This window comes from Dromiciops gliroides, chromosome 6 (genome assembly GCF_019393635.1).
Source record: "Dromiciops gliroides isolate mDroGli1 chromosome 6, mDroGli1.pri, whole genome shotgun sequence".
Lineage (NCBI taxonomy): Eukaryota > Metazoa > Chordata > Mammalia > Microbiotheria > Microbiotheriidae > Dromiciops > Dromiciops gliroides.
In genome coordinates, this window is record NC_057866.1 from 140,021,564 (window position 1) to 140,079,253 (window position 57,690).

The window sequence follows — 57,690 nt, forward strand, 5'->3', positions numbered from 1 at the left end:
CCACCAGTGGTTTATTAATGTGCCTATTTTCCTACATCCCCTCTAGCATTTATCATTTCTGATAGGTATAAGGTGGTACTTCAGTCATTTTAATTTGTATTTCTCTAACCAATAGTGATTTAGAACATCTTTCATAGGACTATAGATAACTTTGATTTCTTCTACTGAAAGCTGCCTGTTCATATCCTTTGACCAATTGGGGAATGGCTCTTATTTTTATAAATTTGACACAGTTCCCTATTTATTGAGAAATGAGGTCTTTATCAGAAAAACTCGCTGATATATATATATATGTGTGTGTGTGTATGTTCCTTGTCTTTGGTACCTTTTAGTATATATATGTGTGTGTGTGTGTGTGTGTGTGTGTGTGTGTTGTATGTTCCTTGTCTTTGGTACCTTTTAGTAAAATGTAGTTTCCCTGATTATCTCTTTTGATTAGTTCTAATTTTCACTTTTGCTTTGCCTAAGATATAACTGTTACCACTGCCTTCTTTACTTTAGCTGAAGCATAATAGATTCTGCTCCAGACCATTATTTTAATTCTATTTCAAGTGTTTAATGACTGGAATGATGCCACCTGCTGGAGACACTGTAGAAAAGCTCTTCCATGAGGTAAAGGTCTTTGAGGACAAGACCATACGTCTTTTCTTTGATGTCAGGAAGTGATGTTTGCTTGTGCGAGGAAGAAGGGGGAGGCTGGTGCTCTGACTCAGGCTCTTTTCATGTGGACTCTGGGGGAGAGCAGAGCTAGAAATGCACTCTCCCTTTAATAGATAGATGAATGTAGGCCTTTCTATCTCTCTTTACCAAATTCTTATTCTCCTTAATAAATGCTTAAAAGGCTAACTCTTGCTAAAGCTTATAATTTATTGGCAACCACTCATTAGATATTTTAGACAGACTACCTAGAATTTTAGCCTTAACAGTGTGTTTCTTATAAACAACAAACATATTGCTGGAATCTGGTTTCTAAGCTATTCTGCTATCCACTTACCTTTTATTGGTGAGTTTATCACATTCACATTCACAGTTCTGTTACTGTGCTGTGATAATTAGAAAAGTCACCAAGGACAATTGAGGCAAACTCTGGTGGGGCCAGTAGAGGGTTCCCCCAAATTAGATGGTGTTGAAGGAACTGAGTAAAAGTGGACTCTCAGAAATCCCTAAAAGACAGTCCTTTTAGGAACAAATTAAGTAAGTAGAAAGAAATTAAATCCTGTTTCTACTGACAGTGAAAAACTTGAAAGGAATAAAAAAAAGGGAAAAAATGTTCTGTCACTTTAAGTGCTTACCTGAACTTATCCAGGCAGGAAGAACCAGAAAATAATTGAAATGTGATAAAATATTTTGGGATGGATGAATTTTGAATTAAGGTATAATAGTCTGGTAGTTTCTTTTTCATTTCCAAAATGATTACAGGTAGCTAAAATCAAAATGGAGGACAGCATGTGTCCTAAAGCCCCCTTCTCTTCCCATGTGGCAGTTTCTGCTATAGGGAGAGATAGTGATCTGATAAGCATCTAGTGACTAAGATTTTGATCTTTTATATGCTGCTACCTTTTAATTTTTTTTGTAGTAGAATAGTTTAAAATCAGGAATTGTTTGTAATGTGTAAAAGTTTCAAAGAAAAGAAATATTTTTTAAAAGTCTCTAACCACTGAACAACACTGCCTAAGAACAGTTTTTGGCTTTGAATTACTCAGCTCTGGTAAAATACAGGAAAGCCATCAAGCTATTTCCCAAAGCTAGAAATGTCTCAGAGTAAAAGATTGGGGCATACAAATTTCAAATTAATTTAGCTGAGCCCCCTTACAGATCTCTTGCATTGCAAATAGTTAAGAAATATATTTTTGATGTGCACAAATATTGTTTTAAAATGATTAGAATTGGGAGAAGCTAGGTGGTACAGTGGATAAAGCATGGACCTGAGTTCAAATCCGGCCTCAGACACTTGACACTTACTAGCTGTGTGACCCTGGGCAAGTCACTTAACCCCAATTGCCTCACCAAAAAAAAAAAAAAAAAAGATTAGAATGGACTAAAGAGAATGACAAACTAAAATGTCCTAATGGAGCTCCTTTGACTGGTCCAAATTAAGCTAAGGAAAAGCTAAAAGGAAAGAAGGTGAGAACAGATCTCTTATAGAATGGAAAACCCTAGTTTAGATCTATTCTGTATAGCCAGAGAGAAAACCTTGTCTTTCACTAGCAGCCCACATGAAGTTTTGCCACTATGTCAAAGCCCCAGATGAAAAGAAGCCCAATCCTCAGCAGCTTCTCCCAGAAGCCCTCTGTGAAACAGGAAGCAGGGCCGTCCACACACATACCTCCAACCTAATTGGCTGGTAGCTTTGATTGACATGACTAAAGGTGGTTCTATAGACATAACTTCTGGATGCCAAGTCACATGCTTTCTCCTCAGGGCAGAGCTGCCCTGGTTATCACAATGTGTTTCTAAGCAGGGGATGGTATTCTGATTCTCACACTACCTAGGATATATGATCCTTGAGAAGTAAATTCACTTGAAGTACTGATTGTTCGAGTTTGCTATTTAAGACATTATGTGACTATTTGTGACACCGATTGATATTGTCATCATAGGAATACTACATTACTCCTGAGCCAGTAAGCAGCCATGATGCCAGCAACCCTGAGAGGTTTTACACAGCATGAATAACAGCATGTGGTGGACTATCATGGGAAAGGATGGGAGAATGACTTCAGCAAGGGCTGAGGTAGATTTGTCCTGGCTCAATTTCCCCAATGTGTCATATGAGTCCCACCTAGCTGATTTTGCTGACTTTGAGCCTGACTCAAGACACCTGGCTGTCTGAAGAACTTCTGCCTGGAGTGGACATGGAGTTTGGGGAAGTATTATCCCCTGAGAGCTTTTCCTCTCTTCTTTTATGGCAAATTCCTATAATCATGTCACTTGATCAGCAAGAACACAATATTGGCTCTTCATTCCTAGGTTAATACTGTAATATCTGGGTGAGATGCAGATATAAGACTCAAACTATTTGACCTAGAAATTCTAGTCCCTTTTAGAATCTAAACAACTAACGTGCATAGGCATCTAGCTTTGCCATCTGTCTGTTATTAGTTAAGCATTTTAAAACTAAATCAGAAATACCTCAAGCTTGTTTTGAAGAAAATAATTTTAATGCAATCAGTTTAATGCAACCAATTTTCTTAGAAGGAGGTAACTTATAGAATATTTTGTTACACCTATGGAGAGATCAACTTTAAGTTTATTATGTAATGTGGAAATGTCTGAAGAATGTCCTATAATACAAACATGGTTTATTATAGGCAACTTATTTGACATATATTGTTTTGAAACTAATTAAATGTCATCCTAAGTCTTTACTACAATTTAAATTAACTTGGTAACTTTTATGTACATTCATTGGTAGTCATCTGCTTACAAAAGTATTCTGTAACCTAAGTTTTATGTGAGGATTAGATCTTAAATGATTGAGTAAGAATTTTTGGAGAAATAAGGTCAAATAGATATATATTTAATTTGGAAAGATTTAAGAGTCCTGATTTCTGTGGTATTTCAAAACATTTAGGTTATAGCTTGCAGGTATCAAGGTAGTGGTATCCCTTTGGCCTGTTGTTAATAATGTTTGTTAAAGATAGAATAGATAAAGCTGTAAACAGTATGGGGGCACTCATGTTATAAATTCTTTAAGGTTCAAGTAAACTATGAGACCTTGATTCTGATATTCCTCTTAGTGTTAATAAGATTGGAACCATAAGGTTTGAGGTAGTTTTTACCAAATGGAATAGTTATTGGGGAAGAAGAATTTGAAAGACTATACCAATTTGTATTGAAATCTGTTTTGTAAGAGATTTTAATAGGGACATCTGAGGAGTCTCTACACACAATTTGAAACCTGAGAAGTAAATCTACTGAATGGCTGCCCTGGAGAAAATATATCTTCCAGACTGCCCCAAGAAAAGGAGTTCCAGAGACCAGACACTTATATGGGATAACTGAGATACAAGATAAAATTGCTATCTGGAAACTGGAAGTGAGTTACTGAAATTACAAAGAGACTTGATATTAGCTAATGCTGTTAGCCATGCTTGATGTTGTAGTCTTGGTAGTCATTGATATTTTTTCCTTGTGTTATACCTGGAGGTTATTACCAAAAATACGATGAGGATAGACTTTTCCAAGGAACAAAACCAGTTTTTTTTTGGTTTTTGTTTTTGTGGGGCAATAAGGGTTAAAAGACTTACCCAGGGTCACACAACTAGTAAGTGTCAAGTGTCTGAGGCTAGATTTGAACTCAGATTCTCCTGAATCCAGGGCCAGTGCTTTATCCACTGTGCCACCTAGCTGTCCCCACAAAACCACTCTTGAAGGGATGTTGTACAGGGTATTTCTGAACAACTGGCTGCAACTAGCAGAATGGCTTGGGAAAACAAGATAATCCTTGATATGATGTTAGCAGGAAAAGGGGGAGTGTGTGTCATGTTGAGCACCCAATGTTGCACTTTTATCCCAAATAATACCGCCCCTGATGTTTCAATAACTAGAGCCCTGCAGGGCTTAAGTATACTGGCTGAGGAATTAGCAGAAAACTCAGGGATTGATATTACCTGAACAGGATGAATGGAATCCTGATTTGGGAAATGGAAAGGTTTTGTTGCCTCTCTCCTCACCACTTTCACCATAGTGGCAGGGTTTTATTTTGTTTTTTGCGGGGCAATGGAGGTTAAGTGACTTGCCCAGGGTCACACAGCTAGTAAGTGTCAAGTGTCTGAGGCCGGATTTGAACTCAGGTACTCCTGAATCCAGGGCCGGTGCTTTATCCACTGCACCACCTAGCCTCCCCCCTGCGCCACCTAGCCGCCCCCGTGGCAGGGGTTTTAACAGTAATAGGGTGCTGTATTATCCCCTTCCTTCCAGGGCTAATTCAGAGGCTAATAGAGACTCCCCTCACAAAGGTTACTCCATTTGGGAAGGTAGAGGCAAACACTCAAATGCTAATACTCACAGATTTAGACCAAGAAGCAGAGGAACCCAATAGTTAGAAATAAAGAGGAGAGTTTGTGAGGAAATGGGTAATGGTCTCCTCTCAATAACGATATAACAGTCACCATTCAAATTATACTACTCGGGACCTCTTTGAGGACAAAGGTCTCAGTCCCCCTCCTTCCTGTCAAGCAAACAAGATCACATGTTTCAAGTAGCCCTGAGCTGGTCTCAATGAGGTCCTCTTCTGGGCTGTGTCCATATAAAGGAAGATTGAAGAAATGTCCCTGTGTCACCTCCCCCATTGGCTATGAACCCAAAGAATAATTATGAAAATTAGGGTTAAGAATACTGCATTCCTGTTAGCTGGTTTTTGCATAGATTGTAACCCTTGAATAATCAACCAGTGATGAAAAAGGGGAGGGTCCATTCACGCTAGGGGCTAGAGATTAAAATGGGGCCTGGAAGCCCTCATTCTTTGTACCCACCAGCTGAACACTGGGGTTCCCTTTCTTGAGAGAATGAGAATAAATGAACTTTTGTCACATCGCTGCCACTGAGTTCCAGGGAATTGTTGAGCAGGGGTTATTTCCCTCTCATTAACCATGTATTTCCTTCTACCCTATTTTCTTCTGTTTATCCTTCTTTTGTTTATCCTCTCTTTTGTCCCAGGAAAAACTTAAATAATAAATAAAATGAGGCCATTTCTCCAAGTATAATGTCATTTATTGATGGGGGCATGCGATCTATTCATAAAGGAGAGGAAAATGGCATATTTCTTTTGTGCCAAAGACCCAGAGCAAGTGTCTTTGGCAGTCTTTATAACTTGGTGTGTCTTTCTTCTGATTGACCTGATAACATCTCATTGGGACTTCCCCTGGCAATCCCAATTGGTGTATATTTTAATAAGGAGGTAGACCAAAAGTTCTCAGCTCTTCTTCATCTTTGGGAGGTGGGGAAAGGCAGTGGCCTGGACCTTAGATGTGGCCAATCATACCCCCCTCTAATTCCTAAGGAATTGAGTTGCAGCAATCTTAACTAGAAAAACATAAGTCATCTCGATCAGATTTTCACTGACCTATTTTCTCCTTTGTAGGTCACCTAAACTTTAATGAAGGGAGCAAAGACAAAGTTCATACTCTCTGGTGGTAGGGGGTTGGGGAGGGTCTAACTCAAAATGGGTACAAAAGCCTAGGATCATATTTGGGTGAAGCCCTGTGCAAACTAATAAATGAATAGATGCCTTAGGGGCTAGGAAGGATCACATTACTTTGGTTATACCTTTCAAAGACTGCCAGGCTTTTTCAGAAGTAGGGTCTTGACAAAATTAAAAGGAAAAAGAGTGGATCACAAATGAATAATTGTTTATTTATATAAAAGCATTAATTTCCTTCACTTTTTACCCTATCCCTTCTCAAAAGTCTATTTTGCTTCTAACCATTACCTCCCTTAATCTACCTTTCCCTTTTATCATTGTCCCCCTTTTTCTCATCCCCTTGCCCTTCCCTATTGATTAAATTATATTTCTATACCCAACTAAGTGTGTGTGTGTGTGTGTATATATATATATATATATATATACACACACACACACATACTTCACTCTTTGAACCAATTTACATGAGTGAGGTTCAAGGATTGTACATCCCCCCATTTTCCCTTCCACTGTAAAAACTCTTCCTTGCATGCCTCTTTTATGTCAGACAATTTTATACATATTCTCTCTCCCTTCCCCATTTTCCCAATACATCCTTTTTTCTCCTGCCTTCATTATTTTTTTTAAGATTATTCCAACATAATTGACTCATATCTCTGCCCTCTATCTATGGAGACTCTTCCTAACTTCCCTAGTAAAGATAAAGATTTTTTGAGTTACATGAATCATCTCCCCATATAGGAATGTAAACAGTTTAACCTCAATGAGTCCCTTATGATTTCTCTTTCATGTTTGCCTTTTTATGTTTCTCTTTGAGTCTTGTGTTTGAATATCAAAGTTTCTATTCAGCTCTCATCTTTTCATCAGGAACTTTTGAAAGTCCTCTACTATAGTTGTTGTTTAGTCATTTTTCAATCCTTTTTGGGATTTTCATAGCAAAGATACTGGAGTGGTTTGTTATTTCCTTCTCTAGCTCATTTTACAGATAAAGAAAATGAGGCAAATAGGGTTAAGTGACTTGTCCAGGGTCACACAACTAGTAAGTGGCTGAGGATTGATTTCAACTCAGGAAAAGGAGTCTTCCTGACTCCTGGCCCAGCACTCTATCCACTGTACCACATAGCTGCCCCCTCTATTTCACTAAATATCCCTTCTTTCCTTCCCCCCAAGGATACAACTCAGTTTTGCTGGCTAGGTTACACTTGGCTATATTCCTAGCTCCTTTGCTTTGTGGAACATCATATTCCAAGCCCTCTGCTCCTTTAATTTGGAGGCTGCTAAATTTTGTGTGATCCTGACTGTGGCTCTATGATACTTGAATTGTTTTTTTTTTTTTTCTGGTTGCATGCAATATTTTCTCCTTGATCTGGGGGCTCTGGAATTAGGCCATAATATTCCTGAGAATTTTCATTTTGGGATACTTTTCTGGAAGTGATAGATGAATTCTTTCAATTTCTATTTTACCCTGTGGATCTAAGATATTGGGTCAGTTATCCTGTATAATTTCTTCTTTTCTTTTCTTTTAAATTTTTTGTGGACCAATGAGGGTTAAATGACTTGCCCAGAGTCACACAGCTAGTAAGTGTCAAGTGTCTGAAGCCAGATTTGAACTCAGGTACTCCTGAATCCAGGGCTGGTGCTTTATCCACTGCACCACCTAGCTGCCCCAGTTCAGTAATTCTTACATTATCTCTCTCGATTTATTTTCCAGGTAAGTTATTTTTACAGTGAGATATTTCACTTTTTCTTCTATTTTTTCTTCTATTTTGAGATTTTGTTTTATTGTGTCTTAATGTCTCTTGGAGGCATTAACTTACACTTGCCAAATACTGCTTTTTAAGGAATTATTTTCTTCAGTGAGCTTTTAGCTCTTTTTTTACTTGGTCGATTCTGCTTTTCAAGGATTTCTTTTCTTCAGTGAATTTATGCCTCTTTTATGATTAGACCAATTCTGTTGTTTTAAGCTATCATTTTCTTCTGGATTTTTTTTGTGCATCTTTTATCGAACTTCTCTCTTTTCATAATTCTCTTACAGCATCCTTATTTCTTTCCCCAGTTTTTTCTCTGCGACTTTTATCTTTCTTTAACTCTTCTAGGAATTCTTGTTGGACTTTTGTCTAATTAACACTTTTTTCTTTGAGGTTTTGCTTATAGCTGTTTTTTCATTGTTTTCTTCTGAGATTTTGTCTTGACTTTCCCTACCAGCATAGTAACCTTTTATGGTTATTATTTTTGTTGTTGTTGTTTCCTCATTTTCTAAGCCTCTTAATTGACTTCAAACTTAATGTTAAAAACAGGCTATGCTGGGAGCAGCTAGGTGGTGAAGTGGATAAAGCACCGGCCCTGGATTCAGGACCACCTGGGTTCAAATCTGACCTCAGACACTTGACACTTACTAGCTATGTGACCCTGGGTAAGTCATTTAACCCTCATTGCCCCATCCCCCCAAAATGGGCTATGCTTACCTGGGGGTAGGAAGGCATTGCCCCAAACTTCAGGGGTTTTTGTACTGCTGTTTTCTGAGTTACTTCTGGGACTTTTTAAGTTTTTGGTAATTCCAAGGTGGTGTGATCCTGGTGTGAGAAAATAATAGGTTTTGGAATGCCCAAAGGCCCAAAGGCCCAAAGGCCCAAAGGCCCCAGCTCTGAGGGGATTCATTGGATTAAGATTGATTGGATTGGCTGATTTAGCTGATTAACTCACTTAAAGTTAATTCAATTAAAACCACACCTGTCTGGCCCTCCAGAGGGTGTGTTCTCAGAGGGTGTGAACTCTGACCTCAACATGGGACCACCCTCAAGTCCAGTGAACCAATGGATTTGGGTGATGCTGGCCAATTAGTTTAAAGCAATGGGTGAGGACTGCCTCTCCTCTGGACCCAGAGGAAGCTTCCAAACTCAGACAGGCTTTCAGATGTATTCATGGTGGCTAGATATGCTTATTAACTTTCTGAACCAAGTATTTTCTCTTTTCTAATATTTGGTATGCTTTAATAAATGCTTAATGCCTGAAACTGGTGATAAAGCTTCTAATTTATAAGTAAAAAATGTATTAGAAACCCTAGCTAATTTTCCCCAAACTTGGGACAGAAATAAGGTGAACACATATAATTTTTATGTCACATCTCCCAAAGCTGCTGCCATCCAGGATGTGATTTCCAGGTTCAAATTAAACTTCTGATCACTATTTCTTTTTTGGGGGGGGGCAATTGGGGTTAAGTGACTTGCCCAGGGTCACACAGATAAGTAAGTGTTAAGTGTCTGAGGTCAGATTTGAACTCAGGTCCTCCTGAATCCAAGACCTGTGCTTTAATCCACTGTGCCACCTAGCTGCCCCCTGATCACTATTTCTTCATTTTTTTTTTTTTAGTGAGGCAATTGGGGTTAAGTGACTTGCCCAGGGTCACACAGCTAGTAAGTGTTAAGTGTCTGAGGCCAGATTTGAACCCAGGTACTCCTGACTCCAGGGCCGGTGCTCTATCCTGATCACTATTTCTTAATGGGGAAAGGGAAAACCCATTTTTTTTTTATCCAAGTCTTGACCTCTTTCCCACAAAATACCAGTTCCACAATAAACACACATAGCATATAGGTAAGATACCTTTTTATCCAAGTTCCTAGCAAAAGAGAAATCAGAGAAAGAATACAGAAGAGAATATAAACTAGACAATACAGAGTAAAGGAGTTCTCCCATTGGGATCAAGGTGAGTCAATGAGAGAGAGGAGAGAGAGGTGGGGGGGAAGGAGAGAAGAAAGAGAGAGAGAGAGAGAGAGAGAGAGAGAGATCGAGAGATCTCATTGAAGTAGAATTTCTCTGAAGTCTATAGTGTAGCAAGGTGGGGATAGGGATATGATGGAGACTGCTAGTTCCTCTTATGTCAGCTTTTCCACAGAATAATAATTCTCTTTTTAGTAACCCAAAGTGGGATTTGACATCATTCATCTCTCTCAAAGCTGAAAGTCAGAAGTGTCAAAAGGAATTGTAGAAACTGGAGATTGAAGACTTCAAAGAAACTGTAGAAACTCAAGATCCTGGAACTCTTTCCTCTTGTGCTCTTGTCCTTTATCCTCACACAGGTATGGGGAAATAATTTTCACCAATAAGAAAATAGTCCCATGCCCATGGGCTATGGGACTTGGGTTATATTCCTTTCAATCAACAAAAATCTACCTTTTTTCTTTTCCATTTCCCCACCTCCCACCCCCATTAATACATTTTAAAAAAAACAACAAACCTGTAAAAACATGTATAGTCAAGCAAAACAAATTCCCATATTGGTTATATGATACATATTTACATATGTGTATATACACCCACACCCACACACACACACACTGAATTCATTACCTCTCAGTCAGACAGTGGGTAGCATGTTTCTTTATAAGTTGTTTGGAATCATGGGAAAATACTTTCCTTTTTATTAATATTGTTTGAACTTAGTTTTATGTGGTTAAAAATTATCTAACCTGAAACCTTAAGTCCTGCTGATGCCAAAAACCTTCCAGAGAAGCTTGTGTTTTGGCTTTGCCCTAATTTTATTGAATGTTCATTCTTAGCTGCTGATATACATTTCAAGCAACCTTACCTAGAGGTTGCCCTTTTCTGGGAAACTGCCTAACTGCTTACATGGCAGCCAGTCAGCTGCTTGTCCTTATGACCTTGTTTGAATGCTATATAATGTGAGACTTAACAGAGATTAGTAAGGGATCGATACCTTTTTCTGGCTATCTCTTCTGCTGAACCAACTTAATAAAATTATTTTTAAGAACTCTTTTACATTTAGGGTTTGTTCTCAACCAACAGTCATTGTCTTGATCAGAGTTCCTAAGTCTCTCAAGTTGTTTGTCTTTAGAGAATTGCTGCTATTATATAAATTGTTCTCTTGGTTCTGCTAATTTCACCTCTTATCAGTTCATTCAAGTCTTATTGGATTTCTCTGAAACCAGCCCCTTCTTCATTTCTTTCAGAACAATATATTGTATTTCATCACATTCATAAATTATAACTTACTTAGTCATTCCCTAATTGATGTGCATCCCCTCTAATTCTCTGCCATTTCAAAGTATTGGCTCAATAAATCCTCTAATGAAAATTTTTAATGACTTTTTCAAGTAAATACTGATTTATTGTCTGAGTTATGAGACAGGAAAGAAACGAGAGAATCCAATTATCCTAACTCAGCTAGAAGGTCCAGGGTCAGTTTCTTAAGCCAGGTGGTAATGAGTTCACAGTTACCTCACATGGCCATTTTTCATGCAGGGGGTATAGAACCCAACTAATAAAAATGGAAAATGTTTTAACTATTTCAGAGGAATGTTGGCCTTGGCTATCTTATTGTGTTATTGAGGAACCACAGGCAGTATGTGTACAAATGAGTATATAGGAGCCAACCCACTAAGCATGTGCTGGAGCTTCCCTGGAAATTTCCAGGAACACATGTAGCTTAGTGCGAGAAAGGGGCACTTTGAGATGAAGAAGCAATTCCTATATTGACCACTATGCATTAAGAGTCACTGCCAAAATTGTTTATAATAAAGGAGTAACTCTGCCCTTTAGCACTCTTTCTTCCTTTGACTCTTAAGTTAACTGTAACTCATGTAACTCTGGGACTTCTCATGAAAGATGGGAAGGAGATGATCTTTTCCATAGTGGCAGCATGATAAATACTCCCATACACCTGGTGGCTAAATCAGGGGTCAGGTAGACAAGCTTGAGTTTGGACCTCTGCTGCCTCTTTCTTTTCTTTTATCAAAAGTGACTGAACAGAGATCTTGAGATGGACTTGTCTGGCCATAGTAGCAATGTCTCTTTATGAATTTGTGAGGAAAGGCGTCTGAGGGTATAAGAAAATGAGGAAAATAGCTTCCTGATGGGTGGAACATGGAAGATATAAAGCTGGCTGGAGGGAAGAAAGGGCAGACATCAAAAAGCTATTTCAAGAAAGCACATATTGGGGAGTCACATTACTTAGAACTAGTCAGGTCGGGTTGAATATGTTCTAGTGTCAGCACCATGCAGAAAGAAGGGGTCATTGGAAAGATGAACAACACAAATCCCAGAGAGAAGTGAGTAGAAAGAAGCCCTGAGCCTGTGTCTTTATCAGACTCCCCAGGGTCAGTGATTTCAGAAAATGTGGTGTCCTGAGTTCTCACAAATTGTGACATATGAATGGGGAAGGAAATGGAGCTCATATGCAGGAATTCTCATTTTGCAAAGGCTTTGAAAGAGTCTTTTGGGAATTTATTTCTATCTTCAACTAATCCATTCTGTATTTAATACCTTTGTTAGCATGAGTGCTTTTAGGTGAGTGAAGGGTTCTTCCTAAAGAAGCAAAATGAGCCCAGTTATAATGTTCCCTGGGGAAATCCTGAGGTGGCAGAGATTTATATTGAGAGGTCCCTGAAGATAGTGCTCTGGACCTGCCAAGTCAGAAATCTGAACCTTATACATTATGAGAACACAGTTTAAGTCGTCCTTCCTGAGCTACTAGGACCTTGAATTGAAAGTTACTATATGATGACTTCTGATCCACAGAAGTATTATTGTATGGTGTGTGATGTTTAAAATCTAAATTGTGGTCACCTTAAATCAGAAGCTTCAACTCCAGTCTAACCTAGAGTTCCAGCCTGGTTGGGTTCTTCCTGAAGTCCTCCTCCACGAGCCTGTTTTAATCAGGAATTCCTTCTTCTTTTTTTTTTTTTTTTAGTGAGGCAATGGGGGTTAAGTGACTTGCCCAGGGTCACACAGCTAGTAAGTGTTAAGTGTCTGAGGCTGGATTTGAACTCAGGTACTCCTGACTCCAGGGCCGGTGCTCTATCCACTGCGCCACCTAGCTGCCCCGAGGAATTCCTTCTTAAGCTAACTGTGGAAGCATTTTTATAGTTCTGGAACAGAGGAGGTCCTTAAACACTGCTTCAAGATGCTTGGTTGGTGTCATCCGAATCCATTGGCTTTGAAGGTGTTCTCAAGTTGAGTTCACAGTCTAGTTTCTGAGAACAATACCTTCTTAAAGGATAGCCAGGTGTGATTACAATCCAATTAACTTGAAGTAGGCTTAATCAGCAATCACTCTCACTTGATTCAATCAGTATAGATTAATCTCCAGGTGGGTCTTTGAGTATCTGCTAAATCCCATTATTTCATCACAGGTGGAAAGGCCACTAAATTAGGAATAATAAAACCTGAAATTAAGTACAGGTTCTGATGATGACTAATTGTGCCATGTTAGGTCATTTCAACTTTTTGAGCCTGTTTTTTCATCTGTAAAACGGGTATATTAATACTTTCACTACCTAATTATGAGGATTGTTAAGAGAGAAATGCTTGTATCTGTAAAGCACTACATAAAGTGAATTATTACTATTCTGAGTGGGTCTCTTGGGATTTGTTTAGCTCAAATCTGAAGCCATTTAAGGGCTGCTTCCATCATACCTGCTTTATATTTAATCCTGCATGTGAAAGATATATGTGTAAAGCCATTCCCCAATTGATAAATGGTCAAAGGAGATGAGCAGGCAGTTTCCAGATGAAGTCAAAGCTTCATCCATATATAATCTCTATATAATCATATGAAGAAATTATTTTAGTGACTTTTGATTAGAGAAATGTAAATTAAAACAACTCCGAGGTACTACCTCACAACCAGCAAATTGGCTATTATGACAGGAAAAGGAAAATTATAAGTATTGAAGAGGATATGGGAAAATTGGGACACTAATGCACTGTTAGAGGAGTTGTGAACTGATCCAAAAATTCTGGAGAGCAATTTGGAACTATGCCCAAAGGGGAATCAAACTTTATAGCCCTTGATCTAGCAATACCACTACTATGTCTATATTCCAAAGAGATTGTAAAAAAGGGGAAAAGACCTATATGAACAAAAAATTTATAGCAACTCTTTGTGGTAGCAAAAAGTTGGAAATTAAGGGGATACCCATCAATTGGGGAATGGCTGAATAAGTTGTAGTATATGAATATAATGGAATACTATTGTGCTATAAGAAATGATGAGCAGGCAGATTTCAGAAAAACCTGCAAAGACTTACATGAACTGCTGTAAAGTGAAATGAACAGAATTAGAACATTGTACAAAGTAATAGCAACATTGTATAATGATCAATTATGACTGCCTTAGGGACAGCTAGGTGGTTCAGTGGATAGACCACCAGCCCTGGAGTCAGGAGTACCTGAGTTCAAATTTGGCCTTAGACACTGAACACTTACTAGCTGTGTGACCCTTCCAAGTCACTTAACCCCAATTGCCTCACCTAAAAAAAAAAAATGAATGCCTTAGCTCCTCTCAGCAATACTATAATCCAAGACAATTACACATCCACATCCAGAGAAAGAACTGATGGACTCTGAGATTGAAGCATACTATTTTCACTTTATTTTTTGTGTGTTTTTTCCCTTTGGTCTATTTCTTCTTTTACAACATGAATAATATGGAAATGTTTTGTATGATTGCACATAAATAACCTTTATCAAATTACTTAAAGGTTTAGGAAGAAGGGAGCAGAGAAAGGGAGGGAGAAAATTTTGGTACTCAAAATTTTATAAAAATGATTATTTAAAATTGCCTTTATATATAATTGGAAAAAATAAAATACTATTTAAAAAAGAAAGATATACATAGGTGTATATGCATATACATCTATCTATCTATCTATCTATCTATCTATCTATCTATCTATCTATCTATCTATCTATCTATATTTATATCAAATAGAACCTTGGGGGAGGGACCAAAAGTCAATTTACATAGAAATTGATAATAACTTAATATATAGGCAACAAAACACTCTCTGAAAAAGCTAGTACTATTAAGAAAAGTAATGAATTGTGAAGTATGGAGGGTTCAAAGTTCTTTTGAAAGAACACATACAGGAGCAGCTATTTGTCATTGTAGATAGAGCATGCCCAGAAATCAAGAGGATCTGAGTTCAAATCCAGCCTCAGACACTTACTAGCTGTGGGACCCTGGGCAAGTAACTTAACTCTATCGCCTCAAAAAATACATATAGTCAATAATCTTATTCTATTCCACTACCTAATGAATTTAGTAACTGGTATGCCTCATGACTATAAAGGGGATGGAGGGAGTGTAAAATGTTTTAATTAAGCAACCATTAAAGAAATAAATTGGACAAATTCATCTTATCACTATGACATCTATTTCAGTTAATATTCCATAGAAGAGTTCTGGCTGTTATTTAGCAATTCTATAGTGTTTTCTGTTTGTGGAATGTTTCATAATCTCTTTAATAGTTCTTCCTCATACCTATATTTTCAAATAGGTCATTCTTAGTTGCCTTACTTATAAAATGGGAGTAATGAGCTAGGGAATTTGTGACTTGGAGTGACCCAAGAGGATATCAACAAGGTCAGGAGTATTACTCAGTTTCAAAGATCCAGTTTCTTCGGGAGACAAACTACTGGTCGCAGATTACAAGTCCTTACAAACGGCAGGAAAGCAACAGGACTTTTATGTGAAACCTTATTGTACCTAAATAAGAATGTGATCTAAAGGGCCACCATGTGTTCATCTGTGTCTAGAGGTCAAAATGGTATACATAGAATATAGGCAATCAGCCTTGGGGTGAGGAAGATCTGGATTCAAGTCCTGATTCTGACTTATACTGACTCCTTGACCCTAGGCAAGTCTCCTACTTTTTCAGTGCCCCTGCCAACTCTCTAAGCTTATCCTGTAAGTTGTAGAGAAGGTAGGGGAAGTTCCTTCATTGGAAATTTCCCCCTATATTCTAAGTCCAGTTCCAATCTATTCCCTTATGGATATGTAATTTTAAAAATTTGCTCTGTTCTCTTCTCATATGTACTAAGGACACCCTAAATAAATAGATTCTTTAGAAATTTTTATTATTTTTTCAACTAACAAGCCTTTTTCTTTCTCTGTCACTTCCTTTCCCACCCACACCATTCCCACTGAAAAAAAAAAAGCAACCCTCTCTATAAATATGCATATTCAAGGGGCAGCTAGGTGGTGCAGTGGATAGAGCACTGGCCCTGGAGTCAGGAGAAGCTGAGTTCAAATCTGGTCTTAGACACTTGACACTTACTAGCTGTGTGACCCTGGGCAAGTCACTTAACCCCAATTGCCTCACCAAAAAACAAAAAACAAAAACAAATATGCATAGTCAAGCAAAGGCTAGCTAGGTGGCACAGTGGATAGAATACCCTATCTGGAGTGAGGAAAATTCATTTTCCTGAGTTCAAATCTGCCTCAGACATTTATTGTGTGACTCTGGGCAAGTTATCTGACCCCATTTGCCTTAGTTTCCTCATCTCTAAAATGAGTTGGGGTATAAAATGGCAAACTACTCCAGTATCTTTGCCAAGAAAACTCCAAATAAGCTCATGAAGACTCAGACATGATTAAAATGACTGAACAACAACAAATAAATTGCTTTAGTTCTGCTTATTTCACTCAGTAATGTAGGAGGTAAAGAAGGGGTTAACAGACAAGACCCGACCTCTAATTTAGATCTGAGCTCCAAGAGGGGTTGTAACTTACAGACTCCAGCTCCAAAAGGGATTTATGGATAACTTAAGACTTGGGCCCTCATCAAAGTCAGGACCTAGGTTCTTGTTAATTGGTACCTGGAGGTCTGGCTCCTATTTTTTTTTTTTTTAGTGAGGCAATTGGGGTTAAGTGACTTGCCCGGGGTCACACAGCTAGTAAGTGTTAAGTGTCAGAGACCGAATTTGAACTCAGGTACTCCTGACTCCAGGGCCCATGCTTTATCCACTGCGCCACCTAGCTGCCCCCCTCCCCCGCTCTGGCTCCTATTAATTAGACCAATTAATCACCACTCTTAACAAAAACATAAAGAGGCAGGTCATAGAGACCTTAACTACAGCAAAAATATAAAGAGATAGATTATAGAAATCCTAACTGATAAATATTAATACCCAGAAACTAGGCCTGAGAATGAAAACACAGAGACACTCTTGACCGTGGCAATTTGAGGTAATGTGCAGAAAAAGCCAAATTTGTTCTCAGATTAAACCCCCAAAACACATCTCCACAGAAAAAAGTACCTGCCTCCGGGGTTGGCTTAATCGCCCAGGAACTCCAAATTAGGATAGGCCTTCCCCTTTACCTCCCTAAGGTGGAGATTATTATAACGAGAATGACAATCAATTTATCCATACTATAAATATAACTGTCTTCTCTTTCCCTATTCAAGAGACACCTCCATGGTGCTTTCCCTGTGGTCACTCACAGTACTGCAATAAAACTTGGGAAACTGAGTCACTGAGTCTTGTAATTCTTTGGGATGCCTCACAATCAATCTGATCAATGAAACCCACCCCACATCATATTGACCAGAGTACAAGAAAATGATGTGTTAAGTGCTAACTTCCTGCATTGTAAATAGAGGTAACTATGAAGTTTCATTATCTTAGATGAATCCATGAAGTCGAAAAAGAAAAAAAATAAGCCCCCCCCCATGATAAATGGGACTTTTATGCCAATTATTCTATAACAATCCTCTTTCTTATCCCTTACTCTTGCCCCCATCGAATCATATTTTGTTCAGTTAAGGCTTTTAGTTTTATTTTCTTATTCTCAAGGAAGTCACACGACTAGTTCTGAAGAAAATAGTAACCTTTATCCTCTTCTCTTTTTCACAAAGGTCAGTGCTCAGCTAGAAAACAGGACTTAATTACTTTTATTTACATATCAGAGACTGTCAATGTTCATTCCAAACTTCCATGCCAGAAAATGGAATTTTCAACATCCTTTCTTTGTCTACTCTCCCTTTGCTCCCACCATTACCACCAGCTTGGGGAGGAGATGGGGAACTGGGAAGGGGGGAAAAAAACCTTCTCCATTCCCACCAAAGTTTTTGAAAAAAGGATTTCAAAATCTTTTCTTTCCTCAATGCCCAGATTCCATTTTTAAAATGCCACTTAAAGAGTGTAGCATCCTTCTTTTATATTCCCACATCACCATTCATTTGTTATCTCCCTTCACCCCAGCTCCTCAAATGCCTTCTTCCCCATCTTTCCTAGCGGCCTCAACTTCTACCTCCAACTTCTACCCTGTCTTGCCCTTTTCTGGCCAAGAGATTTCACTTGCCAACAGTTTAGAGTACCTTGTGTTGAGTGATTGAATGGAATGAATGAATGAATGAATGAATGAACGAAAATACATTTCTCCTCCAGATCTGGGGCTGTCTTATCTATTAGTGTACTTAGCACTTAATTAACTATACATAACGCAAAAAAAAGCTGGTTAGCAAGCTGGTTAGCCTTACTCAGAAGAGCAAATCCCTTTTTCTTTTTGTTGTCAGCCCCTTCCTATAAAACAGGGGTATAATAAACTAGTTACCTATCTCACAAGGTTGCTACTGAATCATTTATAAACTTGAAATCACTACATATGCACATATGCTAGATCACAGCACACGGACACCTTTGCTGTTTCCAACTTAACCTCGGTTGTTATCCCCTCCTGTTAATTTTGTTCTAAAATTGTGAGTAAACACCTAGATAAATAAATATGCGGTTAAGAAAGTGAACTTTTCCTTCCTCTTCTTTTTTTTTGTGTGTGAGGCAATTGGGGTTAAGTGACTTGCCCAGGGTCACACAGTTAGTGTTAAGTGTCTAAGGTCAAATTTGAACTCAGGTCCTCCTGAATCCAGGGCCGGTGCTCTATCCACCGCGCTACCTAGCTGCCCCCTCCCCTCCTTCCTCTTCTGAAAACGAATGGAAGTAGATCTAATTTATACCTTTTCTGTGCTACCAAAGGGATGTGTTTTGTTTTGATTAAATTTGTGATTTCACTGCAGAAAACAAATATACTTTGCACAGGTAGGGAATTAGTTTAGTCTTAGTGCTTAGAGTTGCACTGAGAACTCAAGCTATTTTCCCAAGGTTGCCTGGTCAGTGTCAGAAGTGGGGCTTGTTTTTCTGCTTCAGAGGTTGGATAGACTTTGCAGGAGGCTTAGCTGCTAAGTGCAGCCACGATGATTAGTTTAGCGCTGGGAGCAGGGGATACAAAGGAAGACAAAAATTGGCCCTGCCCTCTGGGAATTCTAATTCTAAAGGGGGAGACTCCAAGCAAATAACTTCTGGAAAGTCAGGCAACTTCAATTACTAATAGAGCAGCCCGCAGACCTTCAAGAGAACAAAGCGTGCTTCCCATTGGGCCCCGGAGTAGCCCAGCGAGTCTAGCGGGGACTCCAGAGGCACTCGAGGTCAAGTTCGCAGACCTCCTTCTGCGCGCCTGGGCCATCCGGAAATTCGCACCAGGGTCAGGATTCCGACTAGAAAGGAGGAGCGCATGAACTTCGGCGGAGCCGGTAGTGCTTAGCATCGGGAATAAAAGAAACTGGGCCGATTGGCTCCTAGAAGCTCCAGCTTCGCCCCAGGCCTCAGGCCCCGCAACAGAGAGGAGCCCGGAGCGGCCAGATCCGGACTAGGCCGCTCAGCTACGTCAGAGCCCTTGTTCTGGAGAAGCTGGGGGAGGCCTGGGAGGAGTTCTGAGGAAGGGTTAGAGAGGCAGGTCTCGTCGGTTCCCGCCCAGCAGAATTTCTACACCCCCAGGTCCCTCCCCGCGAACTGCCATCGCGACTAGACTAGCCTAAAACCAGGCTGATTGGAGGGGGTGAGCACTAGCTTTCTTCCGGAGCTGCTGGGTGGGAAAGAGGCTGCGCAGTAACGTCACCCCGTCCCACTTTCCTCCGTTCCCTCCCCGCACTGTGACGTTGCCCGAGAGGAACGAAGCGTAAACAGCGCTGGGCATTGTGGGAACGGGATTGTCTCACGCAGGAAGCCAGGCTCCATTTTAGCGCCGCCCGCAGTCGCCATCTGTTTCCCCTCCCTCTCCCCTCCCCTTTCCCCCTCCCGGACCGGAGCCCCTCGGGGAAGGCAGCCGCTGAGGTCCTCGGGCGGGGAAAAAGCGGGAGGAGGTAGGGAAGAGAGGAAAGGGCGAAAAGAGAAGTCGGCCGTGGCTTCGGGGGGCTGAAGTGGCGGCGGAGGCCCAGGTCTCGCGGGGCGGCAGGCGGGAGGGCGGACGGACGGGCGCGCGCGACTGCGGCGGCCGCGCGGACAGCGCCGAGGCGGCGGCAGCTGGAGAAAGAGGACGAGAAGGAGGAGGAGCTGCATCCTAGGGGCAATGGCGGCCGACAGCCGGGAGGAGAAAGGTGAGTGCGGATGAAAGGGGGCGACACTCGGTGAGGGGGAGGGGAGCACACCGGGCACACCGGGGAGGGGGCAGTGGCCCGAGGTGGGTTCGCCCCGGCTCTGAACGCCTTCGTCGTTCCAGAAGGGGGTGGGGGTTTCTTCTCTCGGGGAACTCTGCCCCCGCCCCCGACTTGGGAGTCTACCAGGAGAACAGGCCTACCATCCCTCGTTCGGCGTGGCTTTTTAAAACCAATGTCTCTTCCTTTTGAACCTTCTTCCCCCTTCCCTCTTCCACTCCCTTATGCTCCTTGAGCGGTTTTTTGCTCTGTTTGTTCCTTGGGTGGGATTGAAGAGAGGACGGGTTGGAGGATTTTGCTGGGTTCCCCTGGAGGCCCTTAGGTCTACTTTTGCTGTAGGCCTGCTGCGTAGTTCTCTACCTGACCTTTCCTTTTCACTCTCCCCTTCTTCCATTCGGATTTCTCCATCCTTTCGTTAAAAAGAGGATTATACAGGGCTTGGCTGTCTCAGGGAAATTCCTCAGAAGGATTGTTAAATCTGTTTAAATACATGCCTCGCTCTAAGTAAATGGAGATGTGGCAGGATTTGTTCCTCTTTGATTTCATCAATAGTTATTTGTCTAGATGTACCGATTGTGTGTGTAAAACTTAGGTATTGTAGTTAGAATCAGAGGTGACTCTTTTCAGCCTGGTGCTTCTCATGATTTAAAAGGTTACCATCGCCTCTCCTATGGCGCCCCCCCCCAACCTCCCCAATCAATTTCGTTGTCAGAAAGCTAAAATAGATTAGCAAGGACATGTATGTGTTTCCTACAAAGTTTAGGTATTGAGAATTCTTTTCTTTCACCATAACTCTTGTTTTTGCCATTTCGGACATCTATCGAATCATAGATTTACAGCTCGAAGGAAATTTGTCGTCATCTAGACCAACCCCCTCATTTTATAGATAAGAAAATTTGAGACCCGGAAAATTTAAGTGATTTGCTTTCAAGACCAAATAGCATTTGAACCCAGATCCTCTGACTAAACCTAACTGATACGTTTGCACCTTTGCCTTTTCTTATTTTTGATTATTTTGGAGGGATGGTGGAGAGACTACCTTCTCTTTTTTGAAAATAGAGAATGTGGTATAATAGAATGAACACTGATTAGCAGTCTAAAGAGTCTTTGCTACCTATAAGATATGGAGCAAGTCATTTTAGGCCTCTGTTTCCTCCCCTGAAAGAGTCAACTAGATAGATCAATGGTTAGAGAGCTGGGCTTCTAGTCAGGAGGATCTGAATTCAAATCTGGCCTCAGACACTTAATAGTTTGTGTGATCCTGAGCAAATCACTTAACCTCCATTTGCCTCAGTTTCTTCAACTAAAAATGGAGGTAGTACTAGGGTCTATTGTTGAGGAACAGATACGATAACAGTTGTAAGATATTTGGCACATAGTGGGTCCTAAAATAGTTATCCCTTTTCTCTTCCCCTTCCTATTGTACATAATGGATCTCTCTTGGCTTCTTGGTACTGTATTTTTCCCAATTACTCTCCTGCTACATCTCTGGAACTTTCTCTGCTCTCTTCTCTGACAGTGAATGTCCCTTAAGGCTCTTATTTTCTGCTGGTTGCTTGCCTCTTTACACATTTCCTCAAGAGAGCTCATCCAGTCATATGGTTTCAATTATTTCAGTTGTGCTGAGGATTTCTATATCTGTATCTATCTCTGGTACCCTTTTTCTAATCTTAATGTCTTGCCTAGATTCACTTTCAGTATTAACTCATTGTTGACATTGGTACCATTATTTTTCAAGTTTCCTAGACTATAATTCTTGAATTTTTTTACCCACATCAGATCTCTTATCGTGCTTATGTCCTCTTATTTACTAATCCCATTGCCACAATGCCCTTTTCACTTTAAATTCTTGCACTGTTGCAAGCGTTTCTACCTGGGTTCTTTGATTCCAGTCTCTTTCCTCTTATATATACTGCTACCAGAACAATCTCCGTGAAAATAACATTAATCTTATCACTCCACAGCATTAAAAAAAAAAAAAAGTAGGGGCGGCTAGGTGGCACAGTGGATAAAGCACCAGCCTTGGATTCAGGAGTACCTGAGTTCAAATCGGGCCTCAGACACTTGACTTACTAGCTGTGTGACCCTGGGCAAGTCACTTAACCCCCATTGCCCAGAAAAAAAAAAAGTAAATGTTCAAGACTTTTATGATGTGCCTCTCCCCAAACCTATCCAATTTTATCTGTCATTGCTCCCTAACAAGTACCCCCTAGAGTCTTTTTTTGCATCTCTTCAGGTTATAATTATCCCTGTGCCTTTCACTCTTGTTCTCCAGCCTAAAACAAGCTTTAAATCTTGGGTATCCTTCAGGCCCAACTTCTAGTTCCACTTCTTTCATTGACCTTTATTTGACTACTCCTGCCTCCTTTAATTTACTCTTTCCTTTAATTCCAATAAGCACTTCTTAATGTGATGCCATCTCCTTGCAGTTTTTCTTGTTCCCAACTAGACTATATTTCTTGAAAGCAAAGCTCTTGTCTTAAACTTTTATATTTCCACCACAGTCAATAGAATGTCTTAAAACTTGGAGTCCGTGAATGTGATAATTTTTTTTAACATTCTGATAAATATTTCAACATAATTGGTTTTCTTTTTAATTCTGTGTATTTTATTTTATGCATTTTATTCAGAAGTCTGTAGTCTTCACCAGACTACCAAAGAGGTCCATTTTATGCACAAAAAACTTAAACCTGTATAGCAATCTTTCTCAATCTAATTCTGGCCACTTTGGTGCCTGAAATAAATTCTTCAAATCTATAATTACTGAGCATTTGAGAATTTTGGAGCAAATACTAAAACTTTTTTTGTGCTGAAAAATTGACATGTAGAAAGTAGGTTTGCCACCTAGAGTGTATCATCACCACCGGTATCTCTCACCCTCCACATAAGCTGCGAATGTAGAGCACCGTTTTGAGAAACATGGTTCAGGAAGGTACACCTAAAGTGAAGTTTAAAAAAAAAAAGCTAGATGATTGTTGGAAATGGGGTGTAATTAGGTAACTTTTAGATTGTTCTTTCATCCTTGTTTTCTGAGATTGTGAATCTCAGATCATGACATTATTTTAAACTTTCTTAAATTTCACTGCTCCCATTTGATGTAGAACTACAAAAGCCAGAAAAGGAGTTTGAACATGGAAATGATATTGTACCTATAAATAAAAGAGGCAGCATGGCACAGGGGATAGTGGACTTGGGTTCAAGCCAAACTTCCCTTTCACCCCCAGCCCCCCAATCACATACACTAACTAAATGGACAAGTCATTTAACTTTTCAATGCACCACTAGCTCTCATTATAAATTACGAACTAGTTGCTAAGCCATATTTGGAGTCTGGAAATAAACAGCTAAAATTTCAGGTTCTTACCAAAAGAAAATTAAGCAGAAACTGTTGGTAATTAACAGTACTGTTAATTCAGCTTAATAACTATATGGAGAGGAAATGATTGTAATTGAATTATGAATTGAATTTTGTACAGTCAAAAGTTTTAACTGTGAAAAGAAATATCAAATTTCTGGTTTGTAATACTGAATATAGAAACTGGAAAGATGGATTTAGTACCCAGGCCTACAGACTTACTTAGTTAAGTAAGTGATTATTGGGGCAGGTCAAAACCTCTCTTGAGCTTCCAGTCTCCTGAAAGTGGAGATAGTAATGCTTGCATTATATATGTCACATAGTGTGAATATTAAAGTGAATATTAAATTAGATAATGTATATAAAGCACTTTCAGCTGTTTTTTTTTCTTAGAGTTTTTTTTTGATGAAGGGTAAAAAGGACAGCAAGGAGCAATTCAGGGACTATCTGTAACTGATTATGGAACATAGTATTGATGTCACTTCATAGTATAATTGATCAGTTTTTGAAAACTTTGAAAAGATTTTTTTATCCCAAAGACTTAGAGTTTCTCAAATGAATTTGCCTACCTGTATTTCCCCTACATGGGATTGTTTTTTTCTTAGTTGGCTAATGTTTATAGAAGAGCCAATGACAAGTATAGTTTTTTCTAGATTCTTATCCCTTTAAAGCTAGGAGACATCTTTACAGATCAGGAAACTGAGGCAAGGAATAAATAAGTAACTAGTTTGGAGTCAGAGATAGTGAGATAGTTAACTTGAAGTTCCTGAGAATGTCCAGTGATCTTTTCACTGTGCCATGTTTGATAGCTGTCTTATTTTGAAGTTATTGAATTCAGTAAACTGATCATCTTAAAAATCCATCACAAACCTTTAAAAAAAACTCATAAACTATAAAATTGTTTTAAGTAGAGTAATTTCTATAATGCAACTGATTTTGTTTACTTAATGCCATGTAGTCTGAATCTTAAAAGGTACTGGAGCTTTTTTTAGATAGAACTATGTTTTTTAGCTTAATGGTAATAGATGAATTTGAATTTCTGCTATTTTTATAGCAAACCCAAACTAAATCATGGCAAGGTCAATTAAAAAAAAAAGGAGTCATATTTGCTTTAATTTCCTCTTACTGCATCAGTTATACTACTCTTAAATATTTTAAGCATCTATGATTTCATTGGTGTGAATATTCTTTCCATTGATGGACTTAACACACTCTCTCTTCCCCTAATGACCCCCCCCCCCAAAAAAAAAATTGTTATGGTGTTTTGAGAGTTATAGGTCCACTACCACCCCACCCCACCAAAGGGAAAAAAAGCTCTCCAAACTTAGGTAGGCCTAACAACCAGGTACATTGGAAAAAATGCTGAATTCTGAATCCAGGACCTGAAGTTCAAAAACAAAGCTCTGTCACTTACTACTTCTGTGACCGGGCAAATTACTTAACCTAAGCTTTAGGTTCCTCATTTGTAAAAAAGAGGGTGATGACTTCTAAAGTCTCTTCCTCTCCTCTGTGAGAACCTATGGTCTCCTGACATAGGAAAAGAGACAAAATCCAATCGAGGGTCCATAACTTGAGACCTTTTCAACCAGGTAGGACCTATCAGTGTCTTTCAAGAGCCTAGAGTCATATACAGGCATAGTAAGGCATCAGTAGTAGGACTTTGGGGGGAGGGGGGCGGGGAGGAAACATGTTTGTTCATTGCCTCAGCGTAGTAATAGAGATTATGCTAAAACACATTTTTCTTAAAGGGGGAACAGATATTTTTCTTGAAAGTAGAATAAAAGCTTTTCTCTTGTTTGTAATTCACCATAGAGCTCAAATTCTGGTGAGCTTCTATAGTTGGCTAACCAAACTCACATTTTTATAGCACTTTAAAGTTTACAGTGTTTCCTGAACTGTGTTAGAAGCTGTTAGAAGCATTGAAAGTGTCCCTTATTTATTCTTCAGATGAAGAAACTAAGGTTCATAGAAGCAACTTTTGAGCATCTGGCAGAGACGTGTCTAAATTGGGATTAGAACACAAGTCTCCCCGGGGAAGTCACTTAATCCTTTTTGCCTCAGTTTCCTCATATGTAAAATGAGATGGAGAAGGAAATTGCCAAGAAAACCCCTAAATGGGTTCACAAAGAGTACAGCACAACTTCCAAGACACAGCAAAAATTTCTTCTCTCCTCGCTGACATTTTTTCCCTCATTACACAGGACTGCTGAAGAAGACATGTATCTTTAAAAAAGAAAAGTTTTATTGTTGCCTTTTTTAAATAAACTATAGTCTTTAATCCCACCCTGATTTGAACCCTTCCTTGTAACAAAGACATACATTTTGTAGTGAAATGGAAAGACTGCTCTGGATTAGGAATCAGGATTTGGATTCAAATTCTTCCTCTCCTACTTAACCACTTGTATGGCCTTGGGCAAACCATTTAACTTCTTGAGCCCTCAGTTTCCACATCTGTAAAATGAGAAAAGTGGACTAGAATAATGCCTAAATTCCTTCCAGATAAAAATGTTACTTTAGCAAAGCCAGTTGACATTGGACATTGACTACCCCATTCATATCCATTGGTCCACCTTTACCAGGGTTGGACCAACCATTTCCAAGAAATAGTTATGTTCACATTTTTGTACTTATTGTTCCTTTGTTTCTGCTTTTTCATTCTGTATTTTTAGACACATCTTCTAATTCCCTAAATTCCTTTTTGTTTTTTGTTGGGAGGGGGAACAAAAAATGTCTCATTGAATTTATGAATTAGATTTTGTTCATCCATTTCCTAATCAACAGGCACTCATTTTGTTTAGTTTTTGCTACCTCAAAAAGTGCTGAATATACAAGAGAAGACATCTTTGTGAAAATGCTTTTCCCACTCTGTCAGGGTCTTACCATGATTTGCAGTCAGAAGGCCTGGGTTCAAATCCCAGCTCTGCCAGCCAACTTTGTTAGCTTAGCCATAACATTTAACTTCTTGGACCTCAATTTCTTGATGTGTAAAATGAGAACATTTGGATCAAATGGCATATCTAACCTGATTCTATGATTTTTTTTTTAATGAAATTTTTGTAGTGAGAACTTCAAAACTGAGTGGAACAAAGAAAGTTTCTGTAGATTTGGAAGTATTTCAAATACTTAAAGACTTTTCATCAATTTGCCAAAACATGTTAGAAAAAAGTTAAAATAAGAGGTTACTCAAGTCAGGTGTTTATTAAGAAGCTAATTGTAAAAATTAAGTTTGTTTTGTAATTTTCATCATTAGGAGCAATATCTTCTTACCATGTTACTCGACAAAATGACTAAAATAGTGGTTTTGGGGGATGAAGACTTATTGGCAGGGGCATGATTATTCCCTATGCTATATTTTCTTATGAAATTGACAGAAATTTTTTCAACTTTTTCCAAAATAAGCCATTAGGAAACCTCACCATAATGTGCTCAGGGTCTATGCTGTGGGTACTTACAGATAAGATTATCATTTTATCAAAGATTTGTAACTGAATCCTCTTAGATTCCCTCATCCTCAATGCAAACACCTGGTACAGGTTTTTCTGTGTTGTAGTAGAGTTCAGGTGTATATGTTTTGCATTCATCATGAAAAAGTAATTATGTTCATAACAGAACTTAAGCTAGAAAAGTAAAACTGCTATTCCTAGTACACATAATTAGTTTCAGAGAAGTTCATGGGTAACAAAACAGCTATTGTTTATTACATTTCTCATTCAAAAGTGGCTTTAATTATCTAATATGTTTTGCTGCCCAGTAGAAAGCAGAAAATTATTGAACTCTAAGTGAATTCTCAGTTTCCTATTTAAAAAACAACAAAAAACCCCTCAAAGCCTTAATTAGATGAGATCATGTTTCTTTCACAATCCCCAAGGAACCAAATGGTCTACAGAATTCAGATGTCTTTCTTAGTTATGCTAGACAGGTCAGTACACTTAGCTACTACCTTGGAACAAACAACAGTTTTTGTCCCTAGATCATTTTGTGTCTGAAATTGAAAGGGCCCTGAGTTTTTGGACCCCCAAATTTATAGGATCTAGAATGGACAGAGCCCCTATTATTAGATTGACTCTTAGTTTGGAATTTCTTGCTGTTTCTAGGTTTTGTTGTTGGGTTTTTGTTTTTTTTACATATTCTTATAACTGAGGAGGGTGAATGTAAATCCTGTCTTAAGAATAGTGTTGTATATTTGATAACTTACATGTATATATGTGTTTATGTATATATATTGAGGGGTGGTGGTATAGTGGATAGAAAGCTGGCCTCCAAACTAGAAATACTTACATTCATTTTCAATCACTTATTGATTGATACTGACTGGGTAACCTGTGGTCCTCTATGCAACTCTCTAAGATTGGAAGGTTCTAGGGAGGGGTTGGAGGACTAAGCAAGTAAGTGCTTAATGAATGCTATTTATTCATTGTGTATTTGTTTTCATTTGAAACTAAACAAATTAGTGGCAGAGATGTAGAACCAAATTTCCAGTCCATTTGGCTTTATCTGTGCATACTGGATTAAAATTGTTGAAGATTTTATACAAGGTAGTTCTTTTACATTTATACAGTAGACCTGGATTTGAACCATGAATCTTCTTGATACCTATATCAGCTTTGATACAGGTCATTTTACCTCTCACAGCCTCAGTTCCTCATCTGTAAACTGAGGTGTCCCTCCTTTTTTGAAATCTATGAACCCTACATAGGAACACAGATTAAAAAAAAAATCATTGATGAGATTTGCATATCTCAATGTATAGTTCCACACATTAAAGCAACATATATCAGCTCAGTGTTGTCAAAAATTGTTGAGGTCAAGGAAGATGAGAACTGAGATAAATCCATCGACTTTACTAGTTAGTTTTTTAATAAGTGGTTTTACTGGAGTGTTTGGTGTTAGAAGCTGGATTGCAATGGTAGCCAAAGAGGGGATAGTGAGGAAGTAGAAGCATTGAGTATACAATTTATTGGTGAAAAAGAGGAGTGGTATAGAATAATTACTTTGACAGGATGTCAGGATCAAAAGACCCTGACGTATTCAACCTGGCTGTTGAGAAGGATCTAGTAAATAGGAACTAAGGTAAGGAAAAGTGATCCTTCCTATAATAGAAATTCCAAATTCTTCCTAGTTTTTCTTACCATTTCTAAACTAGGGCAAAATTTAATCATCTAAATGACAGGAATCGTGAAACAATTATAAACAATTCTTAAAAATGCATCCATGACTACCCTTGAAGAAGAGGGAAAGATGAGAGTTATTGCTCTTCCGTAATGCTTCACCTCCTCCACCTGTGTCCTTAATCCCTATCTATTCATGATCACCTCTAGAATGGGCTACTTTGTCACCATATTTATATAATTTTCAGTTTCTTCTGTTTTCTTTAACCTTCAGACACCATTTTTTCTTCAATAGCCTTCTGTTCCTACCTCCCATCCATACCACTATATTGAAACGGCTTTTTTAAAGATCAGAAATCCCATTATCTTTTTCTTTAAAAAAAAAAAAGAAAATGTTTTAATGCTTTTTATATTTACACCAGTCATTTTCACCACAACACCCATTGCTCTGTTGGATCCTGCCTTGTGATGAAGTAGTATTCTTCAGCAATTTAACTCAACCCACCTACATTTCTACCATAAAGGAGGAAGTGTGTTTGATTATTTTTTTCATTGGGACCTTCATTATTATTATGTTTTTAAAATTTTTAATACTCAGACTTAAACTCCTTTTTAGTGAACTTTTTATTTACATGTTTGTAGTAAGGTTACATATAGTTTTCCTTGTTTGTTTCGAACTATATCAGTTCATATTTTTGAATCCTTTATTTCTTAAGGCACAATAATAACCGTTGCATTTATATGACACATTTTTCAGCCATTCCACAGGTGACGGACACTTTGTTTCTAATTCTTTGTTACCACAAAGAATGTTGCAATGAATATTTTAGTATGTCTTGGTTTGTCTCTTTGACTTCCCTTGGAGTATTTGCTTATTGGTAGAATTGCTGGGTCAAAGATTTGAGACAGTGTAGTTCCTTTTAAAATTCTGTATTGAAACTCAGAATGGTTGTACTACAGCTCCACAAACGTGCATCAGTATTCCTGTTTTTCCTCAACCCTTCTGACTATTTCTATATTGTCATCTTTGCCAATTTTTACCATATAAGGTGAAATTTCTCTTATTTTGGATTTGGAGAAGTCTTTATGTGACTGTAGTTTATAATTCTTTTGAAAATGTTGCTTACATCCTTTTTTTTTTTTTTACCACTTATTCAATAAGGAATTAATGTTATATGTTTGTGTAAGTTTCCTTTCACTGATATTTAATACAAATATATTGCCCATTTTAGTTTCTTGTCTTCACTGGTTTTATTTTTGTAAAAACTTTTATGTTGTCACAGTTATCTATTTTATCATTAATATTTCCCTAGCCTCACTGTCTCTGTGTGCCTCTTCTTATTTCTAGCATTTTGAATTCCTACCCACCATACTACCTTCTTCAACAATTTTGCCAAATCCAGGGGCCTTTTCTCAGCTCTAAAGCATGATAATGGTTGATGATCTACTTGAAATACTTATTTCATCTTTTGGCTTCTATGGCATTACATTTACCTCATTCTCTATCTGGTTTCTCCTCTAAAACTCCTTTAAATGGCTTTGATTTGACTTCCTTGAACTCAACTGTTTTCACTGGCTCCAGTTGTGACACCTTTGGGCTGATTACCATCAATTTCCCAGTCATCCAGATTTGAAGCTTTGGACTCATCTTTGACTCCCTCATTCTCTGACCTGATTTTGCAGTATATTCTGTTGTTTATTGTTTCACAATATCTATAGCCAGTCTGTTTCTTCCTCCTCTTCCCCTACTTATTCTGGCCCTCACCACCTTATACGCAGTTAGCTTCCGTGGTCTCCTAAACTGATAATTCTGATTCTGTTCTTTTCTTACCTATTCTGTTTACTGTTAGATTTATTTAGACTTCCTTTTAACCCTTAAGACCTTCCCATTTCTCACTGCATTGTGTAGCAATTCCTTCTTGGATTTCAGAGATCATATATTTCAAGATGAAAAAGATTTAGAAATTGTATAATCCAATCCCCTTAATTTTGTAGATGAGGAAGCTGAAGTGAGAGAACTTGCTTAAGGTCCCATATAATTTGTACTAAAGGTCTTATGTTTCCAAATACAGACTTTTTTGTTTTGTTTTTTTCATATCTACCCAAATTTACATTACCTAATTTTCCTAATAACTATCTTCCATGTTGTCAGTATCTTTACTCTGGTAACACACATAAGTGCTAATTTTTGCTACTGTGATTTTTGATCATTCTGCTTCCTGGAATGACTTCTTAGTAAATCCCCATTCAAGTTCTCTCCAAATTCTATACAATTCAGATTTGTCTTTTTTCCATGGAGTCTTAAAACATAATTACTTTAGCATTAATTTATTATTCTTTTCTTTGAATTCTGACAACACAAAAGTCTTTAGCTAATTCCATCCTGTCTTGACTGTTTTTAATATTAATTATGGCTCCCCAACTAAATTATATACATCTTGAGAGCAGGGACTTTGTCTTGTACTTCTATTCCCCCACATCAGCTATCCCATTGTTGAACACATAGTAAGTAAGCACTTAGTACAAACTTGTTGATATTTACTCTTTCCCTTTTTTTTTTTTTTTTAGATGGAGAACTTAATGTTCTGGATGATATTTTGACTGAAGTACCTGATCAGGATGACGAATTATATAACCCTGAAAGTGAACAAGATAAGAATGAGAAAAAGGGTATGGGAATTTTTCATTGTTTTCTAGGAAAAGCATCTATAGTGGAAGCAGATATAAATGTTTTGATTGCGTAAGAAACGAGTTTTGACTTATACCTGGCATTTATTAGAAGCACATTTGAGGGTGTGGAAGAGCAAACTACCAGACAAGAAATACTTTCTCTAGATAAGAAATGTGTGAAATTTCTCAAACTAAAGATATTCTTAGAAATCATTCTAAAGACTGATTTTTTTCAGGATATATTAAAACAATATATTGTAATGGAAAATTTAAGAACCTGAGCTTATTAAGAACCCAGAACTTATTTTTACAGATGATTATTGTTGAGAAGCCTTGCTCTTTTTGTTTTTCCCTATGAAATATATGCATTACATTTAAAGTGTTTATAGCTTTTAAACTTTTCTTTTTAAGGTTCAAAAAGAAAAAGTGACCGAATAGAAACTACTGAAAGCAAGAGACAAAAACCTTCTGTACATTCAAGACAAATGATGCCAAAGCCACCTAGCTCATCTATTAGCAATAACAAAAGAATAATTAGTACAAAAGGAAAGCCAGTAACAGAGTATAAAAATGAAGATTACCAGAGGTCTGAACGAAAGGCCCGTTTATCAAGTGGCAGTTCCAGAGAGCCATATAAAAGTCAACCTGAAAAGACTTGTGTCAGGAAAAGGGATCCTGAAAGAAGGGCCAAGTCTTCCACACCAGATGGTTCACAGGTAGTAAACATTTTTGCAAGTATAAAAAGAAAGCAATTCTCTGATGCTTTTGTGAATGAAGCATATTCTTTTTAGAACTATTTGTGCATCCTGATGGTATATATTGTATGACTGCTGATTCCCTTTTTCTTTAAACATCAGAGAATTAGGCATGATGTGGATAGACGGCACAGCAGATCAAGCCTTTCTTCTAAAGAAGAGGTAAACTCTGAAGAATATGGTTCCGACCATGAGAGTGGTACCAGTGGTTCTTCTGAAGAGCAAGGAAACAACAGTGAGAATGAAGAAGAAGGAATGGAAGAAGAAGAAGAGGATGATGATGATGGGGAAGATGAAGAAGAGGTAGAAGAAGATGGAGAGGAGGAGGATGAAGAGGAGTACGAGCAAGATGAAAGAGACCAAAAAGAGGGAAACGACTATGATACTCGAAGTGAAGCTAGTGACTCTGATTCTGAGTCTGTATCTTTCACAGATGGATCAGTCAGATCTGGTTCTGGCACAGATGGATCAGGTATATGCTACAGCTGCAAATGAATACTTTTTTCTTTTACATTGATTTAATTAGCCTTTTTTTTCTTGAATGCATCCAGACTGACTGACTAGACTTCAAGAGGATAATCATAGTATTTATATTTAGAGCTTGAAGCAATCTAGTCCAATCCCCTCATTTTACAGATGAAGAACTGAGGGTCCAGATAGTTGATGTGACTTGACCAAAGTCATACATGTAGTAACAGAACTGGGATTTGAAACCAGGTCCTCTGACTCCAAATCCATCACTCTTTCCAGTGTAACAGACAGCCTCCCAAATTGACCATTGGCTTACCTTACATGTAATTTCCAGGATATTACCAACTAAGATTTAAGTGTGTTTATGTAAGTAGATGTAAGACTATATTATGTTATCTTCAAATTCTTTCACAACAGTGATGACGTTTTGAGTACATTGCTAGAAATTATACTGCCAATCCGTGTTAACTAAATAATGGAGGATGACTTCCTTTTTTTTATAGTGAATTGTCAAAGTGTTTTAAATCTAGCAAGGAGATTTGGTATATATTGTTGCATCTTCGTGTTATATATAGCTCCTGTGTTCTTTAAGAGGAAATGGCTAGAGTTTGAATTGAAATGGGTTGAGTCAAAGGATAGTGGCTTTTTGATTTCCAAAACTGTTGCTTAGTTTACTTCTCTCACTTCTGTGTAGGTATATATACTTGTAACAAATGGGTGCTTCATAGATAGAAGCTAGAGAATATTGTATTTGGTTTATGAAAGTAGATTCATCATGAATTTTACGATCAGTTAGGCATTTTAATTATCTACTTTGGAAGTAATTTTATTATATGGAATACACCAATATTTAACTTTTTTTTAACCTTTCTCAAGAAGATATTTCTGGCCTTGGAAGTATACCATAACTTAGTAAACTGTGATAATGAAATATATATATACATATAATATAAATATATATGTATGTATGTATGTATATATGTATATATTTTTTATTAGCTATTTTAAGGAGATAATAGTCCTAGAAAACATTTTTCAGTTAAATAAATTTGAACCTTCTCTAGGTTTATTTGGTATCTGAATGAAACAAGTTCCCCACCTGAGCCCTCACATTATACAAATGAAATATTTGTGAATAGAAAAAGACACATTAGGATGCCTAGATTCACAATTTGTATCCCTCATAGTTTATTTTTGAAATTTCACAGTAATTCATTATGTTGGCAAAATTGTTATTGGTGGTGAGGAAGGAGGGAGGGTGTTCATTTGAAGGAAGAAATGAGAATGAGTTACCAGTTTATAGCTTTCTGTTTTTATGAGGGTATGGGGTATGTATTAAAGATTCACATTTTCTTAACTGAAACTGAGGTAAATATTCTTTTGTCTCTGAGAAAGTACTGTGTCTTAAAATGTTTTTTAAAATAAAATTTTGTTAGTAGACATTTAAATATGAAATATGTCTTCTCTTGAGTGACACTACTACTGATGCTTTGTCTGATGCTATTGAGAGGCCAGAGGAAAGGGCTTTGCAGTTACATTGATTTGCCTTTTTTTCCTTCCACATCACAGTGGAAATAATTATTAGTACTTTTGGCCATAGGTGATTGAGAACAGGCTTAAAATCTTAAATTAGGTTTGATATTTCAAGAAAAAAAGTTAGAAAAGTTAGAAAGTAATAGTAGTTCTTCCCCCCAAAAGTATGTGTGTGTGCTCGTTTGTATGCATGCCTTGTGCATGTGTGTGTTGGCAGGAGATAGTGTTTTCTTTGAGCTAGTTTATAGATCTGGTCTGAAATTCAGAGTATGGGTTTTTTTTTGACATTTGGAAAAATTTCCTGCCCTTAAACTGTAGGGCAGAGATCCTCAACCATTTTATGATAAGGGCCTCTAAAGTATAAATCATTTGAAGCCACAGGGACCTGATATATAGTTTTTGCTGAGACTTGGAAAATTCCATGTGACAATATGGAAGCAACATTACATAGATTAGAAAGGAAAGGAACCCACATTATTATTCTACATTTGCACATGGCATCCTCTATTCCTGAAGTATATTTCTTAGCATAATAGGATTACATATTTAGAGACATGAGGGAAGTCTGAGGGCATCTAGTCCGACTCCTCCATTTTAACAGTTGAGGAAATTGAAGCCCAGTGAGGTTAAATGACCCCCAGTGATAGAGCAAGAATTTCAACCTAGGTCACCCTCTAACTCTAAATTCAACCTTCTTTCCACTATGCCATGCTGCTTCTCTGCCTTTCAGTCATTCTGTTTCTTCAAGGCTCAACTCAGGTACTTAAACTTTACTTTCACGATCCTGTCAGTTGATAGCATTTTTGTTTCCTCAAATTTTTCTAGAGCACTTTGGGTCTCTCTTTTGCCCCCAATCATTTCTATTATATGTCTTTGTTTATTCCTGATTTCTCCAGTAGAATTTTAAGCTTCTTGGGGGGTAGGGTTGGTCATTTTTAAACTTTTTTTATCCCTACCACTTAGCATAGGATTTTATATTTGTTGGTCGAATTTGAGATCAAATTGTAGATCAGGACTTGGCTATGACTCATAAAGCAATTGTTCACTAAGAATCACTAGGTATCTGATATGATTTAGCTCACAATATAGAATAGTTCACCTTTGAAATCTCTTAACACTTACCATTTCATACTGTATGCTATTTGTTCCATATCCTTGTTACCTGTCTGAAGTCAGAGAGTTATTAGAATAAAAAAAAACCCAGCATGATATGAATACTTTATTAGGAATTAACAGATCCTTTCCTGATTCTGCCACTGATTCCCTGTGCAAACGTGGGCAAGTCAACTGCCCTGGGCCATAGCTATATAATGAATAGACTTGGACTACATTATTTCAACAATCCTTTTAAGCTCTAAAGTTCTATAATTTAATTCTACTTGGAATATACATCCATGTTATCATACGGCTTTATCTGAAGATTATATATATTATCAAAACTTGTACTTAAGGACATCTTTAATTAAAGGACTAACAATATCTAGATTTTATTTTCTAGGTTTTAGGGAGAGATTTAAAATTTTTTTTTTGAGAGATTTTTAATTAAACCTGATTTGTTCCTACCCTTTTTGAGTAAGGTCAAGGACCAGTAAGGAAAAGAAAGTGCTAAAGAAAATAAGAATCAAAAACATATGTTTGTCACAGCATATCTTTTTTCCAGAAACAGATTTTGATTGTAGATGTCATCAAAAAATGTTAGTCCACAATAAAATAAAAATAGCAAAGGAATGAGAAACCATAAATTAGGTGGGAAGAATGGTAGTGGGTAACATTTGAGGCTTTTTATTTTTGTTTTCCTGAAAAACAAATATTTTTTAAGGTGATTTAGTTTTTATTTCTCATAACTTTGATTAGGTATCTAGTACTCAACATTCCAATGAAGTACTTATTTGATTTAGCAATAGTTTTCTTCCCATTTGTGGTTGAAACACATAGCTTACCTTTCAGTACTTTAAGATTTCAAAAGTATTTTACATATCAATTATCTTATTACTTTCTCAAAGCAATTCCATGAGATAGATGGCACAAGTAATTGTAACAATTTTACAGATGAAGAAATTGAGTTTAAGGGTAAATTACCTGAATCACACAGTAGTGTCAGAACTTCAGTTTGAAACCAGGGCAATTTTTTTTTCTCATTGTGTAGATCACTCTTCCAAGTCTTAAAATTTAATTTTTTCTAGTGAAAATTTGTACCAGATATTTCCAGAGATGTGGTTACAGATTTAAGTTGATTGAAATCACTCTCTAAGCCTCTTTTCTTATCTGTTAAATGAGGGGAGTTAGACAAGATTATGTCTAATACTCATTCTGTCTCAAAATCCATTGATTCTTTGATGTTTTGATGATCTTTATCATCCTCCTTACAAATATACATTTGGGAAGGTTTAGGAATGGACAGAAGTCACATGGTAATGCTATTTTCTCATTTTGGGCCACAAAAAACCCCACTATGTAATTGATAGTTAATTTCTTGTTGTGTAGTACCTGTTTTTGTTTTGTTTTCCATAATAGATATTGTGCTATTTTTCCTAATTGTTTTGGAATTTTTTTAGATGAGAAAAAGAAAGAAAGAAAGAGAGCCAGAGGTATATCTCCAATCGTTTTTGATAGAAGTGGAAGTTCTGCATCAGAATCCTATACAGGTATTTCTCTTTGATTGTTTTTGATACTGATTATTACCACATTTATAACTTTAATACATGGACTAAAAATGCAGTGATATAGAAATACTGTGTGGAAAATAGTTTAGTGTGAAGTTGTTAATGTCAGTTAGTTTTGATTTTTGGCATGTTCAATGTAATAAATGACTCTTAAGGGAAACTAAGCTTTTTCCTGTATTATTTTAATGCTGTTCTGTTACTGCTTAAGTGATATTTTCACTTTTATTTTTCTTGGAAGATGATGATTCAGTGACTAGTTTTCTGAGTGTGAAACTGTTCAAATATATAGATTTAAAAAAACAAACAACCAAAACCCACAAAAGCACTCCAAAAACTGAAACACTCGTGCACATTGAACAGTATTATTTTTGTGTGTGTGGGTGTGCAAGGAAGGATAATTTGTCATGAATGAGAATTATATGTGACAAGGCTGTAGAAATTGTGTCTTATCTCTATTAAGGCTCAATCTGAACAAATGTACTTTGGCTAAATACAGGTTCAGAAAAGAAGCATGAGAAATTATCATCTTCCGTTCGTGCTGTCCGAAAAGGTATCATTTAAATTTGAAAACAAACAAACACCTTTTTAATGCATGCCATATCACAAGCCATTGTTTTGCCTTGTCTGTACTTCATTAACAATTTATAAAGTAGTAATGTTCCGATATATATATATATATATATATATATATACACACACACACACACATACATATATACAAATAATTGATATTACTGTATGCTTATATAGAAACATCTCGATTTGGTACTATATATATTTTAAAGCAACAGCAAACATTTTCCTATCTTCTGCTTTTATAGACCTTAGATTGATTTGTATTCTCATAAATACACAAATCATATGGCATAATTAATCCTTTTTAAAGAGTCATCTTTGACACTTGGCAGAATAATAGTGTATCGGAACATCACTAAGTTTCCTTGGCTTTCATGTTGTTTTCTTTCTGAAGCTTTGCATTGTGTTTTCTGTTGCATAGTTCTCCAGGTTTGAGGGGGTTTTCATGATTTTTAAGAATTTAGTTGGGATCTAGGGGACTTACTAGAGTAAATTGAATTAAAAACCTGGTATGATAGTAGTTCCATCTTAATAAATTTGGAATTTATTTTTCAGACCAAACAAGTAAACTTAAATATGTTCTTCAGGATGCAAGATTCTTCCTTATAAAGAGTAACAACCATGAAAATGTCTCTCTTGCTAAAGCCAAGGTACAGCATCAGTTACAAAAATTTTTCTATCATCTTTTTCTATGTGAACAAGACTTTTCCTTTGTACAATAAAATAAAATATGAAATATGCATAAAACCTATTTTAATACAATTATCATTAACAATTATATCCTGAATTATAAAGGGTAACATCCATAAACCAATAAAATCTACTTTATGTAATTTATATTGTAACCATTTGTTGAAAACTAGAAGTAGATGGATTGTGCTTGGTGTTAAAGAACCTGTTACTAAATATAATTCTTCATCCTTGCATTGTGATAAACTTTTTATTTTTTGCCACAATGGCCTTGTTAAAGATGCATTGTGAAAGATTTTAAGAACATTGCAGTTAGACTGTAATTCTTGAAACTTAGATCAATTTTAGGAGGTGGTGCTACACCTGGAGTGAGGAAGAACCAAGTTCAAGTATGGGCTCAGATACTTCTGTGTTCAATGAGTAAACAACCTCACTTTGTCTTGGTTTCCTCAGCTGTAAAAAGGTCATAATAATAGTACCTCCTTCCTGAGTTGGTTGTGAGGGTTAAATGAGATGGTATTTTTAAAGCTGTTAGCATAGTGCCTGGCACATTATAGGTGCTATAAAAATGCTTCTGTTCTTATTATATACTATTGTTATCATTATGAATGGAGAGAAATAGGTTAAAGTAATTGGTGCAATTCTTAGGATTATTTTATAACCTATCTTTTATATTATAAAGACTTGCTTTTTAAAATTTTGTTTTTATTTGGTCCATTCAATTTCAGATATTTTGAAAATGAGATGTGTTAGTAGATACATTTAAAAACAAAGCTTCTATGTTGAAGATGAAGGATGGGAAATAAAGTATTTGTTGAAAATTCCCTGTTAGAGAAGTGACTACTAATTTTGAACCTAATAGAAGAAGAGAATAAGTCTTTAAGGCCCACAGTAAACATGCCTCCACCCAATTATATTTTCAGTTATTGCTAGAATATAAGCTTTTTAAAAACAGGGAATATTTTTATTCATCTTTATATGTGTTTAGCTTTATGTGTTTGATTTATTGAATACTCAAGAAATCTTAAATAGATGAAGAATGCCTTTTAGAGGAACTTAGGACAGTGTTATAGGAACTGGAAAGTTCTTTGTTATTTTGTTAAGTTCAGTGTTCTACCTGTTTCATCTGTGACTCCTAATTTCATTCATGGTTCCAAAGGTTTAAATTTACAAAGTATATGGTAGATATCAAGAGCTAAACTAGAAGCTTAAACTTTTACTCGACATTTCTGACATTTTCAATTCTGTTCAATAAGGACTGAGACTCAGTTTTCAATAAAGGGCACATTGTATCAAGAGGCCAATCTCAGTATCTAATGATCCTTTTCAGACTTAAGGGGCTGAACTTAAGGTAGTCACCAATATTCATTTGTGTAGGGAAAAAGAGGAAAGATGTGTGGGGTCAAATAGTGCTCATTGCAATTTTGTCCTCCATAGACACTTTGATTAGAGTGATATATTAAAATTATTGGTTGTAGTACCCCAGGAATGGGCTTTTTATATGATTATGTAAATAAAGTAAACTTGTTTTATATATATATATTGTTAAGTAAACTTGTTATATAAAAATTTGAAATAAAAAATTTTAAGCCAAGTTAAGTGATAATTATCTTATGGAGGGATTCCATAAAAAGATTACAAATTCATAATTCCTCTGGTTGGCTTCATCCTGCCCCCTCTGGCTGTCTGGTAGTCTGGTGAAACCTAGGGATCTTTTTTTAGAATAATATTTTTAAAAGCATAAAAGAAAACAAGACCACAAAGGAAGCCAGTTGTATGAATTATAGTTAATAAAAAAATATATTTTTTAAAAAAGTTAAGGGACCCCAGGTTAAGAACAGCTTTAGCCAGTATTTTAGCTACATGTTTAAAAAAAATTGTTGTTACCTTTTCTTTTTCATCACCTTCATTTCTGAGCATACCTTTGTGCCATTGCCTACCCAGTGAACCAACTCTTGTAAACCCCTCTTCTCCCAACCCCCAAAAAAAAATTTAAAGGAGGGGAAGGGGAATGTAGTTTATCATCTGGTCACATTTTAAATGTCTTGGTTTAAGAATCATATTGTGTTATTATCAAGTAAATGAACGACTTTCACATATAATTGTGATATGCCAGCTCAAACTCATTATTTTACTGTATGCTTCCTTGTGTTTTAAATGTGTATTTCCATGTTCTTTATATTATTGGTGTAGGGCGTATGGTCAACACTTCCAGTAAATGAAAAGAAATTGAATGCTGCATTCAGATCTGCAAGAAGTGTTATTTTGATATTTTCTGTAAGAGAAAGTGGAAAATTTCAAGGTAAAAAAAATTAATTTTGATTATAAAAGCAACTATTTTTGTTAGCATCTATTATATTATTATTTTCATTGCTTAGGGTTTGCGAGACTCTCTTCAGAGTCCCACCATGGAGGATCTCCTATACATTGGGTTCTGCCTGCAGGAATGAATGCTAAAATGCTTGGAGGTGTCTTTAAAATTGACTGGATTTGCAGGTAAATTATAAACTTAACCTTTTAAAATATAAAGATTAAATTTTCTTAATTTTTGTTCTTTTAAAAATTATTACAATGGAGATGGACAAGATTCTTTAAAGTAATTTTAAAATTATTGCCAAATTAATCCTTTTCCCTAAAATTGAATGGCTGATTTGGACAATTAATGGTTTTAATACACAAAAGAAAATCATTTACCTAGTTTATCCAGTGATTCAGTATCTTTTATAATCCAGAAACAGAATACAGGACATTCAAAAGATGTGTATATGTTGAGTTTGGTTAGAACTTTTATATTTCATAGGCTTTCTTCATTAGTATGAGAGCACATTATAAGACATAGATATCATAGACATAGACATCAGACATAGAAGAGACCATACCTAGTTTAACACCTCTCTTTCCCATTCTGTAGATGATGACAGGCTTAGAGTTTTGTTTCAGGATGCAGAGCAGAGACAGAATTTTTAACCTGATTCACTATCTCAAAATTTTCTGTGATTATGGCTAGACCTCAGAGACTATAAAGATAGTTTAACTTCCTCCTTTGACTGATTAGAAAAGTTAGACCCAGGAATTTGCCTAGAATAATATATAGATAGTAATAGAGGTGGGATTTGAATCCAGTTGTTCTGATTTCAGAGCTATTAACTCCAAGTGATAAATATTACATTTTATTCCCCTCTTTTTGGCTACCAGATTTCTACTCTGAATATTATGTCATATATAGAAACCTTCTTGTTATTTCATTCTTTCGGGATGTGAGAGACATTTTAAATAAAATTAAAATGGATTTCAACTTTGTCATTTAATATTGCCTAAGCCCTAGTTTCTTAAACTGTGAGTCAAAACCCTATATGGGTTCGCATAATTGAATGTGGGGCAACAATTTGGCAACAGTAAAAGGTTCTGTATACCTATTTTATATACCTATGTACTCAGGGTTGTGTAAAAATTTCTCATGTGAAAAGGGGTCGCTCGTGGAAAAAGTTTAAGAAACCCTGGCCTAAGCTATTTTGTTAAGGAGATAAAATCTTAGATGCTTTGAACTCCTTTCATTTTCACAGATGATCATTTAACCAAGAGTTAGCTATTTCTACCATATAGTCAACAGAATATAGGGGTTTGCAGAAGTATAAGAGAAAGAAATGTATTTTTTAAGAACTAGAAGAGAAGGCACCTTAGAAATTATTCCAACTGAGAAGCTGAGTAACTTTGCCAACTTAAGGGCAAGAGCTATGATTAAAACTCAAGTTTGTCAATTTTTAGTCCGTTGCTTTCTACTTTGTGATTCTTAACTCTACAGAGGCTTAGTCTCAATGAGATGAGTGTGTGTGTGTGTGTGTGTGTGTGTGTGTGTGTGTGTATATCTCACAATAACAAACTAGTTTATATGCTAAGTTATGTGGAACATCAGCATTTAAGTCTATGTTAACTTGCTGAAATTCATCCTAACAACAGCTCTGGAGTTTGTGATCACAACTTCGGGGAAAACTAGGTACAGGAAAGCATTTCTGTTGAATGTTCTCAAACATCTGAGGGACCTATTTTTACAAATTATCATTATTTGTGAAATAATCTACCTACATTCTTTTTTTTTAAGTGAGGCAATTGGGGTTAAGTGACTTGTCCAGGGTCACACAGCTAGTAAGTGTTAAGTGTCTGAGGCCTGATTTGAACTCAGGTACTCCTGACTCCAGGTCCGGTGCTCTATCCACTGCGCCACCTAGCTGCCCCCCCCCCCCCAACATTCTTATATAATAAAACCCAGGGTTCTCATGCTTAAATCAGCTTACTATGGGAGTGAAATAAACTATTTTGTTTAAGGATCTTTACTAAACAATTAAAATAATGTATTTGATGCTACTTCTATATTTAGGCGTGAATTGCCCTTCACTAAATCTGCTCACCTTACCAATCCTTGGAATGAACATAAGCCAGTTAAGATTGGACGCGATGGACAGGTTTGTCAGTTTAATTGAAGTTTTTAGTAACATTAAAACAACAAATGGTTAGTGTTTAAGTTCATCAAAAGCCATTTTGCTGCATTGGTACTAAAGTATTCTTTCTAAATTGTTTTACAATTCGTAAAAAAGTCTTTTAAATGGTACAAAGGAAAATAAGAATGACTAACACAACCAGAAGTTTTCTTTTTCAGAACTTACATTTTATTTTGATTAGAACCATAGTTAATTATCAACTGTGATGTTTTGGGTAATAGTTTGGGGAAGCTCGTTAGGAAATTGAGACTTGAGGTTTTTATTTTTTTTGAAGCCTGTGCTCTGCTTTGCCTTTTTTATTGACTTTCAGTGACACCGATTTTATAGCTTCAAGTTTACTGACTTAATTGAAGCATTGTGAAATATATTTATGATCACATTTTAATATAGAGTATGGAAAAAAACTTTTTAAAAGGTTACTTTTACTAATTCATTATTGAAAAAGTGTTCTGAAGAAGCAATGAAGAAATCTATTGGTTTTAGATAACCAAAAATATCCTAATCATCTGCCCTATTTCAGAATCAGAAATAAGATGAATCATTTTCAGTAAGTGCTTAAAATAATATGTGGAAGTGAAAGTTTATGTTGTATTCACTCTGAATAATCTTAAGCATTAATAATCAAAAGATACCAATTTACATTTAAGAAGTGGTTCTTTCACTAGTTTGTTTCATAATTATATGAAAATTTCAGTGAAAAGAGATTATAATAAATACATGAGCTACGTTGACATTCTGATTTGTGAGTAATGCTCATGAGTTAGGTTAATGGGATGATAATTTTTTGTGTTTGGATCGCATTGTGGGTGATAATTTTGACTTAGCTTTTTTGTATTTTGCATAAAATGTTCATAAAAAGGAGTATTCCTTTTTCTGTAACTGTGATTATAACAATCAATTATCAACAAAGAACTTTCTGTGCTACTTTAACTGTGGTGATCCCAGCTATGTATTTCCCCTTCATCAGTGGTCACCTCCTGTGTAATAACTGAAACACAACTGAAAAGAAATTAAGAGCTGGCAGTTTAATGGAACTACATTTGATCCTTAACCATGGGAATAAAGGCACTGTCTCAACTTGTTTGTTTATAAAAACCTCAGGAAAATGGTACAAGTCTTTTGAAAGTTTATTCCTGTTTTCAGCTTGTAAATCGCTACTTTCCTATTCCAGGAAATTGAGCTTGAATGTGGAACCCAGCTTTGTCTTCTATTTCCCCCCGATGAAAGTATTGACTTGTATCAGGTCATTCATAAAATGCGTCACAAGAGAAGAATGCATTCACAGCCCCGTTCAAGAGGACGTCCTTCCCGTCGAGAACCAGTCCGGGATGTGGGAAGGTTAGAAACGTTCTTTGGACTGATAATAGGCACATGTATCAGAATAACATGATGGAGGAATGTGATTCGTCAAAAGTTTGCCCTGCGGTAAAGAAGAGAGAAAATCCTCAAATCAAGCTGCATGGACTAGTTTGTGGCTTCATTGAGGATTTCACATTGTCACCTTGGTCTCAGTCATTTTTCAAGAGGAAAATGGGGATCTTTTGCAGAAAAAAATGTTTGCTAAAGAGTGATACCTAGTTTAGATAATTTACAGATAATACAATGTATAACGTTGAAGTGAGGTAGGCTTTGATTTGCTATGAACAGGCTAGAATGGAGGAGAAAGAGAAAGTTTATATGAAAAAAAGTTGTTAATATTTTGTAAAAGCCTTTTCTTTCAGGTGTGTCTCTGGATAAGCCTTATCAGATATGGGACTTTTATAAAGGATCACTAATAATTTTTCAGAAGATGGCGCCTCATTTAGAGGATAAATATTTTAAGTTATTTTGATATTCAAGAGGAGCATTATTGGGACTGTTTCAAATTGTGTCACCGTGATGTGTTAACCCCATTGCCAAATATTCTCTAACATGTAACCACTGAATTCACACATCTTGCTGAGCTTCTGAAAACAATAGGTTCTTTCCAAAGGGGATCAGATCAAGTGGCCCTGGGAGACCCGGCAACAACCCAAAAAGAATGGCTGTTGCTGTGTCTGTTTACAACCTTTCCAGATGCTGGCAGTACTCGCGGACTTAAAATATTTTTAGAGGATCGTCATGGTTTATTGATCACTGCTTTATGAACTAAACAGCATTTTCCAGGAAAAAGGGGGTATAACTTGTTACAGAATTGGAGAAGTCTTTGCAAAGGACTGATATAAGCCCTTCTACCAAACACCTTCCCCTGTAGCCACTTTGCATAAAGATAAATCTAAAGTTTTCTGCTAAAGACTGTTGGATGTGTGGTTTGATGGGATGAAACCTTTGGTTAAGTTTCCTTTTGGAGGAAACATTCTGTGGTAGGTAACAGATATCCAACAAGAGCCCCTATTCCATTGAGCTTTAAAAGGACACTATCGAATAGGTAGGAGGAAACCTGGCAGAGCCCCCTTATTTTTGGCCTAAAAGGACTGAGCACCAAGATGTCTTTTGAAGTTTTAAACTAAGAGGTTTCCAGTGCAATAAAGTATTTACAAGTGAAGTTTTTACCTCAGTTTTGCAATGGACTGCAAACTATACATATAACACCACCACTCCTTCTCTCAAGCCTGCCAGGGCCTCCATTTATGTATGTGGCTTACAGCTTAAAGTCAGTAGTTGGACTACTATATGAACTGTTACTATCATGTTTTATACCGGTCGTAAATGCACCCCCCAACTACAAGAAAGCGGTATGTTCTTTACACCAGCTTTTAATTTTCTTAGTAATATTTACTGTAGATGCAACTGCTTTGTTCTGTTGTGGGGGGGGAGGATTTGGGGCTTTTCAGAGGCTTAAACATTTCTTCACTTTTTTATTGCAGTTTGTATAAATATTGGGAATTGTTATGAGGCTGAATAGTCAGTTAATGGAAACAAATGTTGATTGGTCATTTTCCAGATGATTGCTGAAAAAAAAAAAAGTGTTAATCGGTTGGAGTTTAACTTACTGATTTTTTTTTTTAATAACAAGGGAATATGTAGATGAATGAATTCAACATCTCATTTTGATGTTTGAATATTTGGATAAATATTAAGAATTCTCCCTCTTTGAGGTATATTTTAAGAGTTTCTATCTAGGGAGTAAAACAGTGTTTTGCAAATGCCCTATAAACAATGATATTGACATTTAAGGGGAAGAGTTATGCATCTGCTTATTTTTGTCCCAAGGGAAACTTAACACAATGAACTGCCCATATTGGCTCTAAAATGTTTTCTTTTTCTGTGAAGGCCTAATAAAACATTAATAAAATATGGTCTTAATGACTGCTAGACACCTACCCTTAAGATAAGTGATCTTTCCAAAGGCTTTGAAGACTTAGGGAGTTTTTGTTTTGTTTTGTTTTGTTTTTTTTAAACCTACCCAATTTTCTATTTGAATCACGTAAAAGGAAAAAAACCCTGCAAGTAAACACACACACACACACACACACACACACACACACATCATTTTTAAAAGCCGGTGTTAGAAATCAATCTGTAATAAAATAGAAAAGGTGGTTTGAGGTATAAAGTAGTGGTGGGAACAAAGGGTATTGAATTGAGATTTTGTTCAGATTAGTTCTTAAAATCAATGTTGAATTTTTTTTTAGCTCAGTTTATTTGACTGATATTTGTGTCTGATTTACTAAAATGTGACTTTACATGTTTTGAGCAGGTTACTCTTTCCAAGTGTCTGGTCTTAGCATGAGACATCAGAATGACAAGTAGCTCTACCTCCAGCAGTAAAGTTTAGGGTATGGTTTGTGATAATACTAAAAGCTTAAAGAAATGAAGATTTAGAAACTTTAGGTCTACTCGAAGCTGACTAAAAATTGAGAAATAATCCCTAAGGGAAACCATGGCCTGATCTGTTTGCTTATTTCTGTCAAATACTCTGCTTTCCCATTTTCAAAACAGGTTTCGGTTTAATGTCTAATGTGTCTAATTTGTATAGGCGTCGACCAGAAGATTATGATATTCATAACAGCAGAAAGAAACCAAGGATTGACTATCCCCCTGAGTTTCATCAAAGACCAGGTTAATATCTTACAATCATGCAAATATATTTGGCTTTTTAGAATTATTTTAGAATTTAGTGATTTTACAAAAATAAGAATTTAAAACTGGGAAAATACAAAGATCTGAATATTGAAATCTTGGAAATTCTTATTAGTATTTCTTTAGCCGGCTGCCTTATCTCCCTTTATAATTGGATTCAAAATTCAGGACTGTTGCACATCATTATATAAGCAATATTATTATTATTTTTTGTTGTTGAGGCAATTGGGGTTAAGTGACTTGCCCAGGGTCACACATCTAGTAAGTGTCAAGTGTCTGATGCCAGATTTGAATTCAGGTCCTCCAGAATCCAGGGCTGGTGCTCTATCCACTGCAGCACCTAGCTTGCTCCAGCAGTATTAATTTTAATGCTATTTTGTATTATAAGAAACTTTTCTCCCTACCTGGCAGTTTACATTGATGTTAAAATGAAACCTATATTCTATTTACTATAGAAGCATATGAAGCCAAAAAACTATGTTTAATTTTTTTTGTCCCATATGTTAGATACTATGTGTCATATTAAAAATTTTAAAAGACTCATTTTAAAAACCTGTAGCTGTTTTGAGAGAATGCAGAGGAATTTATAGTGAGGGCTGCTATAATAAGATTTCTTCTATGTAATTAAGGGACTAAGGACCCCTATAAAAATCTTTAAAATTTTATGACTTCAAAGTGTGGAGTCTAGGACCTGTCTCTTTAAAAATTGCTTAAAAATTTGGACATTTGAAATAGTAAGAATATATGCTTTGCATTGGGGGGGGCAGTGAAGGTTAAGTGACTTGGTCAGGATCACACAACTAGTAAGTGTCAAGAGTCTGAGGCCAGATTTGAATTGAGGTCTTCCTGAATCCAAGGCTGGTGCTTTATCTACTGTGCCACTTAGCTGCTCTCTGCTTTGCATATTTTTTAAAAATTCCATCTTCCATTCCCAAAGTAGAGGGGAATGAGGGACAGAAAGTAGATGCTTGTTCATTTGAAAATTTTTACTATAAAAAATATGTATTGTGTTGTTCTTTTCTTAAGAGAATAGATGCACTGCATATAGTGCCACCCCCCACACCCCCCCACCCCACCCCCACATTGATCCTGATTGGTATCTTGCAACTTCTGGTGAGAAAACTCCCTTCACAAAATAACAGTCTACAGTTGTATAATTTAAGAGTTGCTTGGGGACACTGGAAAAAGTTGGGGGATTTGAACCCAGGTCGTCTTGACTCAAGTCCTGCTTCTTGATTTACTCAACTCTATTCCTTGTTATGCTTTATTTTTGTTTGTAAGAGAAGTTAATCCAGAAAATATAGACATAGTCAACCAGTAATATACACAATTTAATGTTTATTCTAATTTTCTTGGTCTGTGAAAATTTTGAGTTCTTTTAACATTTCCATTCTAAGGTATAATTCTTTTTTAATGATAATTCTTTTAAATTTATCCTTAGTACCTCTGTTAAGAAATTTGAAAAGAATGTCAAAACCCTCACTTTTATGAGTTTTGTTAAACTCTGAAGAGCTTGGGAAGGGGGCTTATTGATTATGTAGCCAACCCCCATTTTTACAGGTGAGTCAACTTAGGCCCATCAAAGTTAAGTGACTCCCTTAATGGAATGGAATTCCACTGGCAGTGGAAGAGCTATTATTAGAGTCTAGTTCTTCTGTCTCCCAATTAATTGTATTTTATTTCTCCAGCTTTCATTTTTCTTACATCTCTTCTGTTGAATTGGCAGGAATTATGTCATTTATTTGCTTGTTCTTTTGGATTTGGAATATAAGCATTAGTGTTAAAGTTTGATTTAAATATTTCCCATGCTAACCCTTGATCTTGTACCTGCTATTGTTAGGAATTGGCCATATGTTTAATGAGTCAGAATATTAATCTGAAGGTGTATACAAAAGTTTATAATTCTCTTAACCAGATAGTTAATTATTTTCTTACTATCCGTTATATCAAAGACACTCAAGAGACAGTTTCAGTTGCAGGATTTAACTCTAGATTTCAGAGAGAATTAGAGTTCAGTGGAAAAAGACAATTTTAATGATGAATATGAAAATTCTGAATTTGATTTACTGAAATGCTTGATGTTTAAACAGGGTATTTAAAGGATCCACGGTATCAAGAAGTAGACAGGTAAGTTGGGTTTCTTTTGATTAATTTTTAACAATATTCTAGGAACTGGTTTATGAATTACCTGAATTTAGTTTCACAAATCTTATTCCCAACAGACGATTTTCAGGAGTTCGCCGAGATGTTTTTCTAAATGGGGTAAGTCTTTTAAACTTTAAATTTAAAACATGGGGGAATTTAGAGTATGGTTCGTTTGCAGTTCTAAAATATTACCTTATTTAATGTTAACATTATGGTCTTTCATTTTAGTCCTACAATGATTATGTGAGAGAATTTCACAACATGGGACCTCCACCACCATGGCAGGGAATGGTTTGTATTCTGTACATCTTGATTTCTTAAAAAATATTTAGCTTTAGTTGAAGCGTTAATTTGTTTTTGACAAATTTTTATCAGTTTATATATAGAGATTTGTACAAAAGAAATAGATGTGTTCTTTTTGGATGATGAAAATGATTTCATATGACTTGAAATTAGATATTCCTATACCTTAAACACTGAACCAGCCCTTATATAAAGTTCATTGCTTGAGGTGACTTAGATTTTTTTTTTAATTGTGGTGTAAGTTTTAAGTTGTAGAAGGTATTTAAGACACTGTTAAACTTATTTTTAGAGTAATCGAAGCTAGGTAATTGAAACAACTTATTTATCCCACCAGGATATTTCTTCTTTTTAGTCCTTTATTTTCTTTTTATAATTTTCTTGATTTTTGTGCTTTATTTTTTTTTAATTGCTTTATTTTCTTTTTAGTGCTTCTTTCTAGTACTTTATGAAAATGCCAGTAAAATTGGAAAATATACACTGAATTGAATACAGTTTGGAAATTGTGGAACTTCAGTTTTTAGATCTTTTCTTTTTTTTTTTTTTTTTTTTGCAGGGGCAGTGAGGGTTAAGTGACTTGGCAGGGTCATGGAGTTAGTGTCAAGTGTCTGAGGCTGGATTTGAATTCAGGTCCTCCTGAATCCATGGCTGTTGCTTCATCTACTGCGCTACCTAGCTAGCCCCCTTTGCTGGGTTTTCTTGAGAAGATAATATAAAACTGCTTTCATTTACTTTGTTTTTTCCTTTGATAGTGGCGTTTTCATGCTGGTCAAGATCTGTGATCTCATTGCTATAGGGAACTCCCAGTGAAAAAACTCCCTCTACCAATGCAAATCATCACTTCTGCAATTTATCATCTTAAAGAGTTGCTTGGAATGCTGAGAGGCTAAGTAATTTGTTCAGAAGCACATAGTCAGTATTTGTCAGAGGCTGGACTTGGGCCCAAATTTTCATGACTCTGAATTCACTTATAAGACACAGAACAGTTGGTGGTTCAGTAGATAGAATGCTGGGCCTGTAGTCAAGAAGACCAAAGTTCAGATATAGCCTCAGATACTTACTAGCTGCAGTATGACCTTTGCCAAGTCATTTGACCACTGTGTGCCTCAGTTTCAAGTGTAAAACGAGGGTAATAATAGTAGCTTCCAGAGTTGTTGTGAGGATCAAATGAGAATACATTTGTAAAATTCAAAAAAAAAAATGAAGTTAGAATTAGAGTGCTTATGAATAAGGTTACAAAGCTGCTGCTGAGTGGAATCCTAGTATTTTGGAAAATAAGTAGCGTTATTTAGATACAAGTTAGTTTACTTTTTTCCTTACTGAAATGTATATGCTAAGATTGAAAACTTAAGCATCTACTCAATAAACAATGTTTATCAAAGTATGTTTTCTGTTAGCCCCCTTATCCAGGCATTGAACAACCACCACATCATCCTTACTATCAGCACCATGCTCCACCTCCTCAAGCCCATCCCCCTTACTCAGGACATCATCCAGTACCCCATGAAGCAAGATACAGAGATAAACGAGTAGTAAGTACACTAGAAAGCAAATACATGAGGGGTTGGATGGCTTTGAATTCTGTGATTGTGGGTAATTTAACCTTTACATATAGCAGATAGTATTCAGCTTCAAGCCATTTCATGTTTCCATTGTAGACTTTGTTTATAGCAATTCATGTTTTTAGTAAGATGGATGACTTTCAGTTCCCCAAAAGTGATTTTTAGACAATAATTGTCAAGCATGATAAAATGCAAGCTGAATAATTGCTTAGATTCAGGTTAGTTCAGTTTGTTCTATTCTTGATGAGACCTTCATTAAAGCCATCTAATATCTGCTCTTTCAGGTTATTGTTTCTGATTGTTTTTAATGCATCAGTATAGCCAGCTTTCCATTCTGCTTACAGATAGGTGCAAGAAGTACCAAAAATTTAGTTAGCTTGATTATATCGTTTCATCATTTTTTTATGGGATAATATTAAGAAGTGTTGGTATAGCCTTAAATTAGGGTAGCAAAAACCCCCAGAAGTTTGTTCATAATAACTTCTCCATGTTAATGGGTAAGGTCTTAAGACTACTCACAAGAATCACAGTGTTGAGTGTTATGTAAGGAGTCAGCCCCATGATGAGATTTCTGGGGTTTTAGAAGATAGAACCCATGTAATAAAGACAGTTTGAGTTTTTAATATATTTTTATCATGTGTTTGAAAATTGCTTTTAAAAAAACTCATGGCAATTTCCTTTGAAATGTTGAAATTTTCTTCTACCAAGAACAGTATGCTTTTTTGTTTATATAACTGTGCCATTCTTTCCAACGGTGAGAACCCTAAACTATCATTAGTAACAAATGGAAATTGAGGGTTTTTTCCTAGTAGTTGTAGATTTGTGCTAAGTCATTCACAGTCCTGTGTATTCCATTTTTTATGGATTTCATCATTAAAAAATGTACCTTTTTTGGCTCAGCCTATGTCTGTTTTGTGCATTTGCATTAAAATGTACATGCACTTTGTGTATAAGGCAGACCAAGTTAACTGTGTTTCAAACCTTTGCTCCAAATATTCTAGTTGACCTTGTTGAGAAGGGAGAAAACAAGGAGGCCAAGCCAGATAAGTGACTTGAGAGGTAGGAGGATAAAAATAAGAACAACAGAAAGAGGCAAGGGGTTGAACTTAGATATACCCAAAACTCACTATAATAGCATTTATATTAATTCTCTCATGACCAATTTCCAATATTGCCTGGCCTTGACTTTTTTGGGGGGGGGGAGGGGGGGCGGACAGTGAGAGTTAAGTGACTTGGCCAGGGCCACACAGCTAGTAAGTATCAAGTATCTGAGGCTGGATTTGAACTTAGATCCTCCTGAATCCAGGGCCACTGCTTTATCCACTGTGCCACCTAGCTGCCTCCTGACCTTGACTTTTTAAACTCATTTTTCATTTTCTCTTTCTAGATCATCTCTTTGATTCTACTTTGTAGTTTTAAGGTCATTGCAAACTCTGTTTAACTGTACCTTATATCTCAAGGGTTATTTTAAAAGGTTCATATGAGGCAACTAGGTGGCATAAGGCAGAGTGCTAGATTTGAACTCATGAAGATTCAAGTTCAAATTTTGCCTCAGATACTTCCACGCTATGTAACCCTGGTCAGACTACACAGTCTCTCACTTTGAGTCTTCCTCATCTGTAAAATAAGGATAATAGCACCTACTTCCTAGGGTTATTGTGACAATCAAATGAGATGTAGTTGTTATTATTATTAATGCTAGTAGCTATTATTGTTATTACTCTTTTCATGTTCTTTGTTGTCTTGCCACTAGTAGCAGTAGGCTATCTTTGAAAATCTCCATGAATGCAGCTTTCTTGGAGGATCTCAAAGATAAAATGAGTTTTGTGTGAAGAAGGCACAAGTGTTTGTGGCATAGTGGGTAGAATTAGATGAGAGAAAACAGACCCAGAGTGTTGCAGACTGAAATATTTCACTTGGATGCAGTGAGGGAATTTATGAGTGGTGGTGGAAGAAAATTGCTAGGTTATTACTTTAACCATAACATTTTTGAAGAGATATCATTGAATATGTTTCTTGAAGTTGAATGATATGAATGCTTTAGTAGTGAAGGTTTTGTTTAATCCATCTACAACAGTGTACAGGAGAGGAGGTGTCTCAGATACACATTTAAATACTGTTTTTAGCAAATTGTCAGACATCGAGTTACACATATTTAATAGAAAGCGAAGTTCCTAGCACCCCCCCTCAAAAATTGTTCCATAGATTAGAACTTTATTCTTTCTGTTCCAAGCCTTCAGATTTACCTAAGTTTAAGATATTGTCTTCTTTTCAGCATGATTATGATATGCGAGTAGATGACTTCCTTCGTCGAACACAAGCTGTTGTCAGTGGCCGAAGAAGCAGACCCCGTGAACGAGATCGAGAGAGAGAACGGGATCGTCCGAGAGATAACAGGAGAGACAGAGATAGGGATCGAGGACGAGAGAGAGAAAGAGAGAGAGAAAGATTATGTGATCGGGACAGAGACCGAGGGGAGAGAGGACGATACAGAAGATAATGTGTCTGGAAGCACTGATTGTTTAAAAACAACAAAAAAAATTCTTGTATTTTTTTTGTGTGTTTACAAGTAGTAAATTTATTTTCAGATGTCTACTTAAAGTTCATTGTGTAAAAGGTTTTATTATGACCCTCTTTGTTCCAAGCATGCAGTATATAAGAACTGGAAAAACTCAAATCAGCCAAAACAAATGCACAAAGGTGATGCTTGAGTTGACACTTTTATTGGGGCAGAATGGAAAAGTCAAGAATGTAGATATTGATTCATTCTCCGTAAGTGTTCATCTGCTTATATAGTGTGTTCATCCTAGAGTTTTTTTTTTTATTTTTTGTTTTTTGGATATTGATGGATAACTGCCGTGATATTTTGCTTTGATGTTTTCTTACAAGTAGTTGCACACGGTTCAGTGAAAATAATGCTGCTATCAAGTATGCAAATATCGAAGTATGATGGTTTGACTTTATGGCAGTGTTGTAGCAGCCTCTTTTTTTCCCCTTTGTTTTTTAAAACTTATTCTGTAAAGTCAGTCACATTTTTTATTTTTTTTTCAGTCTTCAATGATGAAAGCAATATTAAGAAGACATTATTGATACCTAATTTTTAACCTTTTTAAAGAGAATCTTCCTATGTTCAGTAGCATTTTGGTCAGTGCTATTGTTTAACTTTCTCCTCCAAAATGTATACATTGGCTTGGAATGTTCACAACCTGCGTGTATGGCAGCAGAAGAAACCTATGTATTCTACATTGCTACTTTTTTTTTTTTTTGGTTTTTTGGTTTGGTTTTTTTTTTTTTGTAAAAAATAAATTGGTAAAGATTGACACTTCTGTTGTGTTTATTTCTTAGCTTTTTGAAAGTTATTTTTTAACATGAAAAGAACATAGCTTAGAGGCTAGATTTTTCTAAGTTTGCTATTTTAATTTCCTGTATCAGGAACTTTTTCTTGCCTTTTTTCCAACACTAGAAATGTAACCCAGGCTAATTCTTAGATCTACCAAAATAAGGAGTACTTTTTATTTGAACTTTGATGGTGTTTTGGAAAACTGCTGTATTGCAGATTAATTATGGTCCAGTATGTTCCTTGGATAGCTTTCCTGTAGCTTTCTTCCCTTGCTTTTGTAAGTATAATTGCTTAAAGCTATTTGCTAATAGATCATTCTAAATTGTCAAGATAGTTCATTGCTATTTTCCATATTCTAAGTTTGTATTAACCTCTTGACATGAAAACACATACATATGTTGCACTTTATTCATAACTGAGTAATGTAGTGCAAATATTCTTTCCCCCCTCCCCCTTTTAACAAATGTAGAAACGGGCATAAAGAATTACACTAATTACTAGCTCAAGGTCACAAAGCTAATAAACTGTAAATCTGCAACTTGAACCTTGTTTTCTGACTCCATATCCTGTGCTCTTTCCACTTAAATTAACATTCTTTCCTTTTCACTCTCCTACTAATAGTTTTGATAGCTTTTGTTTTTAATTGTCAGATTTCCATTACTCCAGTCACATTGACAAATGAGCAGGTTTTTTGTTGTTTTTTCTTGGATAGTGATTTGTCATCTAGTCTAGTGGTTGTCAAACTCAGAAACAGAGGGTCACTAAATTATATGTAAGGATCACTGGGCTGCATGTTGACTTAGTTTTAAAATGTAATATCTGTGTTTTATTGCATTTATTTTGTTAAGTATTTCTGTAGGCTGACTGTTGAACATTTGATCTATTCCACTTTCATTTCCCAGATGATGTCCTGAAGAAAAAAAGAGGACATCAAGAAGAATGGAATGGTCTTGTGCTGTCAGTTGCTAAAGAGCTGTCAAGATATAGGAGGGCAGCAAAATCATTGGATTTAGCAATAAGAGCCACCTTGAGGAAAGCTGGTTAAGTGCCAAGAGCAAAAGCAAATGGGGTTAAATGAGAAAGAAGCTCATGAAGTTGTGGGAACAATGAGGTCTTTCTAAAAATCTGCTATTTTAAGATGAGGAAAGGGCAATAACTGGCTGTCAGAGTCAATGCAAAGGTTTTTACCTTTAGAACACAAAATAGCTCTGTTATGGAGGTACTAAAGACATTTTTAACATTTAGGAGGGCATTAGAAGTTGATAACATAGCTTGGTTCTTCTCTTCACAAACTTAAAGCTTTCCATTTCTTTGACATTACATATTTAGTTATGCTCAAGGTTACTTTGGCTTACAAAATCGAATGACTTTCCCCTAGAGGTTGAAAGAGAGGAAAAGAGGAAAGAAAAAAGCATTTATATGAAGTGGAAATGATTCAGTTGTGAGCAGTAAGTAAATAGAAAAGTGTGAGGTGAGTGTACATAAGCAGTCTTGAGCAGGGAAAGGAAAAGAAAGGCTAGTTTGATAATACTTCATGTGTTGTCAACCAGGTAGCCCCACTGGACCAGAACAGCATCAAAATATTAGAGATATTGTGTTCTTGATCCTGTTCCTTTTTATCTTCTCCAGAACCTTACCTTGTCAATTGTTTTGAAGTTCAACATCCTGAGTTTCTACCCATGCTCAAAAACCTTTGTTTGAACCTGTCACATTATCAAGGAACTTCCCCTATTTCTGTCCTTCACTGTCAAACTCTTAGTGTACTACTTATTTAGCTCACTGCCCATACTCACTTTCTCACTACCATTCATTTAAATCTCTTGTGATCTTAACCTTTTCTACTGTTCCAGCTCTTCCCAAGGTCATTAATGACCTCTTTGTTCAGTCTAATAACATTTTCTGCCTTCATATTCCTTTTCCTGCAATATGGGTATTGCTTAATGTTTTGTTTGTGGCCTCCTTTATATACTTTCCTTTGGTGATTTCATCCATTCTCATAGATTTAATTATCACCTTTATGCAGATAACTACCAAATCTATATTTCCCACTTTCTCCCCACTGCTTTACTCCAGTATTTCTTTTTTTTTGTTTTGTTTTTTGTTTTTGTTTTTTTTAGTGAGGCAATTGGGGTTAAGTGACTTGCCCAGGGTCACACAACTAGTAAGTGTTAAGTGTCTGAGGCCGGATTTGAACTCAGGTTCTCCTGACTCCAGGGCCGGTGCTCTATCCACTGTGCCACCTAGCTGCCCCTACTCCAGTATTTCTAACTGCTAGATATGGCCACTTGATGGACTGGCTTAATCCCCTGAAAATTTCTTTTTTTTTTAATTTAAGCATTATTTCTCTCATTCCACACCCCATCCCCAATTAAGAAAAATAAAACCATAACAAGCATGTACAGTCCAAACATGCATGTTTTATGATCCACATAAGACACTGTGTAAATGCTTACTCCCTTTCCCTTGGGTTCTCTGAATTCATGGTCTGTCATTGCAATGATCAGATTTCTAGTCCTCCATAATTTTGTGTTGGTTGTTTTTTAGTGTTAATCATTATATAAATTATTACAGTTCTATTCACTGCATTAGTTCATAGGATTTTTCATGTTTGCCCCTGAAACAGTCCATTTTTAGTTTTTTTGTGGGGTTTTTTGGTGGGGCAATAAGGGTTGTGACTTGCCCAGGGTCACACAGCTAGTAAAGTCAAGTGTTTGAGGCCGGATTTGAATTCAGGTCCTCCTGAATCCAGGGCTGGTGCTTTATCCACTGCTCCAGTTATTTTTAATGGCAAAATAATGTTCTGTCTTATTCATATACCATTAATTATTTAGACATTACCCATTAGATGGGCTGGGCACTCCCTTAATTTTCAGTTTTTAGCTACTACAAAAACATTTTTGTACACGAGTTCTTTTTTCTCTGATCATTTTGGGGTATAGGCCTAGCAGTTTAATAATTGAACTTTGGTTCCAAATTGCTTTCCAAAATGACCAATTTCACAACTACATCATCAGTTCATTAATATGTCTGATTAGCCCTTCCAGAATGTGTTTTTCTCCCAACATCTTTGCCAGTCTGTTTGCTATGAGGTCCCTCTATGAGGTACTATGTCCAAAACAATTCATGAAACTTCTTACACCCCCTCCCCCAAATGCTACCTTTGCCCTAATTTCTATGAATTATAATAATAGCTAATATTTATTTGATACTTTACATTTGCCAAACCTGTCGCCTCTTCAGAACACTGAAGTACTATTAACTTCAATTTACAGAAGGGTAAACCAACAGGTTAAATCACTTATAGTCACATACTAATAAGTGTAGGAGGCAGGATTTCAACCTAAGTCCAAAATGACAACATTCAGCACTCTTTCCATTGTCATGTATTTCCTACTCATCTATGACTCCTCCCCTACTCCATAAGTGAATCTTTAAGTTTTTCCCGTTTTTATTTTCTGAACATCTCTCGTAGTCGTCATAGTTCAGGCCTGCTTTATCCCTTATGATATTTTTTTGTTTGGTTTTGCTTTTGCCTTTGCAGGGCAATGAGGGTTAAGTGACTTGCCCAGGGTCACACAACTAGTTAAGTGT

At 36.5% G+C, this 57,690-nt stretch overlaps 1 protein-coding gene across 6 annotated transcripts; it reads left to right on the forward strand.

Annotated features, from left to right (window-relative positions):
• Positions 1–19,905: 19,905 nt before the first annotated feature.
• On the forward strand, positions 19,906–54,079 carry YTHDC1 (YTH domain containing 1). 6 transcript variants are annotated; one of them, XM_043970705.1, is made up of 17 exons: positions 19,906–20,316; positions 31,405–31,506; positions 31,918–32,222; positions 32,364–32,733; positions 36,821–36,910; positions 37,425–37,478; positions 38,060–38,154; positions 40,388–40,496; positions 40,573–40,690; positions 42,570–42,654; positions 43,862–44,028; positions 46,649–46,731; positions 48,843–48,879; positions 48,951–49,014; positions 49,126–49,188; positions 50,595–50,729; positions 53,017–54,079. In XM_043970705.1, the coding sequence occupies exons 1-17, from the start codon at positions 20,289–20,291 to the stop codon at positions 53,257–53,259; spliced, it is 2,148 nt and encodes a 715-aa protein (XP_043826640.1). In that variant the 5' UTR covers positions 19,906–20,288; the 3' UTR covers positions 53,260–54,079. The 6 variants fall into 6 exon arrangements, with proteins under 6 accessions (XP_043826640.1, XP_043826644.1, XP_043826642.1 ...); XM_043970707.1 differs by having other exon boundaries at positions 19,907–20,316; positions 48,975–49,014; XM_043970706.1 differs by having other exon boundaries at positions 19,908–20,316; positions 53,035–54,079.
• Positions 54,080–57,690: the final 3,611 nt, after the last annotated feature.

What these genes read in the sequence shown, in the direction of transcription:
- YTHDC1 (XM_043970705.1), top strand. Translation starts at nt 20,289, where the DNA reads ATGGCGGCCGACAGCCGGGAGGAGAAAG. An exon ending in CCACACCAGATGGTTCACAG is followed by an intron (nt 32,223 to 32,363) that starts GTAGTAAACATT and finishes TTTAAACATCAG; the next exon opens with AGAATTAGGCATGATGTGGA. An exon ending in AGAAAGTGGAAAATTTCAAG is followed by an intron (nt 40,497 to 40,572) that starts GTAAAAAAAATT and finishes TTCATTGCTTAG; the next exon opens with GGTTTGCGAGACTCTCTTCA.